Source organism: Labeo rohita, chromosome 1 (assembly GCF_022985175.1).
Source record: "Labeo rohita strain BAU-BD-2019 chromosome 1, IGBB_LRoh.1.0, whole genome shotgun sequence".
Lineage (NCBI taxonomy): Eukaryota > Metazoa > Chordata > Actinopteri > Cypriniformes > Cyprinidae > Labeo > Labeo rohita.
The window spans coordinates 20,876,082-20,936,526 of NC_066869.1; the positions used below are offsets into that span (position 1 = coordinate 20,876,082).

General features: G+C 35.2%; 4 protein-coding genes across 5 annotated transcripts; 3 read left to right on the plus strand and 1 right to left on the minus strand.

Annotated features, from left to right (window-relative positions):
• Positions 1-23,118: 23,118 nt before the first annotated feature.
• On the plus strand, positions 23,119-26,906 carry LOC127163039 (mucin-5AC-like; the record flags this gene model as incomplete). The annotated part of the gene is made up of 3 exons (XM_051106051.1): positions 23,119-23,238; positions 24,868-24,920; positions 25,084-26,906. Coding segments are annotated over exons 1-3 (1,905 nt in total), but the record flags the coding sequence as incomplete, so codon positions are not given.
• A 2-nt stretch (positions 26,907-26,908) lies between these two features.
• Positions 26,909-34,719, plus strand: LOC127163049 (uncharacterized; the record flags this gene model as incomplete). Its single annotated transcript, XM_051106063.1, is given in 32 exon segments — positions 26,909-27,038; positions 27,146-27,267; positions 27,361-27,422; positions 27,582-27,740; positions 27,841-27,995; positions 28,103-28,224; positions 28,316-28,377; positions 28,541-28,699; positions 28,799-28,953; positions 29,061-29,182; positions 29,275-29,336; positions 29,495-29,653; positions 29,743-29,897; positions 29,998-30,119; positions 30,211-30,272; positions 30,430-30,588; positions 30,687-30,841; positions 30,949-31,070; positions 31,162-31,200; positions 31,202-31,224; positions 31,375-31,475; positions 31,552-31,594; positions 31,683-31,858; positions 32,050-32,171; positions 32,297-32,361; positions 32,525-32,625; positions 32,762-32,786; positions 32,875-33,053; positions 33,303-33,418; positions 33,518-33,573; positions 33,745-33,976; positions 34,138-34,719. Coding segments are annotated over 32 exon segments (3,618 nt in total), but the record flags the coding sequence as incomplete, so codon positions are not given.
• A 1,087-nt stretch (positions 34,720-35,806) lies between these two features.
• si:dkey-56e3.3 (zinc finger protein 184) lies at positions 35,807-42,137 on the plus strand. Of its 2 annotated transcripts, XM_051116381.1 has the most exons (8): positions 35,807-36,197; positions 36,306-36,412; positions 37,185-37,287; positions 37,505-37,602; positions 37,677-37,779; positions 38,111-38,205; positions 40,149-40,206; positions 40,281-42,137. In XM_051116381.1, exons 1-8 carry the CDS (start codon positions 35,933-35,935, stop codon positions 41,093-41,095), a joined length of 1,644 nt encoding a protein of 547 aa, XP_050972338.1. In that variant the 5' UTR covers positions 35,807-35,932; the 3' UTR covers positions 41,096-42,137. The 2 variants fall into 2 exon arrangements, with proteins under 2 accessions (XP_050972338.1, XP_050972346.1); XM_051116389.1 differs by lacking the exons at positions 37,677-37,779; positions 38,111-38,205.
• A 124-nt stretch (positions 42,138-42,261) lies between these two features.
• On the minus strand, positions 42,262-58,879 carry LOC127169218 (von Willebrand factor A domain-containing protein 7). The gene is made up of 16 exons (XM_051116440.1): positions 58,689-58,879; positions 58,395-58,597; positions 57,923-58,195; positions 57,521-57,614; positions 57,102-57,221; positions 56,838-57,024; positions 56,013-56,173; positions 54,005-54,117; positions 53,720-53,836; positions 50,070-50,288; positions 49,752-49,884; positions 49,504-49,656; positions 46,765-46,857; positions 46,385-46,677; positions 46,022-46,306; positions 42,262-43,853 (listed from the first exon to the last, which is right to left on the minus strand). The coding sequence occupies exons 2-16, from the start codon at positions 58,584-58,586 to the stop codon at positions 43,350-43,352; spliced, it is 2,937 nt and encodes a 978-aa protein (XP_050972397.1). The 5' UTR covers positions 58,587-58,597; positions 58,689-58,879; the 3' UTR covers positions 42,262-43,349.
• Between the last annotated feature and the right edge of the window lie 1,566 nt (positions 58,880-60,445).

Below are 60,445 nucleotides of genomic sequence, written 5' to 3' on the forward strand. Positions count from 1 at the left end.
ATACAACAACTACTGATGAAACAAGAAGTTTGGCTACCACAACCACCCCTTTAACATCTTCAACATCAGCACAAATGTCAACATCTGATACAGCAATCACAACTCTGACTGACACCACAATAACTACTGATGCAACAACAGTGTTGGCTTCCACAAACACCCCTCTAACGTCAACAACTGAGGCACCAATGACAACGACAACTGATGAAGCAACAACAAGTGTGTCTGACATCACAGCAACTAGTCATGAAACAACAAATGTGGCTACCAGAATAAATACTGATGCAACAACGTTGGCTTCCACAATCACCTCTCCAACATCAACAACTGAGGCACCAACGTCAATGACAACTGATGAAGCAACAACAAGTGTGTCTGACACCACAGCAACTACTAATGAAACAACAAATGTAGCTACCAGAATAACTACTGATGCAACAATAATGTTGGCTTCCACAACCACCCCTCCAAAGACAACAACTGATGCAGCAACCACATCTCTGACTGACAACACAACAACTACTGAAGGAACAACAACGTTGGCTTCCACAACCACCCCTCCAAAATCAACAACTGATACAACTGTCCTTGGCAAAACAAGCTTACCTTTAATGAACAGAACTGGTTCAGCACTGGTTGCAAGCAAACTGTTGTTCAAGTCCTCATCTCCAGTCCCTAGTGAAACTCAGGTCCTCAATGTTATCAACACTCTTCTGAAATCCAGAGAGTCACAGATCAACAAATCAGTGCAGGTGCTGAATGTCACCTATAACAGTAAGTTTCATTGTTCTGAGTTGAGAAGTTTTTAAAATATGAATGTGTAGACTATAATGTGAATGTTAAGCCAAGACACAATCCATATATTTCCCTTCAAACAGATATCACAGCAACCTCTTATACAATCATCTTTACATTTAACCTGATTAACATTAATATACCAGAGGACCCTGAGCTAAAGAACAACACCTATCAGCACCTGCAGAATGTTATCAATAATATGGTAAGCATTTATAGCTCAGTCAATTTAAAAAAAAATGTTTAGGTTCAATACAGATCTCTCACATTTATGATGATTGTGTTGATATTACTCTGCAGTTGAACACACTTCTGAATGAACCTGGCAGTGAAGATTTTGAAGCCAAGTCCTCAACATTTACGTAAGATGACTTAAATATATCATATTTATTCATATTGTTAAATTACTGTAGCAGTCAAACCGATTAAATGAAGCTATTTCCAAATAAATTCTCCTACTGCAATTTTATGATTATCATTATTATTATTATTATTATTATTGCATTCCTTTTCAATATACATTCATATTTTTTACATTTTAAAACAATTTCTTCTAGGTGCACAGAAAACCACATTGAGGGCAGTATGGAATATATCTTCAACAACAAAAATCAACCCACCATTTTCTTGAAGCAGCTTAATTTACAAAGCAGTATGTCAATTCTAATCATACAGTAAAACCATTTGTTTGTTATAAGTGTTCATGCCATTTTCACTGTATAACTGACCATATGTTTCTAATCCAGCAATCAATTTCGTATTACAGGTTTAATAACAACAACCCATGCAACACCAGGCATATCTAAAATCACTAAAGAAACTGCAACTTTGTAAGAAAAACAGTCAGTCTTATTAACAGGCAATTATTTATATTACCTCCCTATATTGTAGATTCCTTTGATTTAAATCTTTTTATTTTCAGGAATGGGAGGGTGATTTTTGACATTAGGCTCAATTTTATGACACGGGGCCCCATGCCAAGTGAGAGTGATGTTCTAGGGCTGGTCGACTCACTGCTGGTTCCACATCTCAGACCTAAACAACACACAGCACAAACCCTGATTGATCCTGTGAGCTATGTGAATGCCAGCTATGAGAGTGAGTTGTTCTCTTTTGTTTAGATTTGCTTGCTGTCAATATAACATCTAAAACCAAATTAAGTTTCACACAGCAGAGATTTGGTAACAGGGTTCAAATATGAAAATAAATCTATGTTCCTATAGTGCATGATGATTTTTGTAAATAAAAAATAGTTTACATCCCCTTATATCCCCCCAATTAACTATTGCTGGCTAGTTGTTTTTTTTAAAAAATGATGTCTATCTAAGATACAGTATTCTCTACAATAATCTCTCTCCCATTTTGAGTAGGAGGATGAATATGGCATTTCACCACCTATATGTATAATTAACTAATTAGTGTTATATACTGTGTTCTTATTAAGAAACTGCTGATAATGCATGTGCCCTCAAATTTGGGTTTGAGATCAACAATCCATCCATGGCAGAGAAACTCAAACTCAGGGATGGCAACTACACATTCATTGAAAACTCCATTCAAAGAAAGGTGCATTTGAGACTGTTTTAGAAAGAAGTTTAAAAAGATACATTAACCTTAAAATATTATCATTAACTGTTAATTAATCTCTGCATATATTGATACATTTTTCAGCTGAACCAGATCCTATGTGACTCTGACACTTCTGTTGAGTTCTACAAAGTCAATTTTGTGTACGTAATGACTTTTTGTTTTATACTTTAATCAGTGCAATAATGTGGCTTCAAGCCAGAATTTGTAAAATCTGCTTCAAATTCCCCTCAGGAATAATTCAATGGAGGTCATTGCAATTGTGGATTATGTTTTCCTGCAACAAGACATCAAGTCACCCAGTGTCTTCATCCAAGAACTTCTCAAACTTATGAATAGTACGTGTTCTTTCTATGTTATTCTTCTGCACAGAAATGTTACTATTACCTTTAAAATTATGTGATTAATTTTTTTTTAAAATCTCATTTATTTTACATCTTGTCATCTACAGAGACTATTACCATAACTACACCTGCTGCAAGAGGAACCAGCTTTTACCCCACAAGCACACAAACATCTGACACTGGCAAAACAAGCTTACCTTTAATGAATAGAACTGGTTCGGCACTGGTTGCAAGCAAACTGCTGTTCAGGTCCTCATCTCCAGTCCCCAGTGAAACTCAGGTCCTCAATGTTATCAACACTCTTCTGAAATCCAGAAAGTCACAGCTCAACAAATCAGTGCAGGTGCTGAATGTCACCTATAACAGTAAGTTTCTTTGTTTTGAGTTGAAAAGTTTTTGAAATATGAATGTGTCAATTATAATGTGAATGTTAAGCTGAGACACAATCCAAATATTTCCCTTCAAACAGATATCACAGCAACCTCCTATGCAGTCATCTTCACATTAAACCTGATTAACATTAGTATACCGGAGGACCCTGAGCTAAAGAACAACACCTATCAGCTCCTGCAGAATGTTATCAATAATGTGGTAAGGATTTATAGTTCACCCAATGAACGAAAACAAAGATTGGGTTCAATACAGATCTCTCACAGTTATGATGATTATGTCTTGATATTACTCTGCAGTTGAACACGCTTCTGAATGAACCTGGCAGTAAAGATTTTGAGGCCGTGTCCTCCACATTCACGTAAGATGACATTTTTAAATCATATTTATTCATATTGTTAATTCACTGTAGCAATCAAACCTAAAAACACTTAAATTGTTTTGTACTTACTGTTTTGCCCACATTGACTCAAGCTATTTCAAAATATTCTCCAACTGCACCTAATATGCAAACTGACTTCCATTTCAGAATCTTATTATTATTATTGAATTCTGTTCTTTTAAATGTACATTTGTATTTGTGCTAAATTTACCTTTTGTAAACCTTTCAAAATATTTCTCTCTAGGTGCACAGACAACCACATTGAGGGCAGTATGGAATATATCTTCAACAACAAAGATCAACCCACCATTTTATTGAAGGAGCTTAATTTACAGAATAGTATGTCAATTCTAATGATACAGTAAAACAATATTTATGTCATGACTGTTCATGCCATTTTTATTGTATAATTTCTCATCCATTTATCATTTTTTTTTACAGGCTTAATAACAACAACCCTTGCAACACCAGGCATATCTAAAACCACTAAAGAAACTACAGCTTTGTAAGAAAAATAATCAGTCTTTATTAAAAGGCAATGATTAATATCACCTCTCTATACTGTAGATTAATTTCATTTAAATGTTATATTTCAGGATTGGGAGGGTGATTTTTGAAATTCGGCTCAATTTTATTCCACGGGGCCCCATGCCAAGTGAGAGTGATGTTCTAGAGTTGGTCGACTCACTGCTGGCTCCACATCTCAGACCTAAACAACACACAGCACAAACCCCGATTGATCCTGTGAGCTATGTGAATGCCAGCTATGAGAGTGAGTTGTTCTCTTCTGTTTAGATTTGCTTGCTGTCAATATAATAACTAAAATTAAATGAAGTTGCACACAACAGAGATTTGGTAACAGGGTTTAAATATTACAAATTTAATGTTCCTATCGTGCATTATGATTCTTGGAAAAAAAAAAAAAAAAAACACACACACACACACACACATTTTACACCCCCTTACATCTCCCTAATTAATTATTGGTAGCTAGTTGGATTTATTTTTTTAAAGAATGATCACTATCTAAGCCACAATATATCTCTCTCCTATTCTGAGTAGGAGGATGAAGACATATCACCACCTAAATGTATAATCAACTAATTAGTGTTATATACTGTGTTTTTATTAAGAAACTGCTGGAAATTCATGTGCCCTCAAATTTGGGTTTGAGATCAACAATCCATCCATGGCAGAGAAACTTGAACTCAGGGATGGCAACTACACATTCATTGAAAACTCCATAAAAAGAAAGGTGGGTTTGAGACACATTGACCTCAAAACACACTGGGCCTCATTCATGAAACTTGCGTAAATATATGATCTGATTAATTTGCGCGTAAAACAGACCTTTCGCAAAACCTTCACAAACGCTTCGTAACCTTCCGATTTGATCGTTAAACGTGTATGTTAATGAATTCCAATCATTCATGAATAGGGCGCACATGCACGCTCATTCACAATTAACATAATCCTGGCCTATGGATTACAGCTACGCAAAATGTGTGTCCAGGAATGCAGTGAAATATCTGGTCTACTTTCTCAGGTTTAGCTTCAAAAGATTAATAGGCCATATGCCTAACAATAAATATTCAATTAACGTGTGTCGACCAAAGAGTTTTTAGCCAGCTGCCAAAAATGTCAGGCACTCTTCTGAAAATGGCCAGCCGGTGGCGCTTGAGAATGCTTTGGAGGCACAGCGTTTTTCCAGCTGAGATGCTGTAGTTGTTATGATTTTGAATATCCATGGCAGCAATGTATTACTAGCATCTCATTATTAATGGGGTCATCGGATGCAAACTTCACTTTTTCATGTTATTTGAACATTAATGTGTGTTGGCAGTGTATGTACAAATCTACCCTATAATGATAAAAATCCATTCTGTGGTTTTTATTTAATCTGTAAAAATAATATCCCCTTTTTTTAAAATTGAGCCGTTCTCAGATGTCTGTCGGGGTGCCATCACACCAACAGAGGCCGCTCCCACGATAGTTGATTGACATGAGCTCTTAACTCAGACCAGCTGTAACAAGTCCAGTAACTTTCCTTGTTTCGATGCCGAAGCAGGGATGTAAGTTAGACAATATCTCAGATTGAGCGATTGAGGTGTGTGTTGCTGGATGTAATAATGAACATAGTGCTTGTCATTTACTCCCGACATCTGAGCCGCTGAAGATGCAGTGGATTACATTTGTTTGTGAATGGAATGCGCCTCCTGATCTACATATATCCATCTATGTTTGCGCGAATCATTCATAATCCAGCTTCACTTACAGCAAAAGTGTGTATAAGCGTTTTTTTATGAATCTTTGCGTTCGCCTTTCCTTATAATATAGTAGTTAGAAAGTTTAGCGGCTAAATGCAGCTAAATTAAACAAGATCGTCATTCCACAGAGAGAAGAGAGGGGCGGGGCGAGCAGAGCTCATTTGCATTTAAAGGAACAACACCTTAGAATGAGATGATTTTTGCAGAGCTAATTTTGACAAGGTAAAAAGGGTGTTGTTTTACAAAACCATTGAGAATTTTTAATCAAAGTATATTAGAGACTTTTCATTAAGACCCTAAAGAATCATATCAACTTGTGGAAAATGGGCATCCGATGACCCCTTTAAGAATTTTATTAAATTTAAAAAAGCACTAACCAGTAATATTGACTTCTCCTTTGTTGTAGGATGGTTGGTCGGTATTTGTCTCGCCCCTCCTTTACGGCTGGGTAAATAGTGACAGCGACGAGCACTGTGTTTTACAGTTATCAACTCCTCTATAAAAAATTAATTAATTAATTAAAAAAGAGGGCAAGGGCAAATAAACTTGTATTTATTATGACTCTGCATCAAAATTCAGTGTCATCAGTTTGCTAAAAAGAACTCAGAACATTTTATGCACCATTTACACGTGGTAGGGAGCAGGTGTACATTTCTTTCGTACCAACTAACATTTTGAAAATACCAACATTTTCACGTCAGTTTTTTCAAGTTTACGTCAGAATGGCTTTATGAACGATTTACACAAAAAAATTAATTCTGCTTGTGTTTAATGAATGAGGCACATTTACCTTAAAATATTATCATTATTAATTGTTAATTAATCTCGTATTTGTTGATACATTTTTCAGCTGAACCAGATCCTAAGTGACTCTGACACTTCTGTTGAGTTCAACAAAGCCAATTTTGTGTACGTAATGACTTTTTGTTTTATACTTTAATCAGAGCAATAATGTGGTTTCAAGTGAGTTTAGAAAATCTGCTTTAAATTCCCCTCAGGAATAATTCAATGGAGGTCATTGCTTTTGTGGATTATGTTGTCCTGCAACAAGACATCAAGTCACCCAGTGTCTTCATCCATGAACTTCTCAAACTTATGAATAGTATGTGTTCTTTCCATGTTATTCTTCTGCACAGAAATGTTATTATTACCTACAAAATTATGTGAGCTAAGATTTTTTTGTTTTTATCTTATTTTACACCTTGTCATCTACAGAGACTATTACCACAACTACACCTGCTAAAGGAGGAACCACCTTTATTTCCACAGTGCTGAACACAACAATCACAAATTACAGCACGAGTGCAGCATTAGTTGAGGCCACAAGCACACAAACATCTGACATTGGCAAAACAAGCTTACCTTCAATGAATAGAACTGGTTCAGCACTGGTTTCAAGCAAACTGCTGTTCAGGTCCTCATCTCCAGTCCCCAGTGAAACTCAGGTCCTCAATGTTATCAACTCTCTTCTGAAATCCAGAAAGTCACAGCTCAACAAATCAGTGCAGGTGCTAAATGTCACCTATAACAGTAAGTTTCTTTGTTTTGAGTTGAAAAATTTTTTAAATATGAATGTGCCGACCATATTGTGAATGTTAAAACAGGACACAATCCTTATGTTTCCCTTCAAACAGATATCACAGCAACCTCCTATGCAGTCATCTTCACATTAAACCTGATTAACATTAATATACCAGAGGACCCTGAGCTAAAGAACAACACCTATCAGCACCTGCAGAATGTTATCAGTAATATGGTAAGCATTTATAGTACACCACAACAAAAAAAAAAACAAAGATTGGGTTCAATACAGATCTCTCACAGTTATGATGATTATGTCTTGATTTTACTCTGCAGTTGAACAAACTTCTGAATGAACCTGGCAGTAAAGATTTTGAAGCCGTGTCCTCCACATTCACGTAAGATGACATTTTTAAATCATATTTATTCATATTGTTAATTCACTGTAGCAATCAAACCTAAAAACACTTACATTGTTTTGTACTTACTGTTTTGCCCACATTGACTAAAGCCATTTCAAAACATTCTCCAACTGCACCTAATATGTAAACTGTCTTCCATTTCAGAATCAATTAATTATCATTATTTATTATTCATTCACCTTTTGTAAACCTTTCAAAACATTTCCCTCTAGGTGCACAGAAAACCACATTGAGGGCAGTATGGAATATATCTTCAACAAAGATCAACCCACCATTTTCTTGAAGGAGCTTAATATACAGAGCAGTATGTCAATTAATGATACAGTAAAACAATATGTATGTCATGACTGTTCATGCCGTTTTCATTGACCATGTGTTTCTCATCCATTAATCAATCGTTTTACAGGCTTAATAACAACGACCCTTGCAACACCAGGCATATCTAAAACCACTAAAGACACTACAACTTTGTAAGAAAAATAATCAGTTTTTATTAAAAGGCAATTATTTAAATCACCTCTCTATACTGTAGATTAATTTCATTTAAATGTTATATTTCAGGATTGGGAGGGTGATTTTTGACATCCGGCTCAATTTTATGACACGGGGCCCCATACCAAGTGAGAGTGATGTTCTAGAGTTGGTCAACTCACTGCTGGTTCCACATCTCAGACCTAAACAAGACACTGCACAAATGCCGATTGATCCTGTGAGCTATGTGAATGCCAGCTATGAGAGTGAGTCGTTCTCTTCTGTTTAGATTTGCTTTCTGTGAATTTATTTAAAACTAAATTAAGTTGCACACAGAAGAGATTTGGTAACAGGGTTTAAATATTAAATATTATAAATATTAAATATTAAAAGTACTAAACTTTACATCCCCTTACATCTTCCCAATTAATTATTACTGGCTAGTTTTTTTTACATACAATATCTCTCATTGCCATTTTGAGTAGGAGGATGACTGACATTTCACCACCTATATGTATAATCAACTAATTAGTATTATATACTTTGTTCTTATTAAGAAACTGCTGATAATGCATGTGCCCTTAAATTTGGGTTTGAGATCAACAATCCATCCATGGCAGAGAAACTTGAACTCAGGGATGGCAACTACACATTCATTGAAAACTCCATTAAAAGAAAGGTGAGTTTGAGACTGTTTTAGAAGGATTGTTCTGATTTAGAAAGACTGTTTTATCATTATTAATTGTTAATTAATCTCTGTATTTATCAATAAATTCTTCAGCTGAACCAGATCCTAAGTGACTCTGACATTTCTGTTGAGTTCGACAAAGCCAATTTTGTGTACGTAATGACTTTTTGTTTTATATTTTAATCAGAGAAATAATGTGGCTTTAAGTGAGTTTAGAAAATCTGCTTTATTTATTCCCTCAGGAATAATTCCATGGAGGTCATTGCTTTTGTGGATTATGTTTTCCTGCAACAAGACATCAAGTCACCCAGTGTCTTCATCCAAAAACTTCTCAAACTTATGAATGGTATGTGTTCTTTCCATGTTATAGAGATAAATGAATTGAGCATATGACACTTTAACAATACTAACAACTATTTTTAAATATATACTACACACTCACACACATACATACATATATATACATTTTTGCACCACAGGCTTAACAGCTCCATCTCCAACAGTGAATACAACCACTCAGAATCCCGTAGAAACACCAAATGTGTAAGTATAGAATTTTAGAATAAGTTGTATTTTTTAAAAGGTAACCATTAGGGATGCAACAATACAGTTAGTTTACGGTTCAATATGTACCCCGGTTTTTAACCACGGTTTTCGGTTCAGTTCGGTTCTGATAGCTTGCCACATTGGTGTGTTTTTTCTAATTAACAATGAAACACTTCTGTAAACCTCTGTACACTGACATGGATTATTATATGTCTGCTTAATATTTATTTTGAGAGAGGTAATATTTTTCTGATTTTTACGCAAAATAGGATGGGTTTCGTTCATACTAGACGCTGCAGAAAATCCACATATGCGTCAAAGAGATAACACTGATGACGTAGAAAATCTCTAATATGGATAACTACTGCTGTAACTGAATAAATACAAGATACAACATTAAACGTTTTGAATAATGAAATGTAAGGACAATAAACACTCGTCTGCAATAATATATGGTTTATCTGTGTTCTTCAAGCCATCTCGGGTATTTTCATAATGATTAAGGATATTTGTAAGCCATTGCTAATCGACATACAGTATAGAATATATTGTCTGCCACATTCTATGATAAGAAGCCACATCAGGTCACAAAAGGAGGTTAATTCAAACACTCGACTGATGCTGTGACGTAAAAATAAGTTATAATGTTCTCTGTTGTTGGACAACAAGTTTAGGAAGGCTTATCATTGCATTTCATTAGAATGGAAGATGCTCTGCGTGTGTTGCTTTTTCAAATATAAACAGCAAATTTTTGAGAGAAATAAAACAAGGTAATTATTTAAATGCAAAACCAAAAAAAAAAAACGCAATTCACAAGCGCGTATTGAACCGTGGATGTCGTACCGAATGGTTCGATATTATATTGAGTATTGTGACATCCCTAGTAACCATTTCTTCATTATTTCACTCACAATTATTCTTATTTACCTTCTTTTTCAGGATTGGGAGGGTGATTATTTACATTCAGCTCATATTTATCACACAAGGCCCTGTGCCAAGTGAAGCTAAAATATTACAGTTGGCAAACTCTCTGCTGGCTGCACGTCTCAGAAGTACACAAAATCTAAGAGCACACATCTTAGCTACCCCTGTGAGCTTTGTGAATGTTCATTACACAAGTTAGTTCTCTTTTCTCTTTTCAGTCACTATTAAAGAAATTTCCATATTAGAGTAAAAAGATGTATGCATACAGTATCACCTAATATTATCATTATTAATTCATTCAATTTTTTTTTCTTTAAGAAATTTCTGATATGTCATATGACCTGAATTTTGAATTTGAAATCAGCAATGTTACCATACCTGACAGATCTGAACTCAGGGGTAGCACATATAAATTAATCCAAGACACTATAAATAAACTGGTGAGTTTGATACAATTTGTATTTAAAACGCTCTTATTTTTTATTAAGCTTTGTTTTTATCAAGCTCAGCTATTAAGCTTAAATTCTATTAAATAAATCTTAAATTAACTTGTTTTCACTGCTGACCTGTTTAGCTGAACGACATCCTATCTGACTCCACTGCCACTCCCATTGTGTTCAAAGACGCCAATTTCACGTAAGATTTAAACTTATATTTGAAACAGAAATGTCCACTGATTCTAAGACATCTAGTTTAAATGTGGTTCTTTTTGAAGTGTTTGCTTGCATCAATGTACATTTTTATTTCTCCCCAGGATTAATTCCACCACTATTCAGGCTAAGGTTCAGTACATTTTCTCAGAAAGCGATATCCAGAAACCCAGTACCTTTCTCCAAGCACTTATTGTGGTTAATAGTGGTATGTTCTTTGCACAGAAATGTTATTGTTAGCTTTATAATTATGTGAGCTGAGATCTTAATTATTTTACACATTGTCATCAACAGAGAATATTACCACAACTACACCTGCTGCAACAAGAACCACCTTTTACCCCACAGTGCTGAACACCAAAATCATAAATAACAGCACTAGTGCAGCATGGGTTGTGGCCATTATCGTCCCCTGTGCTATTGCCATCATGCTCATACCTTGCTGGATTCTCCTTTGTGTAAGTATCATAAAGATTTAATGACAAATATGCACATTATATCTGAAGTGATTAGTGATAACAGGAATATGACACGCATTTAATAATTTACCAGAAACCTATGAATGTTACAAAGCTTAATTCCAGTCTAACTATTTTCTCTCTCTACCCTCAGTGTTTGCTCTGTGGTTGCTGTTCAGCATTGAGAAGACGGTGGTCGAGAAGACGGTGGTCCAGAAGACAGTCATACAATGTACAATACCCCACTCGAAACAGCTTTTTCTAGAGAACTTGAGACACATTTAAAGAGAAACACATCAGGAAAATTTTCCGAAACTAATTACTAATTACTTATATTACTAATCATACTAATGATTATGCTGTTTTAGAGCTTTTATAATACACTATTTATTCTCTTGCGCCTGTATTGCTGGACAGACAGGATCTTAAACTGTGATTATGTTGATTGTTATAATAATATTATTTGTTTTAGACATAAATAACTTATTTAAAATTAAACATTTCATTTTAAGGGACAATGCTGGTAATGTTAAACTTACTTAAACTCTCCATGTAACTTAAAGAAAAATCTTTGTGTGGTTCAGACAGGTAAATGTAAAACAGCAGCAACACCAACCAACAGTCATTTTATCTGCATAATTTCAGATCTCGTTTTTAATGATCACTTCTGTTCTGATAAAATGTTCTGCTGCTGCTACCAGGAAATATTTATTCTATTAAATCATCACACAAAGGACTTATTTAACCGTTTAAATCATAACAACATTAATGAATTTAAAACCAAATGTATATATAAACAAATGACTATCAATAATCTAACAGGACCTTTCTGTAACACCATGCATGTTACATTATAAAAATAAAAACCTTGCAATGCTGAAAAATACAGAAACAATCTTTTTTTCCCCTTATCATGCTTTTGTTTTCTGCAGAAAAAAAAAAATGTAGGTTTGGAAAGACCATGAGGGTGACCATGTTGTACTTCTCTGCAGCTACAAATTGCAGTGTTTCCTTACCAAATGAATTTGTGTTTTGAACAAATCCATTCATAAAAACAGTTTCTTACTTTGTTCCTGAATGAATCATTTTTTTGAAAGAATGACTCTCGCTTATTAATACAGTGGCTTGCCGCCACTTACTGTTAGGATTAATTTTGGTTATATACTTAAAAGTATATCATTCTATTTTTTATCATTTCATATTTCTATATTCCAGTTTTTATATTTAAAAAATTAATCTAATTTATGTATTTATTCCATTTGTAGGTGTAGTGTAAATGCATGCAACTGTGATAGAATATATATACATATATATGTACACTACCGTTCAAAAGTTTGGGGTCAGTAAGACTTGCAATAGTCTTTAAAGAAGTCTCTTATGCTCATCAAGGCTGCATTTATTTGATTAAAAATATAGAAAAAAAACAGTAATATTGCAAAATGTTTTTACAATATAAAATAATGTTTTTTATTTTAACATACTTTAAAATAGAATTTATTCCTTTGATGAAAAGCTGAATTTTTATCAGCTGTTACTCCAGTCTTAAGTGTCACATGATCCTTCAGAAATCATTCTAATATCTGGATTTATTATTAGAATGATCAATGTTGGATAATATCAACAGTTGTGCTGCCAAATATTTTTTGGAACCTGTGATTTTTTTTTTCAGGATTCTTTCATGAATAACAAGTTTAAAAAGTACAGTGTTTATTCAAAATATAAATATTTTATAACAATGTAAATTATTTATTATTAACTTTTAATAAACTTTTAATTATTAACTTAGTACATCCTTGGTGAATAAAAGTATTAATTTCTTTTAAAAAAAAAAGAAAAAAAAGAAAAGAAAAAAGAAACAATAAAAATGCAGTGACCCCAAACTTTTGAACGGTAGTGTGTGTGTGTGTGTGTATATATATATATATATATATATATATATATATACATATATAGTGTAAGTCTAACTCTTCATGTTTAATTAGGCCTAAACTTGTAATTTGAAAGTAAATAGATAAACAAAGCAATTTAGCCAATGTAAATTAATATACATCAGTCACACACACGCTGGTAACGTAAACATTTAATAACCAAATTGGCTGCTGAGTGAAAAAGTTGATTTCAAACCCTGATTACAATGCATCGCGCTACCAATGGTGATTAAATCTAACGACCACTTACTCATATCACACCAGCCCATGCAAATCCTTATTATTCTTATAATTTGTTCTCAAAATGTTAATGTTAACGACATCAGCATTGCGTGACAACGTGTATTTAATGTGTATTAGCGTTACCTGTACTGGTGATGACTATGGTTCAATCTCCAGTTGTCATTGATGATTGTCGTATTGTTTTTTCTGTGTTACAATTTACCATCAAAATGAAAAAAAAAATAATTATTCCAGCTGCTGTGAGATTATGATCCGCCACCTGCAGCATCCTCACTTGCGAGCTGGGACTCTTTATGTTTATGTACCACTCAAATTAGAAAACACAACTCACCGTGGTGAATCGGACTAAGGTAAGGACATAGTTTTGAACACTTTATGATTATGTACTTGCCCATTATCATCATCACATTCATCCTCAATTTTTGTCTTACAGATTTAGAATAACCACGTATTTCTAAATGTACAATTTGTTATTATTCAGAATAATAAAAATAAAAGAAAATAACTGACACATCCACAGAGCACAATGTCCAGTTTTTGTTTAATTGTATTTAAGTATGCATTTCAATATAATCTGGCTCCCAGTTTTGAGTTGTGGTGAAAAAAGCAAACAAAAATATGATTATTAAAAAAAAAAAAAAATTCTGATGTTATATTTAAACACATTTAACAATATTAAATTAGGCAACGTTTAATTACTTTTAACTATTAAATTACATGTTGTCGCAATACTTAGGTCTACTTAAAAAAAAAAAAAAAAAAAAAAAAAAAAATAGGAATAACCCTTGTAATGATTCTTGAAATATTTCGGTCAAATATTTGTTAATATTATATTTCCTGATGATGGCGCTACTTTCCTAGTAAGGCCACACTTCATTCAAACGCAGTTGGCGCTCTCTTGCGGCTCATCGATTGTATTTAAAATCACCTTAGGGCTTCAGTATTATTAAATAAAACGGACTGAGTTAAAACCAGTTGGGGTTGCCGGTGAGGGACCAGTTCACCACAGACGTCTGATCAGAGACATAAACATGCAACTTAAAGTTCTTTGATGCCTTTTTTTTTTTTTACAACAGTTCCATAAGTGTTCAATAAATGTTGCGTACATCAGTATTTCCATAAGTGCATGCATGTGTGGTCTGAAACAAGCATATAACAAAAAATTCAATAAACTCAAATACATACAATGCAACGATCACAGAAATATATGAACAAAACTAATCACTACGTCTGTAGATCTCTCTAAACAATGAATATAACTTAAGAAAGATCACAGTTAACATGAGCTGAAGTACATAAATTAACTTATTTGGTTCATATATTATACGCACACAACACCAAACATGAAGCAAGCATCAAGTCCCCTTTCTTTCAGCCATGCAGGTCTATTTCTACAAACGCTAATCGCCGCCACCTGCTGGAAATGGGCGGAGACAACCCTGTCTGATCGCCAGAGAACTCCAAAATAAAGTCCATGTACAGTGGGCCTTTTTTAACAATTATTGTCATAGTGTTTCAGTGTAGCTGCTAGTTCAACTGATTTGTACATTAGGCCTACATTTTACGAATAAATAAATTCTGAAATAATATTACAAGTAATTTAACTCAAATCAATATTTAATTTCAACATAATTTGGTTAGTAGTCGTATAATAAGCTGAATACAGTACAGTAAATCAAAAAAAAAATTCAGTAAAATACTGAATGTGCATCCAGTTAGTTTAACGCAAAATAATCCCAGACAGGGTCAAGATACACTGTAAAAAATAAAAAAACAATTTGTTGCTTCAGCTTAAAATAATTTGTTACCCTGCTGCCTTAAAATTTTAAGTTCAGTCAACTAAAATAAGTTTATTCAACTTGAAATGTTAAGTTGTACTAAGTAACAACTTAGATATTTGTGTTTGCTGAACTTAACAGATGGGTAAGTAACCCAGCTGCCTTAAAATTTTAAGTTGATTCAACTCAAATATCTAAGTTGTCACTTAGTATAATTTAACATTTCAAGTTGAATAAACTTTTTTGAGTTGTCTGAACTTAAAATTTTAAGGCAGCAGGGTAACAAATTATTTTAAGTTGACTCAACAAATTGTTTTTTACAGTGTAGGCTATGTTTGTACATGCATTCACATGCATAACCTCAATACATACTGTTTCCCCCAAATTAACCACAAGATGAAATCAAGATACATTTTTATTGTAACTATGGACTACGTTGACAAGAGTGATGTTTTCACCTTACACGTTTTCAAGCTTACACTGGTCATGTACCGGGAGAACATGGATTTCACAGTAAATTATCTAATTTTCCGCAGTAAGAAAAAAAGTGTTTTAAAGCTTGTTGTTTTATGGAGCATCACAGTTATATAATATGAAAACAGTAAGGCCTGTAGATAGGGAGCATGTGTTATTTAATAAATATATAATTATATTTTCAGAATGACATAATTTTTTTCTCAAACATGGTCAGTGGGGTAATAGGTGGGGTAAAACGCCCCCTTGGTACAAAATTATTTTTTGTTAAAAATCTAATAACATGAAAACTCTGGACATTTTTCATAGCCTACTTTGTTTATAATTTATTTAGTTGTCACTAAAACTATGATAACATAGAACGCATTTAACTTTTGCTTCACAGTAAAAAAAAATTACACAGTCCTTAAGGGGGGCGTTTTACCTCACTCTACCCTATATGCACTGTTAATAGTTCAGTTGAGTATTTAAACGAAAATGAAATGAAATTATTTATAAAAAGCAACGAAATTACGCGAGTGCGCGAACCAAATGGGAACCATAGGGGAACGTTCTGTGTTTGCTGGGAACGCGCTGCCTAAACGATGTTATAATGGACTATTTCACATCCAGAGATGAAGGATTTCATATTGTAACAAAACCTAAAAAAAGGTAAAATTTCACCACGTGTTGGGTTTTTTCTAGATCGCATCACTTACACACACACACACACACACACGTTTGTTTTTGTGAATTGTGGGGACTTTCCATAGACTTATATAGTTTTTATACTGACAAAACAATATTGTCTATCCCCTAACCCTAAACCTACCCCTAACAGAAAACACTTTCAGATAAACATCATTTACTATTTGTAATCATTTTCTTTTTACACAGTGTCAAAAATTTCAGGTTTTACTATCCTTGTGGGGACATTTGGTCCCCACAATGTAGCAAGAACAAGTACACACACACACACACACACACACATATATAAACAATAATTCAATACTATTAAATCTAATTAAATTATCTAGTCTGATTGACCATCAGCTACCACTAGAGGAAGGATAATTTAAAAACGTAATTGCTTGGGGAATAAATAAAATTTTTAACATTTTTTTTTAACATCTGTAAACACAGTACCGTCGACCTGATGGTTATTCAAAAGTATAAAATAATGGATGTCTCTTATCATTCACAATGATTTTAGCCTTATATTGTATATACTCTCTATGCTCTCTAACTTTGTTCCTAACAATTTACTAGTTGTTGCTACCACCTTCCCCAGTGATCTCTTCTGGGCCTCAGAGGCATTACCTTACCAACAGATCACACAAAATGACACAATGCTTTCAAAAAGCCCCATAAATGTATGCATATAAACTACTGTTTATAGTAATATTAAAGATAATGTAGTAATATGAAAGATAATAAGCAAATGAACTGTAATTTAATAATTATCTTCATTATCCTGCAGGGATAAATACATGAACTTGAAGCAGTAAATCAGCGCCGCGCTGTCCGCTCGGTGGCGTTAGTCTAATCCTTCCTGCAAAGTCCGTCCGTGTCGGGCGCGCGTCTCCATACGGAGATAAATAGGTCGAAGACTGAAACAGCATATATAGCATTCATAGGCAATGTCAAAACCACAAGTTTCAAGACGTTATGGTGAGCACTGAGCACTGAAATCATTGTCTAATGTTTTTGTTGGTATAAAGTTTACATAGCAGTTCGCAGAATCTCAAGTTTATGCATTCGTTGATTTCATGATTGAGTTTTCCCGGGTACCCTATAATTGTCTGCCGGGTGCTTATAGTTTTATTTTCCACAGGTCACATATGCGTAAAACAGATAGACCGTGCGCCTTTCGACCGCTGAATACAGTGTTTAGACCGTGTCGGCTCTTTCTCTTAAGCTCTGTAATATCAAGCACCTCAAGCTGGTGATTTTCATTATTCATCGATTCTTTTTTTCCCTTCTTGTCAGTAGCGTTAAGCAGTTTTAAAGCTGGATATATTTATATACCACGAAATAAACGATAAAGGAATCTATACCGACTAGCACTATGTAATTAAATAACTTCTGTTCTGTTACTTGTCAAATATAATGCACGGGAACCTTTTCATTCGTGTTAGTTTTTTTATTTGCAGGTTTTCAAATACAGTGGAGCTTTTATAAGTGTTCTTCACCACATTAAGACATCATCGTCATCGTCTATTCAGGTATTTTCACCAAAAATTCTGTACTGGAATTGATTTTCACAAATGCTACTATAGTTTTAAATATTTTACTGCACCAGCAACACTTTTTTTTTTTTGTGTGAATTTTTGAATTGGCTCAACATATTTCTGATTAAACCTGTTAACAGACTGCCAGTCTGCCACAATTGATACAGTTCAATTCACAGAATTTCAGTTAGACCATCTGAACAATTTAGACATAGTGAGTCTGTAGAAATTTTTCAAAAATTGAAATTTTGAAGAGAGTGTTTGAGATCATTATTAAATCATGGCCTTGACACTCAATATGAACTGCCTCTACAGGATGTATGTCCAGTTCACACAGTGATCAGCTATCAGTGACTTATGCTCTTACATCCAATCTGAAGCAGATGTGTGAAACATCTCAAACGCAAAACAAAGTCATATTGTGACATCGGTGATGATGACATATTACGTAACACTGGCCTAAAACACAAGTTCGTTCTTTGCGTTCATGGAGTTGTGAAAGAGCCCAAGAATGTTGACATTATCAAAGGGTTGAAACATTTGTTTTCTTTCAGTGTAAAACAACTCTGGTCTGATTTGTTTTCTCATCCAAGCCTTCTCAAACTACCCTGCTTTAACTTTTGTCTGGTTACTTTTTACAAAAGAGATACTTCGTACAGTAAATCATTTGTTTAATGAAATCACACAATCTTAATCTCTGTATTTTACCAACATAAGAAAGAAAAAGATAATCTCCTTTCCTTTAATAAAATAGTTTGTTTTTGTTGTTTGTTTTAACAAATTATTTATCATTTGTAAGTTGTTTTCTATGGAAGTTTATGCTGAAAGTAAACATTTGTTTCATAATGTTGTTTATATTCTGTTGGTATATATATTGTTATCCTGAAATGTATGTTAATGTACTATACAATAAAAAGTTCAGTGCACAATTCCATTTCGAAACGGGTTTATAACGAAAGTAGTTGCGAATATTTGATATTGCCAAGGCTGAGTGGTGACTCATGAAGTTTTTTGTTTTTGTTAACAGCTGTTTATTGAATTTTTTTCTAATAACGGTAATATAAAACAAAAAGGAACTGTGCAAATTTAAAACCCACCCCAACCCATCCCATACCTGGTAGACTTTAAACTAAACAAAACAAAACGAAAAAGATAAAATAAAATATAATGTAGACCATAATAATAAATAAAAAAAATAGATAGATAGATAGATAGATAGTAATAAAATATTTTTTACAAAGATTTTAGAAAAGATGACACAACATTAAAAGCTGAATGCCATAAATTTACAGTTTTCACATTAGATCCATGTATACGAGAAGATGAGAGTTCCATTGACATGATGTCCAACAAATACACCGACCAGGTTCGTCTGTCCATTGTGTGACTCCAACAGTTGTCTAGCAATTTTTTTGCCGTTGTGAGAGTAGATAACAGTAAACATCTTTGTTGGACAGACAAAGTAAAGTCCCAAAAATTCATAAAAAATGGCGTAGAGTCAAACATATCTCGGTGCCCAACAAATATGATACGTCCTGTGAAAGTCTGTGAGTCCAAAAAGGTACAAGAGAGGGGCACTCCCCCCAAAAAAATGCAAAAACGTCCCTAAAGAACCTTGCGAACAAAGATTACATTTAGGAGAAGATGACAAATTCATATAAAAACATTTCATTGGAGTCAAGTAAACCCTATGCAGCAATTTTTAATGAATCATTTGGAGGTTAGGGTTTTTCGAAGACAATTTAAACATACCCCATACCTGATCCGAAAATAAAACATTCACATTACCATTAAGATCCTTAGCCCAAACAGTTGTAATAGATAAAGGTTTGTATGAATGCTTAAGAAGAAAGAGATAAATAACTGAAGCAGAGGAGGGAGATTCCTCAGAAGGAACAATTAGTTTGCCCAAAGGGTGAATAGGCAGCTGAAAATTCCAAGGCACCCCATAGGCCCGTAGGGCCAATCTAATGCGCAAATACATGAAAAAGGAGGTGCCTGGAAGGATTTTAAACCACTATCACCATAGATATCTCCTAGAGTGTTTACTGTATTATGAGTCCATTGTGGACAATGAAATGGAGTATTACCTGACAAAAGATTATTATTGTGGAAAACAGGTGAATGCTTATGCCATATTGTAACTTGTTGTGAACGCCTTTCAACATCCCTCCATGTGGAGAGGAAGTGGGTTACAATGGGACCAAACGGAGGATACTCGTGGTAGTTTAACTAACCTCCAGACAATAAGCGAGGGAAAAGTTTAAACTATAGAGTGTATACACTTTTTATTTTATGTTTACCAGACATACACTCTGTCTTAAAACTGTGGAGCCATCAGGGATTTCTTATTAGGCTTCAAGAAAGTTTTAAAATATTTTTTTACTTATGGTAGGAGAGTAAAAGCAATTAGAGGAAGTGACAGGAGAGGAGAGAAGGGAGGCTGGGATTTAAACTCACAACGACCAATGTGCTCTAGGCTAGGGCCTATATCGTACAGAACAGGACACAAGGCAATAGCTCCGGACTTAACAATTATTATATGATCTCTTCGAATTGAATCACCCCCCTTTTCAACAACATGACATTTACAAAAATAAATAAAGAGTAGACACTGTTTACTCCATTTCTTTCTTTTTTTTTTTTTTTTTTTGTCAACTCGTAACTATTGTCGAAATTTGGCGGTTCACTGTTGAGTCGTATCCTATTCTTCAGCAGTTCTTCAGCATGCTCAAGCATTCATAGTATAGGCAATGCCAAAACCACAAAAGCTGGTCAGACTGGTTTTGTGTTGTATTTAGGGTTTGTACAAAAAAAGAAACACGTTTTTCACAGGTCCTGTTTCTTCATTTCATTTTTGAGCCAGTCACTTTTTTTTATAGTTTTATAATGCAAATAATAGTAAATAATATGATTACTTATACCACTTAATTAATAAACAGTTCATAAAATTTAGTCAAAAACACCCAAATTTAAAATGTAGGACTGAACTAGCAACTATTCACACTAGGCCCATCCCAACTGAGATATTTCTAGCCAGTGCAGTCCACACCTTTTTATGTTAGCAGAGCTAAGGAAAGTTTTGCATAAGTTTAAGTTTTAAAATAATCCTATTTTGTGTCATTATATATATATATATATATATATATATATATATAATTTTTTTTTTTTTTTTTTCAGTTATAATATTTAAATGGAGTACTGTCAATATTAAATAGTAAAAACATGTGAACTGAAGAATTAGTCTGCATGTGCACAAACAGTGAATGAGCAGTGAAATAAGTGAACGAAAACATTATATAGAAGTTCAAAGAATACAAATTGACACTAAACGGCTTACACTTGTAGCCTAAATGTTTAGATTGTACATAATTATTGTTGATTTGAAACGTTTTACAAGAATTGCTGTTAATTTTGTTTTACAAGAATTGCTGTTAATTTTAGTTGTTTGTGTTTTATATTATAGCCTGTATGGCTGAGCGACCTTGAAAATCTGAAAGATACAACACACCAAGCCAATATAAACACCTTTTCTGTTTGGAAGCAGTAACTTTTCAGGACATATGTCATGTGACAAAGTAATTGTTATTGAGGACGTCAGCCATGTAATGTCAATTCGAACCCAATTCAGAATTCGCACAAGATAAGGCATCACTGGGGATGGGTGTGTCGGTTTTTAGCCTTCGCATTGCTGTGACGCCAAACAGCCTACCAATCAAAAATATATTTATGTAACAATTAGCTATGCAGATGTTTTACACATGAGCATATCAAAATACAACAGTGAATCTGCAGGCTAATTCCATATTTGACATATCTTTTACTCTTTTTACTGTCATATCAATTAGTCAGTTACAAGACGCTGTACGAACAGTTAGCCTACTGAGATGGTCAATTCGGACATGATTAAAAATTAATGGTAATTAATATAAATTTAACTGGCAGTTATTACACTATCTCCCTTTAAACAACTAAACTTAAATAGGGATTTGGGCTACAAGTAAGTTGAGATATGCTGTTGTATTGTTGGAGAAGCTGCGTAGGCTAAATTAAGATGGTAGTTAACATTTATTCCAAATAACCTCAAAAGGTTTGTTGACGCAAATTGCTGTGTATTATTGTTAGTTTGTGCGTTGTTGAACATTCCAAGACACACCCTATACCAGTATAACAATAAAGCATGAGAGCAGTCACATTTTTACATGATAGACGTTGTTCTTAAACATGCATCAAACAGATTTTGAGAGACACTGAGGCTCACACCCTAAATCTATTATAATAAGAAAGAATACTGAGATTAGTTTTGTGGCTAAGTGTTTTGCTGTGCAGCTCTTTCAGTATCAGCATATAGGCTACTGTGCAGACAATTATTTAATCAACACATTTAACTCATTTGATACTGATATTTAGCCTAAAAAGGAGTTTGACTGCAGAAGATATTATCATATTCAAAATAATGGTTCCGTGGTTATCACGGCACCAAATTTCACTTCTTCTTTCTCACTTCTTAGATCTCAAGATGATAAATCATAAAATGGGCAGAGAAGTTTGTCAGCTGGCAGAGAGGTGGGGTGAGATCCCAGGTTTAGCTCTACATTATATAACATGTGACTGAAAATGTAGCTTTGTTAAAAAATAATTTATTAACTTCTGAAACGAACTAATGAAATCAACATGGGCTAATTTCTAAAAAAAAAAAAAAAAAAAAAAAAAATCTTTATATGGGACCATTGATTATGTAATGTATGTAGTACAAAAAATCATATTCATTCAGTTTCATATCTATCCTTTTATAATGCTAGTTTTAGTTCACCTTTTATTTCTTATGCTTTTTATTTTATTTTTAATCACAATAGGCACATCTATTGTCACCTTTCATTATACTGACAAAAATGAATTCTTGACATTCATGTAAGCAGTAATCAGCATTGTATTTACACCCTTCATTGTGGATAGAGAAAAATACCATCATGCTTCTGTATTGCGTACTACAGGGTTCGGTCGCTGAGCTACACACCCTACACGTCAACATGCCTTTGATATAGTATCGCCCAAAATTGCTCTTTTCAGTCTGTTACTTTTAAACTTAGAAGACAAATCACACAGAGCATTGCAATACCGTTTGGTGTACATGGTTATGACTTTAAACAGCGGAAGGAGGTAGGTGAATGATTCCATATTAAATGATCATAAAGCTTATAATACTGTATAACAGTCAATACAATATAATATTTAATACAACAGCATTTATACTATGTAAAAATGTTATATGTTTAATATAGCCCCTGTGTCTGCTTGTGTGATTTGTTGCCAGCTTGTATCAACCTTACATTAAAGCGGGGTAGTGCACTATTAAGAGCTGATTTGAGAATGTCTTTTGAATTTAAACTGAGGTACAATGCAAGGAAGTAGAATTAAACTGAATTAAATGTTTTAAAAAATCTAGAAAACTAGAAAAACAAGAATGTTGGCTGCAAGCCTTGTTTGATAAAAAGTATTAAATGTCTTAAAATATTATGTTTTGTTGGCCTAGCGAACAGAGAGAATGTCTGCATGATAGATAGACTGAATTGAGGTCAATTAATTAAAATTCCAATCTAGTTAGTACATTTGGAATTTTGCCACACCTGCCTTAAAATTGTCAATGCATATTAGAAGCATTTTGAGCTTTAACAGATATTAAATTGAACCAGTAATTATCAGTAATTAATAGTGACCTCACATTAATATGTTGGTGAACTTATGTTGTATAGATTGTTGGGTAGTCCACTGTATAGATGGCAAAAGTATGCATTGAGGCTACATATTTAGACACCGAAGGTGCTTATGAGCAGACTTTTGAAATCTAAAATGACAAATAGGATACTCTATGGCGGTGGTTCCCAGTCCTGGTTATGGAAATTTTCCCAGTCCTGGTTATGGAAATTGCTTATTTTTAATTGTCTCCCTGATCAAACACCCCTGACTGAACTTATCAGCTCATTATTAAAAACTCCAAAACCTCAAATGTGTGCGTCATATAAAAGAGACATCAAAAACAGTGTTGGGGGTTCTCCAGGACTAAGATTGGGAACCACTGCCCTTTGGTGTTGTGGACTTCACAGGCATTAGCATGTTGCAGTCATAGCAAAATTATAATAAACATCAAATGTTTCATGAGCATTGAGTAGAGCACATGAGATAACAAAACGGCAAATTCATGCAAATTCATTCATGTTATGAAACAATTCACTGCCGCCTGGAAGTACTGGAAGTATTGGAAGTATTACAATAGTGAGTGATGTGTAATTGATTGAGAGTTAGCTTCTCTGAATAATCAATTTATTATACTAAACTTATGCAAATTACATCTGTATCTGAAACTCGTCCTGTTTACATTGTGACGTGATTGACATCCACCAAGAACCAGTTTGATGCGGGTTGGAATGGCACCACAGTGCCTTGTATCTTGTTGTCTGTAATCGATACTTGTTTAAAATTTTCAATGTTTGCTTGAAATCTATATACGCTTTTCTGTAGCTCAAACAGCAGAACATGGCATTAGCAACACCAGGGTGATGGGTTGGATTCCCAGGGAATGCAAGAACTGATAGAAATGTATACCTTAACATAGAATGCAGGCTGATGGTGAACTCTATCTTGACTAACAGTGCTTCTTCATATACTCCTTAAATACAGTTACTGTCTTAATTTAATAAACATAGTGAAGTTGCTTTCAGTAGAATGAACACATGAATGCTCTGTAGTTTATTAAATACATAATATAAATTATTTTTTCTTCTATTTTAGGTGGTGTTTCATTTCAAAATATGATGTCAGATGGACTGGTTTCATCACCATATGTACGTATACTCTTAATCTGGATATTATGTGTTGAGAAATTGTTAAATAAAACTGTGACAGATGTAATCAAAAGCTATTAAAATTGTTTATGGAATTTAATAACAGTCTAAATTGGATGGTCAAAATGTAATAATGACATGTTTCTTTCTTCTTTTTTGACAGTATATGTATGGTGCATTGTTTGTGGAGGTACATCCTCCATAACAACACCACGTTCAACAACCAGTGAAGTTTGTGTCATAAAAACTAAAGCATTTGTTACCACAGCTATGACCCCCAAACAAAATATATGCACAGCTGTGACTTTCACACCTACATCTCCTACAACTACAGTTTCAACATCAATGGCATCTTCAAGTACAACTGAGGCCTCTACAGAAAATGAACTTTCAACAACAGCCACAGGTCAAACAGCAATGTCATCATCAATGGCAACAGAAACTGAAGCTTCCACAACCATAGATGTGACGCCCACAACCACACTCATATCCTCACCCAGTGCAACTGCACCTTCAACAGAAACAAATGCTGCTTCAACAACAGCACCCTCTTTAACAACTGAAGCTTCAACAACTGCAGATGTGAACCCCACAACCTTGCCTGTATTCTCTGCATCTCTAGCAACAGATGTTGCTCCAACAGTTGAACTGTCAACTGAAGGTTCTACAACTGTAACCCCCACAACCACTCTTATATCCTTAGCAACTGCACCTACAACAACAACTGTTGCTCCCACACCATCCTCAACCACTGAAGGCTATACAACCACAGCTGTGAGCCCCACAACCACTCTTATATTTTCAGAAACTACAACAGAGACAACCACTTTTATATCCTCAGCAACTGCACCTACAACAACAACAAATGCTGCTACAGGACCATCTTCGACCACTGAAGCTTATACAACCACAGCTGTGAGCCCCACAACCACTCTTATATTTTCAGAAACTACAACAGAGACAACCACTTTTATATCCTCAGCAACTGCACCTACAACAACAACAAATGCTGCTACAGGACCATCTTCGACCATTGAAGCTTATACAACCACAGCTGTGACCCCCACAACCACTTTTATATCATCAGAAACTACAACAACAGCAAAAGATGCTCCAACAACACCATTGTCAACAATAAATGAAGCTTCAGCCACCACTGAAGCTTCAGGGAACCCCACAACCATGTCTGTGTTTCCAACACCTACAACAGAAAAGCCTACTTCAGCAACAACAGCACAGTCTTCAACAAATGAAGCCACTACAACCACAACTCTGAATCCCACAACCATGCCTGTATTTCCAGAACCTCCAACAGATGCTGCACCAACAACAGCAGCAGCAGCAGCAGTAACTTCAACAACTGACGCTTCTACAAGAACTGCTGTGAACTCCACATCCATGCCTTTCTCCTCAGCAAATACAGGTGCACCTCTAACAACAACAAGTGCTGCTCCAACACCATCTTCAGCCACTAAAGATTATACAACCACATCTGTGACACCCACAACCTTTCTTGTATTCTCAGGACCTACAATTGCACCTCCAGCAACAGAAAATGCTGTTCATACCACAACAGTTTCTTCAATATCTTTAACTTCTTCACTTGTATCACTAAGCACAACAACCACATCTCCAACCACAATCCCACTTTTTACATCATCAACCAGGACTGCTGAATCAACAACATTTGACACTCCCACAACCATGCCAATGTTCTCAGAATTTACTAAATCATTTCTAACAACCACATCTTTGCTAAATGCAACTACAAATGCAGTGACTTCAACTCAACTTTCAGAAACACAAACTCCAGCTCCAACTGCATTTGAATCTCAAAGCACAAAAACCATTTCTTTAGCAACCACTGAAAGCACTGCACCAACAATTCTAATTGTAACTCAAGAGACCACTCTGCCACTGTCAATGTCAACAGCTGGCATTTCCCCAACTACAAGTGTGACTCCACTGACTAAATCTGAAGCTGCAACAAGCTGGTGTTCAACTCCTCGTCTCCAGTCCCCAGTGAAGCTCTGGTCCTCAGTGCTGTCAACACTCTCCGTAATTCCAGAGAGTCACAGCTCAATGAATCAGTGAAGGTGGTCAATGTCACCTATGAGAGTAAGTGTCATCCTATAGGGTTAAAAAGCTTTTGAATTAGAATCAGTCAAGCAATTATGAATGGAAAGCTTTGACGAAAAATGAATTACAATTTCCTTTCCACACAGAAATCTCCGAAACCTCCTATGCTGTGGTCTTTACATTTAACCTGGTTAACATCAGCATGCCAGAGGACCCTGAGCTCAGAGACAACACCTACCAGCAAGTGCAGAATATCATCAATAATGCGGTAAACATAAAACATGAACAGTAAAAAAAGGTTTAGGTCCAATGCCAGTCTTCACCAGAGGTTGATGAATGGTTTGATATTTTTTTCCTGCAGCTGAACACTCTTCTGAATGAACCTGGCCAGCCAGTTCTTGAACCCAAGTCCTCCACCTTCACGTAAGATACAAACTCACTTCACAAGCTTTATTTCATGCATCCTCATAGTTTAGCTCATTAAAACTATGGAAAGTTACAAATAAAAAAAAAAAAAAAAAAAAAAAAAATTGTCAGAAGTAGATTAAAGTCCCTTACAGATATTTTCTGTTTGTCCTGTAGAAGCACTTCAAGCCAGATTGATGGCAGGATGGATTACACCTTCCAGGATGGAGATGCCATACAACCAGTCAGCTTCCTAAATGAGCTACGTCTATCGACCACTACAACAGTGTTTCCAGAAACAACAACTGGTTTCTCTGTTACTACTCCCAACCTCATGTAAGTTTTGGTTTTCTGTTTTGAAAAAAATCAAAAATGGAGATGTAATTTCAATGCAAAAATTTGATGTACATTAAACTAAAGTGGTTTTATTTTACAGATCTGGTTCAGTAGTGGTCACAAGCAAGCTGGTGTTCAACTCCTCATCTCCAGTCCCCAGTGAAGCTCTGGTCCTCAGTGCTGTCAACACTCTCCGTAATTCCAGAGAGTCACAGCTCAATGAAACAGTGAAGGTGGTCAATGTCACCTATGAGAGTAAGTGTCATCCTATAAGGTTCAAAACATTTTGAAAGAGGAATGAGGAAAACTGATATGAATGACAAGTTTAGCCAAATAAAAATCAACATTTCCTTTCCACACAGAAATCTCAGAAACCTCCTATGCTGTGGTCTTTACATTTAACCTGGTTAACATCAGCATGCCAGAGGACCCTGAGCTCAGAGACAACACCTACCAGCAAGTGCAGAATATCATCAATAATGCGGTAAACATAAAACATGAACAGTAAAAAAAGGTTTAGGTCCAATGCCAGTCTTCACCAGAGCTTGATGAATGGTTTGTTTTTATTCCTGCAGCTGAACACTCTTCTGAATGAACCTGGCCAGCCAGTTCTTGAACCCAAGTCCTCCACCTTCACGTAAGATACAAACTCACTTCACAAGCTTTATTTCATGCATCCTCATAGTTTAGCTCATTAAAACTATGGAAAGTTACAAATACAAAAAAAAAAAAAAAAAAAAAAAAAAAATTGTCAGAAGTAGATTAAAGTCCCTTACAGATATTTTCTGTTTGTCCTGTAGAAGCACTTCAAGCCAGATTGATGGCAGGATGGATTACACCTTCCAGGATGGAGATGCCATACAACCAGTCAGCTTCCTAAATGAGCTACGTCTATCGACCACTACAACAGTGTTTCCAGAAACAACAACTGGTTTCTCTGTTACTACTCCCAACCTCATGTAAGTTTTGGTTTTCTGTTTAAAAAAAAATCAAAAATGGAGATGTAATTTTAATGCAAAAATTTGATGTACATTAAACTAAAGGGGTTTTATTTACAGATCTGGTTCAGTAGTGGTCACAAGCAAGCTGGTGTTCAACTCCTCATCTCCAGTCCCCAGTGAAGCTCTGGTCCTCAGTGCTGTCAACACTCTCCGTAATTCCAGAGAGTCACAGCTCAATGAAACAGTGAAGGTGGTCAATGTCACCTATGAGAGTAAGTGTCATCGAATAAGGTTCAAAACATTTTGAAAGAGGAATGAGGAAAACTGATATGAATGACAAGTTTTAGCCAAATAAAAATCAACATTTCTTTCCACACAGAAATCTCAGAAACCTCCTATGCTGTGGTCTTTACATTTAACCTGGTTAACATCAGCATGCCAGAGGACCCTGAGCTCAGAGACAACACCTACCAGCAAGTGCAGAATATCATCAATAATGCGGTAAACATAAAACATGAACAGTAAAACAAGGTTTAGGTCCAATGCCAGTTTTCACCAGAGGTTGATGAATGGTTTGATATTTTTTCCTGCAGCTGAACACTCTTCTGAATGAACCTGGCCAGCCAGTTCTTGAACCCAAGTCCTCCACCTTCACGTAAGATACAAACTCACTTCACAAGCTTTATTTCATGCATCCTCATAGTTTAGCTCATTAAAACTATGGAAAGTTACAAATACAAAAAAAAAAAAAAAAAAAAAAATTGTCAGAAGTAGATTAAAGTCCCTTACAGATATTTTCTGTTTGTCCTGTAGAAGCACTTCAAGCCAGATTGATGGCAGGATGGATTACACCTTCCAGGATGGAGATGCCATACAACCAGTCAGCTTCCTAAATGAGCTACGTCTATCGACCACTACAACAGTGTTTCCAGAAACAACAACTGGTTTCTCTGTTACTACTCCCAACCTCATGTAAGTTTTGGTTTTCTGTTTTGAAAAAAAATCAAAAATGAAGATGTAATTTTAATGCAAAAATTAAACTAAAGTGGTTTTATTTACAGATCTGGTTCAGCAGTGGTCACAAGCAAGCTGGTGTTCAACTCCTCGTCTCCAGTCCCCAGTGAAGCTCTGGTCCTCAGTGCTGTCAACACTCTCCGTAATTCCAGAGAGTCACAGCTCAATGAATCAGTGAAGGTGGTCAATGTCACCTATGAGAGTAAGTGTCATCCTATAAGGATGTAAACATTTGAATGGGAATCAGACATATGAATGGAAATCTTTGACCAAAAATGAATTATTATTTCCTTTTTACTCAGAAATCACAGAAACCTCCTATGCTGTGGTCTTTACATTTAACGTGGTTAACATCAGCATCCCAGAGGACCCTGAGCTCAGAGACAACACCTACCAGCAAGTGCAGGATACCATCAATAATGCGGTAAACATTAAAAAATTAACCATCATAAAATGTTTAGGTCCAATGCCAGTCTTCACCAGAGTTAATCAATGGTTTGATTTTTTTCCTCCAGCTGAACACTCTTCTGAATGAACCTGGCCAGCTAGTTTTTGCACCCAAGTCCTCCAACTTCACGTAAGTTGAAAGCTCACTTCACAAACTTAATTTCATGCGTCCTCATATTTTAGCTCATTAAAACTATGGAAAATTACAAATAAAAAAAAAAAAAAAAAAAAAAATTGTCAGAAAGTAGAATAAAGTCCCTTACAGATATCTTCTGTTTCTTCTGTAGAAGCACTTCAAGCCAGATTGATGGCAGGATGGATTACACCTTCCAGGATGGAGATGCCATACAACCAGTCAGCTTCCTAAATGAGCTACGTCTACTGACCACTACAACAGTGTTTCCACAAACAACAACTGGTTTCCCTGTTACTACTACCAACCTCATGTAAGTTTTGTTGTTCTATTTTAAGAACAAACAAAAATGGAGAAGTAATTTTATTGCAAAAATTTGATGTACATTAAACTAAATGGTTTTATTTACAGATCTGGTTCAGCAGTGGTCATAAGCAAGCTGGTGTTCAACTCCTCATCTCCAGTCCCCAGTGAAGCTCTGGTCCTCAGTGCTGTCAACACTCTCCGTAATTCCAGAGAGTCACAGCTCAATGAAACAGTGAAGGTGGTCAATGTCACCTATGAGAGTAAGTGTCATCCTATAAGGTTGAAAAGCTTTTGAATTGGAATCAGTCAAACAATTATGAATGGAAAGCTTTGACCAAAAAAAAATTACAATTTCCTTTCCACACAGAAATCTCAGAAACCTCCTATGCTGTGGTCTTTACATTTAACCTGGTTAACATCAGCATGCCAGAGGACCCTGAGCTCAGAGACAATACATACCAGCAAGTGCAGGATACCATCAATAATGCGGTAAACATAAAAAATGATCAGTGTAAAAAGGTTTAGGTCCAATGCCAGTCTTCACCAGAGGTTGATGAATGGTTTGATTTTTTTCCTGCAGCTGAACACTCTTCTGAATGAACCTGGCCAGCCAGTTCTTTGAACCCAAGTCCTCCAACTTCAAGTAAGATGCAAACTCACTTCACAACTTTATTTCATGCATCCTCATACCAGCTCATTAAAACTCTATGGAAACATTTTATATTATTAAAGCAAAAAAAGCTTTGCAGAAGTGATTAAAGTCCCTAACAGATATTTTCTGTTTTTCCTGTAGAAGCACGTCAGACCAAATTGATGGCAGTATGGATTACACTTTCCAGGATGAAGATGCCATACAACCAGTCAGCTTCCTAAATGAGCTTCGTTCACAGACAGGTTTGTCGAAACTGACAATGGATTGTAAATGTTGTAACTGCAAGCTTCCTCCATTAATCATTACTTTCTTTTACAGTCTTAACAACAACCAGTACTCTGACAACTACTCCACCAAATGTGTAAGAGCAGTGATTTCAGTCTTAAATGTAATTTATTTATTTACATTTTTTTTCATATCTTAATGTATATTATTTGACATCTTCGTAGGCTTGGCAAAGCGCTTATAAACATTCGACTCGTGTTTGTCACGCTGGGCCCACTGCCAAATCCAGATACGATTCTTGAGGTGGCTAAGAAACTGATGACCACACGTCTCGCAACTAAAGCAGACACCACAACAACCCTGAGTGATGCTGTGAGCTTTGTCAGTGTCAATTATACGAGTAAGTTTTTCTCTCCTGGTTTTGCTTTTTTTTTGTTGTTGTTGTTCTGAATATGTTATTCAAATTGTAATGTAGATCTGTAGCTTTTATAGGCTATTTTGAAGAATTAGTGCATTAGTGCTTTGCGTTAGTGGAATTTCTCCACCCACATGTAACTGCACAGCTAATTAATTTTATTATATATTTTTAAGAAATAAACGAGACGGCCTATGCTCTTGAATTTGGATTTGAAATCAGCAATATAACCATGTCTGAGAAAATTGAACTCAGGAATGGCACCCACCTGTCAATACAAAACTCTATAAACACATTGGTGAGTTGGAGACGTTTCAGTCAAGTAGTTTTTTACAAACACATTTTCTTCTTCTTCACCTCTCTTTTTCATTTACCACATTAACCTTAACATACTATAAACAAATTCATCTCATTTTTTTTCAGCTGGGCAAGATCCTCCTCAGTAACTCCTCAGCTCCTCTCATTAAGTTCCAAGAGGCTGATTTCCAGTAAGTTCTGACTCACTTTTTACCTTAATTTGAGCAAATATATCCTAATGACACTTCTTTGGTGTTAGTCGTGACGTTTTTTTATATGAGTACGTGGCTTGTGGCTAAACATAATTTTTAGTTATTGACTAGTTTCTCATTGTACATTTTAATCTCTCTACAGGGGTAATTCCACTGTAATTCAGGCCAAAGTAGAATATGTTTTCTCACCAAATGACTTCTCGCAACCCAGTTCCTTTGTTCAGGCACTTCAGTCTGCTGAAGGTATTACCATATCCACACCTGCTAAACTGACAATCAAATGTTAAACTTCCATTTTTTATTAGTCTTGCTTTAAAAACACCAAATGCTGTAACTGAAAGTCTGATTCTCCTCCATTAATGATAACTTTCTTTTACAGCGACCACAACTTCACCACCGATCTTGTAAGTCCAATGTGTGATTTTTTTAAAAGCTGGTTGTTTTTATTTTCTGTTTATATTCCAATTATTTATCATCTTTTTTTTAATGCAGGATTAGGAGGGCGATTATTAAGATTCGTCTCGAGTTTATAACACTGGGCCCAAGACCAAGTGAGAGTAATGTTATAGAGGTGGTTAAATCTATAGTGGCCACAAATCTCACAACTAAACTAACCACAAGAGTATTAAACGTGGATGATCCTGTGACCTTGGAGAACGTTAATTATTTGGGTGAGTTTTTCTCTTTTCTCATGCTCTGTTTTTGTTGTGAATATAACATTTGTACGCAAATAGTGTAACTGTTGTAATCGTGTAGACCTTATTTATGGCTTCCTTTGAAGAAAAAAAAAATAACAGTCAATAATTATTAATTATTACAATTACAATAATTATGGATAATGAATAATGAAAAAGGATAATGAAATATTATGACCCATATATAGTCATGCAACTAATTCTTTTTTGTTTTATCTTTTAAAGCAATTAATGACACCGCCTATGCACTCATCTTCACATTTGAAATCAGCAAAGTATCCCTGACAGACGCAATAAGGAACGAAACCTATCAAGCAATCCAAAATAAGATAAATACTTTGGTAAGTTGGAGAGGCTATTATGGATATTGCGATCCTGAAATTGAAATTGCCTTATTTTGATCACATTAACCTGTTCTATTTTATTGCTGCACTCTACAGTTGTTCCAGATCCTAAAGGACCCCTCATTCAATCTGCTCCTTCGAGCCGATTTCCAGTGAGTTGTGATCCACTGCTTTTTACTTTATCTTGAGAAGAAATGTCTAAATGAATTTAAGAAACCTGCTTTTATTAATGTGATGTTTTTGATATTATGGGTGAATGAATGGTAAGATCACTTTTAGTTATTTCCTTTTGTTTCTTATTATATGTTTTAATCTCTCCACAGGGACGATTCCACAGTGATTGAAGCCAATGTTACGTATGTTTTCTCACAATATAACATCAACGGGAACTCCGGTTCCTTGGTCTATGGACTTTTCTCAGCTTTTACCACCCCAGTTCCAACCACCATGAACACAACAATCTCAAACAACGGTACAAATGCAGCATGGGTTGTGGCTATCATTGTCCCCGTTGCTATTGTCCTTGGGCTTGTGCCTTGCTGGATTCTTCTTTGCGTAAGTATTATGATGACTGATTGTCAAATATGTGCATTGGTAGTTAAGCGATTAGTGACTACAGGCATAAAATGAGGAATGGATCTGCCTTTTAAATGTGGTACTTAATTGTGTATGTACAGCTCATTAAAATGTTTTTGTCACTTTGTTTATGTGTTTAGTGTTTGCTGTGTGGTTGCTGTGCAGCAATCAGAAGGCGCTGGCACAGAAGACGGTCATACAATGTACAGTACACCACTCGAAACAGCCTCTTCTAGAGAGATCAGAGATATTTGGCAAAAACAGGACTGAACACCAATGAAAACATAACAATCACAATTTAAGCTTTGGATTTTGGATATTTAACATGCAATTCAATACTGCCTCTTCTGTAATAATGAAAGTACTATGTTAATGCTTCTTTTTTAAAGTATTTGTTTTATTATGCCTGTTTTGCTAGACAAACAGGTTCTCCATGAAATGTTCCTAAATGTGATGTTTTCATACTTTCTATGTAGTGTATAATGAAATTGAATTGTTTTTATTTATTTGTATTTATTTATAATATTCTGCAAAGATTACAGTTAAAAATCTTTTGCAAATGATTAGTCTGCTAGATATTTAAGGGACAAAAGTAAAACCTTGGAATTATAGTTATTTATTCACACTTCATGCACTTTATAAATGGAAAGCAAGTATAAAGCAAAGTCACTGGCATGAATATGGTAAACTGCAAAAATTGCAATAAAAATACTAGATCAATAAAGAATACAGAACAAAACAGACGTTTGTGTTTCTCTTTGTAATGTAAATATAAAGTTACTCATTATCGACCCTTAGCCTTCAGTACATCAAAGCTGTTTATACAGTAAACAATGTTACCCAACATAGTTTTTTTTTTTTTTTTTTCCATTAGGTAAAAATAAATGTATCTACATTTACAACTTATTCAAAGTGTATTGAACTAAGTAAAGTTACATATATTTGTAAATTATTTTATTTTTAATTATTGAATATATTCTGAGCCACAGTTGATTTGTTGAGGTTATGCTAAACTTGATTGCTCAGGTCAAGTCAAGGTTTAATGTCGGATGTGCAGCAACACTGCAGTTGTTTTGCAACAACAAATACTGAGTGGTAATCATTCAGGAAAATTCAGAAAAGCCAGCAACCATAAATGCAATGAACTACATTTAAAATCTATGCATTTTATGACTGAAAGTTTCTTAAAGACATCCCAGGTGAATAGGATATATAAAAAATAAATAAATAAAAGAGTTTGCCATACTGGCCCAGTTGATTAATCTGGAAATTTATTGGGAAATTGGAGATTTAATTTTGTTTTAGAAGTTTTCTGAAATCCTAAATGTAAATAAATATGAAACTTAGCACACATTTCCAGAACATAAATCTGACCATTGGATAAAGCCAGTTTAAAATTCTTGTTTACATACTAGAATTAAAGGCTTTATTAATAAATCAGAAATCAGAAAAAAAAAAAAAAAAAAAAAAAAAAAAAAAACATTTTAGAAATAAAATGTTGTATGACAGTAATTACTTAGAAGGAAAAATATCTTTGTGTTGAAATTAAAATGTACATAGTTCTATATAAACAAAGTGCAATGAAATAAAGACTTGCATCTCAAAATTGACCAGTGCAATAAATAAATAAATACATTTTGCCTGCATTGCCTTGCGAATGTTTTTTAGCGTTACGTTCCATGTTTTAGTCCATATCCCTAATTAACTTCTCAGTCTTTGCCAGTTTTTAACAAATTTCATTTGTGATATTGTGCTTTAGTAGGATGAGAGCTTTTATTTTAAAAAGCACAAGCGGATGTTGTCAACTCACTGGCCAGCTTCGCGTTTCGAGAGAGCTCCGGACCCGTATGCACACTCGTTTGAAAGGATTAATTGTATGGGCTGTCTCACTTTTATTAAAGGAGGTTCACGTTAATCTAAATAGATTCCAACGCAATGGCAAATATTATAACGTTTCAAACGCAAATCGCCTCAGTTATGGAAGTACTCGCAAACGCCGCTGTGGCAGAAATCTGCAAACTTGTTGAGGACAGCTATACCGAATTACAGCTTGAAATATCCCAAACGCAAAAGGAGAATAACCTCCTTAAAAAGAAATTAAAAGTGATAGAAATTCGGGATTCGTTTTATCGAAGAGCGCATAAACTAAGAAGCGAATCGACTGCCTTGACAAAAACAGGTGTTCAGGAAAAAACATCAGGTAAAGGGGTGATCACGCTCATTCAGTTTGACAGTAGTGATGTCGGACTAATTCCGTTATATTACAGGCACTTATTAATTACTAATGAAGAACGTATATTCTTTCCAGGTCGAATTAGTGTGAAAATCTCTTCGCTGTGTATTGAGGATAGGGATGAGGATGCATCTGCTCGCTCCTGTACAGTCTCGCATCTTCAACCCGAAAGACCAGACCAGGTCTGCATAAACAGTGAATGGGGTGTATCTTTTGTACACTGACTGTATACTGCAAACTGATACCTCTTACCTGTTGTTTCAATCTGACAGTTCCGCTAAACCTTTTTCTTTGTTCAGTATCTTACAGCACTCAAAACAGTCTTCCTGCAGTGCTCATACTTCCTCATTTACCTCAGTTCTTTTGTGTTATTAGCATTTCAATGATACGAAATTGACTTCCTTAGGGAAATAAACAATTTTCTAAAGTTTTAGAGTGATTTAGCATAAATACTATGTAAGTGTGCATTTCTATTCAGCAACTTGTACTGTATATCTCTTGCAAAGTCTCTTGTACTTATCAAGGCTGTATGTATTTGGTCAAAAAAAGCAAATATTGATTTTCAGCATGATCCTTTAAAATCATAAAATGCTGATTCTTTGGTCCTCAGGAAACATAATTATTTTATATTATTTATTTTATATTAATTATTATTAATGTATGTGGAACCAATGTTTTTTTATATATATAATTTTTTGAAGAACAGAAAGCTCGAAAGAGCAGTATTTATTTGGAATAGAAAACTTTTGTAATACTGAAATGAAAGTATTAATTTACTTAATTTTTTTTTGACTGATCTAAAACTTTGAACATTGTTGTATATGCCATCTGTACATATCTGGATATACTGGTATAAACCATGTCAGTTGACCACTAATTGCTACAGTTTAGAAACAGCTTTTTTTCATAAGCATTTGCTTAAAGGAATCATAATAACATTGTGCTTTTTACCAGTCTGTAGGGGATAACGAGCCAGATGTTTTGCTTATTAAAGAAGAGAGACCTGGCAATGTGAGGTGTGAACAATCAGAAAGAGAAACACAGACGACTGAAAATCGTGAGTATGGTGTAATAATTTATTTTTCTTTGTAAATTATGTGCATAAACTAGTGGTTGGATCGGTAATTAGTTGATATCAACAGAATGACAAAGTATGGCTTTTAAGGAGAAGTGATCCAATCAAATAATGTAAAGTGTTTGTTTTTTTGGTTTTTTTAACGTAGTAATGCGTAGTATTTTTTGCATATATATATACTGATACATCCATGTTACAGATAAAGATGACAGCCAGTACAGGAGTGCAGGAGTCTATGTAACAGTCCACAGAGATAACTTCATTGATCAGAACACAGTCCAGCACTGCCATCAAGAGGTAAGATACTGCATTTCTTAATCAGAGAGCTAATGATGTGCCTGGAGTCATGGCAACATTGTACTTTTTATCAGTCTGTAGAGGATGATGAGCCAGATGTTCTCATTATTAAAGAGGAGAGACCTGACAACATGAGGTGTGAACAGTCTGAAAGAGAAACAGAGACTGCTGAAAATTGTGAGTACTGTATTTACTGATTGCTATTTTTCACTTATTTAGTTACAAATTAATCCACAAGTAATTAGTAATCTTGTAATATTACTAATTATTTGATTTCTAATTACTTATGATAATATAAGGAGGAATACATTTGTGAATTGTCAAATATACAACAAAATTATACTGTTATTAATAGTGATATTTGTTTATCTGATCTATTTATTGTATTTTATATTTATTTTCCAGAGAAAATAATTAAAACATGACAACCTTTTTTTTTTTGAGAGAAAAAATGTAAATTCATTCTTGTTTACCCTGTGTTATTTCTGTTCTTTGCTTTCTTGGTAAGACGATACACAGTATGGGAGTGCAGGAGGAGTTTTTGCAACAGTCCACAGGGATAACTTCATAGACCAGGACACGGTCCAGCACTGCCATCAAGAGGTTAGTTTGAGAGAAACATTTAAAGGAGAAGTCCACTTCCAGAACAACAATTTATAAATAATTTACTCACCCCCATGTCATCCAAGATGTTCATGTCTTTCTGTCTTCAGTCATAAAGGAATTATGGTTTTTGAGGAGAGCATTTCAAGATTTTTCTTCATATAATGGACTTGATTGGTGCCCTGATTTTGAACTTCCAAAATGTAGTTTAAATGCTTCAAAGGACTCTAAACGATCCCAGCCGAGGAAGAAGGGTCTTATCGTGTAGCACAGGTTCTGGGATGCGCGTTCATGATGCTACGAATTAGTGATGGGTTGTTCTTGAACAATTCGTTCATTTTGAACGAATCTTTAATATGACTCGAACAAGTCTTCTCGGGGAGTGATTTGTTCAGTCACACATGCGCAACATCCTGTTAGGTTCTGTACTGGAATTAGTTCACCTGTTTTGAGTCTTCGGGTTTTTCGAGTCGTTCGTTCATCTTATGGGGCTGTCACGTGATGAACCCGAAAACTTGTCAGATAAGAGGTGAGGTGAGCTAATCATAGACTAAAGACCCAGGTAAATAATGAATTAATCTTTTATGTTTCTTATAGCATTATAGTTTGGTCTTGTTTGTAGTGTGATCAATGTTTATGTAAGCAGTAGATGTGTTAGGGAAGTAACACGTAACATTTTAATTATATTTTGCTAAAATGAATGAAATGACTCGAAAAAAGATTTGTTCATTTTGCTGAACAAGACTCAAAGGTCCGAGTTGGTAAAATGATCTGAACTTCCCATCACTACTATGAATCACTTCTAAGTTCATCGTCTGTGTGCTCTGGCTAAAAAAGTAGAGTATGTAGAGTATGAGATTATTTTCTCCTACAACTTCAGAATCGCCCGACATCGTTGTACCTTTTCGTTTGATTTACGACGTGACCTTTCGACATGATTCAATAGTACGTGAATGCGCATCCCAGAACCTGTGCTACACAAGCTTTTGTGCTTAAAAAGAATTTAAGTTTTTGTTTTCCGAAAAAAATGTTTCGCTAGATAAGACCCTTCTTCCTCGGCTGGGATCATTTAGAGCCCTTTGAAGCTGCATTTAAACTACATTTTGGAGGTTCAAAATCGGGGCACCAGTCAAATCCATTATATGAAGAAAAATCCTGAAATGCTTTCCTCAAAAAACATAATTTCTCTACGACTGAAGACATGGACATCTTGGATGACAAGAGGGTAAGTAAATTATTTGTGAATTGTTGTTCTGGAAGTGGACTTCTTTTTTAAACATATCTGTATTTGTTTACAAATGAGGCTCATGACAGACTCACAGTTTTTCTCCAGCAGTGACAGTTTACATACTGCTTCCTTTATTTGTTTACATAGGATTGATATTACTACCTCTTTCTAGTAAGCTTCTTTGTTGTCGTCTAGTATATTCAGACTTAACATGAACTGACAATGAAAATACTTCTAAAGCATTTGTTTACTAAGACATTATTAAAAATCAAAAGTAAAAAAAGCTTTTTCAAAGTTGCAAATAAAAATTATTGGAGTATTTTGTTGCAAAAAAATCTATTTTAGTTGCTGCTTCAAAATGTCACGTTTAGTTCAATGTTTTACATTTTGTGTTTACATCTAGTAATGTTTCTAATTATTTGTGTGGTTTACTAGAAATTTCTGAGTGAGAATTGTTTTTAAGCTTTTGTCAGCGTATACTGTTTTTGAATCTAATGAATATAAGCTAACATAACCAATTGTATTTTTTTGTTAGCTAACATCTTAGTTAATGCATTAACTAATGGTACCTTAATGTGAAGTATTCACAAAAAATCATATACATTTTTTTTTTTTTATATTTCATAGTACAAAGATAGTATATCTACAAAACAGACAGTTGTTTTCTGCTTAAATTGCTTTTATCATTCAAAACCATGATTTGTTCCTCTGGCAGAGCAATGGAATGCAACCTGATCTCCTTGAGGATGAAAACCTAGAAGTGAATGATATAGGTGAATTTTAATTATTAAATACAGTGTTTTACTAGTTACTAGTTTCCATTTAAGCATGTTGTATTTGAAAATAGGTGAAACCAGAATGGAGAGACGCTGCGATGGCGACGCAGGGACTAACGTGCAGTCTGTCCCTTCATATCCCTCATGGGTTTCCAGGAGATTTGACCCTACCACAAATCATCCCTCCTATACTGAATCTAAATGCAACGGAGGACCTGTGAATCAGTACTTGATGTACAGAGGGAGCGCAGATCCCATGTGTTCCTATGCAGCTCCAATGGACTCTAGTGACTTGTCAGTGCCTGATTTGGAAGGTCATTTAACACACGGTGATGAAGGTAACAACATTTCTCAATCCGAACAGTCCCCTTTCACACCGTGCTTTTCTTTCAAACAGTCAGACTCTCCTCAGATGCAAAGGAAAGACAAGTTTATGTGTAAACATTGTGGAAAAGCGTTCTCTCAACCCAGCACTCTCCTCTTGCATCAAAAACTTCATAACAGGGAGAGACTACACCACTGTACACTCTGCGGTAAGCGATTTAGTCAGGCGTCCAGTCTGAAAAGACACCACAGCATCCACAGAGGAGAAAAACCGTTCAGATGCGTGCATTGTGGCAAGCAGTTTGCAGATCAAAGTAACCTTAAAAAACATGTGACTGTTCACACCGGGGAAAAGCCTTATGGCTGTAATCTTTGTGGGAAGATGTTCAACCAGTCTTCAAACCTCAAAACACATATGAGGATCCACACACGTGAGAAGCCTTTTGGTTGCGATCGATGTGGACGGATGTTTGCACACAAGTATATTTTGGTGAAACACCAACAGAGAATGTGTGTGTCCAGTGTTGGGGGTAACGCATTACAAGTAACCCGAGTTACATAATATTATTACTTTTTCCAAGTAACTAATAAAGTAACGCATTACTTTTTAATTGACAAGAAAATATCTGAGTTACTGAGTATTACTAATATCTGAGTTACTTTTCCCCCATTTATTAAACTCTCCTATCCCCATGTTGAGAGAAATTGACATTAAGATGTTAGTTTTAAAAGAAATGTGAACATGCATTAATTCATCTCACTCACAAAAAACAGATTCAGTATTCCTCAAAATGAATAAAAACTGTGAAATTCAACTCATAATATGTTAAATAATACAAATATACTTACGTGAAGATGTGAATTTACTTTTCTCAAAACCAAAAATAGAACTTTCTATATTAAAAACAAACAAGCAAGCCCTGCCCAGATTTAAAAGTAACGCAAAAGTAAAGTAACGCATTACTTTCCATAAAAAGTAACTGTTACATTACTTTTTTAGCGAGTAACTCAATATTGTAATGCTTTACTTTTAAAAGTAACTTTCCCCAACACTGTGTGTGTCTACTGGACAATTCTAGACTTCACAAGATGCATTGGTGCACATTATTCCAAATAATTCAAAAGAGGCTTTATTATCAAATGTACTAATGGAAACCTTTTTTTTTTTTTATTTTGGGGGGTTAGCATCAGCTGCTTCCCACAAACCACCTGGTTCCATTCTGAAATACCGCTTATGATGATCCAGATCCTTCCCAATGAATAAAATCAAGTCTTTACATTTTTTTTCTCATTGAAAATCCTGTCTTACTGAGAAATGCATTAGGTTTCAGAAGTAAACTGGGTTGCAATCAGCCTTTCATGTTGAATCGTGTTCATGTTTAAGTTTCCCTAGCTATGTTACAGTGTACAGTAGATGACACTCAGAAACATTAGCCTTTAAATACCATCTTGAAAAATAACATCTACACTAACTGGAAGAAATCTGAATAACTATTGTATACATTTTAACTTTAAAAGGTGACTTGTGTAAACGATATTATGTATCAGTGTTATCGGTGACTTTATTGTTAATAAATTAGCATTAAACCGCTGTGTACTTTTAAGCTGTGTGGTAAATAATGGTTTTTGAGTTACCAAAAATTATAGAAGCTGTGATCGGTTAAGGCTGATTATAGTATAAGTTCTATTTCTGTGGAGGTTGAAAATATATACTTGACCCAAATATCAATTAGAGATTTTTTTAATGTTTTTTTTTTTTCAGCCAAATAAAAATGCAGAACCCATTTAGTAATAGTAAATAAGGTTTAATAGAATTGTCATTCATGTTAAGATAAGTCGTAAGACCAGTCATTTTGAAATTGTTATAAAACAAGCCTGTAAAAGTATGTAAAAGGATTTTTAATAAGAAAGATTTAATAAAAATTATTTTTATGACACCCGTCAATCGAGACCTACTAACACCTTTAACTTGTTTTTGTTATTTAAAATTTTGTCAATCTAAAATATCATACCATTACCATTCTTCTGTTTAATAACAACAACAATAAAAAACTTCAATTCATCTGCCTGTTAAAATCAATGTAAAATTACAATTATATTGGTTATACAATTTAAATCAAACAAGTATTCATCAAATTTTAAAAAATAAAGCAGGAAACAACTGTAATACACCAAGTCAAACCATGACTTAAGCCCAGATTTACTAAACAAGGCAAATTAGCTCGAGCATAATTCCCAGAAAGCACTGCTGGGAGTGAAAAGTTCTGCGGGTGATCTATTGACTGTGCAAATTAAAGAGAACATAAGCAACATCTAAATTTCATAACGAGCAACGCAAATTACCATAAGGTCGCAACCAAGCTGAGCCATTTTAGTCTGTTAAATGATTGGGAAAAATCATCTTCCTTCTACCACACGCTCTCTGTTCTCTGCCTCCTCCTGGCAGCAACAGTCGCAGCCATGTCAACTGCAAAATGGGTTAACGTGCTTTTTGGGCATAAATAATGGAGCAAATACCAGTACATTGATTACAGCAAACCTTAGTAAATCCTGTTGTGTGATTTATTTAAGAAGTCTCCTCCCATCAATTTTCCGTCTAAAAGGCATGTGCAACAATGTTGGATGCAAAAATGACTATATCCACGCCGTTTCATCACAAATGTTTCCCGATAGTAGTTTTTTAAAGCCAAAAGGGAGTTTGTGTTGGCCCATGCTCTTAGTAAATCTGGGCCTTAGTGTTGGTGGGGGAAGTGCAAGGAAAGACAGCTACACAAGCCAATGGAAAAGGTTTTGCAGCTATGTTAATATAAAGGTAACTAGTACAAAAGAGTTAGAAGCTTAACAGCAAAATGAACTCCCACATAAAGCCAAAAAATGATAGGTGGATAAAAAGGGTGTTCAGCACTGTTGGTTGTGGCATTTATGGAGGGAGAGGAAGATGTTATTTTTGTTGTTGCTGTGGCTGTAGTTGTTGCTGTAGCAGCGGTAGACATGAAGGTGTCGGGTGTGGTGGTAACAGCAGATGTTATTGATCTTGAGCATATTCCAACATTTCCAGCTCTGTCTACAGCAACCAGTTCCATTACTTCAGAACAACAAGAGGCTCTGTAGAATGCAAGAGTGACATTCACACCTCCGTCCTTGATTATGGTGGTAGTGTTGAGAGTTCCAAGGCCCTGACGCAGAGTCACAGACATAATACCTGTCCCATTTCCATCGGTAAGGTTGGCTGAGAGCTCCCATGAGGACAGGCTGCAGTTGCCTGAGCAGTTAGCATTTATGCTAATAATCTCACAGACTGGAGAGATGAAGTCTGTAATCTTACAGAGGGGGAAATTGATTTGAGATGTTATTTCTTTATTATTTAATTAACTATAATAAAAACTAACCAAGTATGCTGATATATAGATTTCCATGTTAAAGGGGTCATCAGATGCCCATTTTCCACAAGTTGATATGATTTAAGAGTCTTAATGAGAAGTCTATAACATACTTTGGTTAAAATTTCTCAGTGGTAGTGTAAAAAACCCTTTTTACCTTGTCAAAATCAGCCTTTTTTTAGAGCGAGCCGTTCTGTTGCATGTGCCTTTAAATGCTAGTGAGCTCTGCTCACCCCGCCCCTCTCTTCTGTGGGGTGACGAGCCGTAATGTTTACTGTAGCCGTGTCTAGCTGCTAAACTTGCTAACTAGCACATTATTAACAGGGTTCCCACGGGTCCTTGAAATCCTTGAAAGTTTGTGAATCTGAAAATAAAATTTCAAGGCCCTGGAAAGTTTTTGAAAATAAACATACATAGATACAGGTCCTTGAAAGTGCTTGAATTTATTTTGTCCAAGAAGTTTTCTGGAAAAATTCCACTATTGTGTTATTTCGCCAACACTTCGTGGCCTATGCATACTAGCTTGCTTTATTTACGTTAGTTATGCACATTTCTGTCAGTTCTCTTTCATATGCCCAAAAATAAATGCAAAAAAAAAAAAAAAAAAAAAAAAAAAGTTGTTTTGCATAGTTGTGTTTGACACAATGTAACCTTGCTCTCATTTGAAATGATTCCCCACATTAAGTCCTTGAATGTGAGGGTATTGGACCTGGAAAGTCCTTGAAAGGTCCTTGAATTTGTAGTTAACCAAGGTGTGGGAACCCTGTATTAAGAAAGGCGATTTGCAAAGATGCATAAAAAACCCTTATACTCACTTCTACCATAGGTGAAACTGGATTACGAATGATTTGCGCGAACATAGACGCATTTATGTAGATGGCCAGGCGCATTTTCTTCAAAAATGATAGTAACGTTAATCCTCTGTGTCTTTAGTGTATCAGATGTCAGGAGTAAATGATGACTGCTATGTTCATTACTACATCCAACAACAGAACACCTCAATCGCTCAGTCCCCTGCACTGGAGTCGAAACAATAATGGTCGGAGTGGTCTCAGCTCAGTCAGGGCGGGTCTAAGGTAACACGGCCGTCTCAAGGGAGCAGCCTTGGTCGGTGTGATGTCACACTGACAAGACGCTGAGAATGGCCTGATTTGAAAAAGGGTATATTACTTATAAAATTTTGATTAATTAATTTCTTTTTTTTTTTTTTTAAGTTTTGCATCCGATGACCCCTATAAATATGTATACATACACACATTACTGTTCAAAATCTTGGGGTTGGTATGATTTTTTTTCATGATTTTGATGTTGACTGAGGCAGCATTTATTTGATCAAAATACAGTAAAAACGGTAATATTGTGAAATATTACAATTTAAAAGAACTCTTTTCTATTGTAATATTTTTTAACTGTAATTTATTCCTGTGATGGCAAAGCTGAGTTTTCAGCATTATTACTCCAGTCTTCAGTATCACATCCTTCAGAAATCTTTCTAATATTCTGATTTGCCACTCTAGATACATTCTTATTATCAACAGTGTTGAAAATAGCTGTGCTCCTTATATTTTTGTAGTAATCTTGATACATTTGTTTTCAAGATTCTTTGATGAACTGAAATAGAAATCTTTGTCAAATGTGACCCCGGACCACAAAACCAGTCTTAAGTAGCATGGGTATATTTGTAGCAATAGCCAAAAATACATTTTATGGGTCAAAATTATTGATTTTTCTTTTATGCCAAAAATCATTATGATATTAAATAAAAATCATGTTCCATAAAGATATTTTTTGCAATTCCTACCATAAATATATCAAAACTTCATTTTTGATTAGTAATATGCATTGCTTAGAACTTAAAAGGCTCTTAAAGATTTTCTCAATATTTTGATTGACTGGTTTTGTGGTCCAGGGTCACATATTGTCCTTGTTTAATAAAATAATTATTTCTTTCTTGAAAAACTTGCTGACCCCACACTTTTATGGATAAATATTACATTTACATTTCAGATTTATTGTCCATTATTTTTGATGTATTATTATATTGTTCTCAAATATTTTTTGCTTAATACAACATGATTCAGAAATAGATATTTTAAATAGATAGTTACCGGAGAAACAACTGTAAGCTTAAGGACAGCATAGTTGAAATCACTTTTGCCTGATGTTTCGGCCTCAATGGTGAGAGTCACTTCAGTGCCTGAAGGAGTGTCTGAGGGTGCAGTTAGATTTACTGTGCCATTTCCACTACTCCCACTTCCAGCAGACATGGTGCTGGGAAATTCTGTGGCAAACCCACGGTCATTCTTGGCATTAATGCTGAAGAGCTCATCAGAACCATTGTTCACCACTGTAAAAGGGATGCTCAATGTCTTTCCAGGCTCCCATACCGTCATCTGTCCCAGCCTAAGTGTAAAAATAGTACTATGAATAACTATAAGAATAGTATGAATATGGAAAATATATTTTTTGACCAATGCTAGAAAGCCTGATCTTACAGTAATAACCACACTGGAAGCTCTGTGTTGAGTGACGGACTGTCTCTGAAAGCGACCATTTGATGAGCGGGAAGAACTACTCTCCCCCATCACACGGACAACAAATTCTCCTGCTGGAACACTGTTCATTGTGACTAAGAAATCCCCGTCTGCAGTCTTTTCTAGGGTTCCAGTGATGGTCTGGGATCCTGATGCTTCCACAAGAGCCACCTCTGTGGGGGTAACAGAGTCCCCACCCACGATGGTAAGCAGTAGTGTGATGTTACTGTCTGTAACAGGGAAAGAGCAGTAAAGAGACTGCAATTTAAAGCTGTTGCACAAGTTGCTTATTGTTCATATGCTTTATGTTTACTCACTTGCTGGGGGTCTTCCGCTTAATTCACTGTAGCCTGAATGAGCACCATCACTTAGCTCCACAAAGTTGAACAGGAAGTCAATGTCACTCTGACCTGGTAATTCAACAAGTAAATAGCTCTTGCTGAAAAAAGGGTGCCATCTAGATTTAAAGCAAATGCTTAAGATTTTAGGACTGAATCATTTTTGCTGGTTACTAATGTTTCTGGCATGTTGTTTGTTTGGAAACTTTTTTTAGTCTTAGCTGATGCAGTGTGTAGCTTTTTTATTTCTCAGTCAACCATGTTGACTCACCCGTGTGTTGACCACAGAGTCCTGAGCTTAACTCTACTGAAAATCTTTAAAATTTGCTGGAATCAAATTTATGCTGCCTGTCCAAAAAAAGTTTTACGCAGTAATATTTCATTGGACTGCCTTTGGATTTGATTATATTGTGCATTCGTTATGCCACTGCTTCCATAACATTTTGAAACATGACAACATGTATTTCATTCATTTTTGGATCTTGTATTGCCAATTTGAAAGTCAAACCACTCTGTGAAGTCGACTGTCTAGTCTAGACTCTAGCACATCCTGAAGACTTTTAATGGGGCAAGCCTTTCTTTGTTTATTTACCCTCATGTGATTCCGAACCTAAACGCCCTGAAATGTTTAGGGTAGGTTTAGTGGGTGGTATGCTAACTTTTATTTTCAAACTCGAACATTAACCTTAGTGCTACTCACCAAATGGTAGTGCCTATACATGTACAACCAATGTAATAAAACGTTGTCTTTAGCGCCACTTACTGGACATTTCATTTTAAAAATGTCACAAAACTTGCAGGAAGCAACAATGTTAGAAAGAGTAAATAAATGATGACAGAATTGTTCTTTTTTTTTTTTTTTTTTTTTTTTTTTTGGTGAATTACACTGTAAGAAAAAAAAAACTTCCTGTAAAAAAACTGCTGCCAGTAAGTTACTGCCAGTAATCTAACTAAGTAAAAACACTGTATTAGGCGATTCTAGGATTTTCATTTTAGGGGGGCTCAGCCCCCAATGAAGGTATAATAATTTTAAAAATAATAATAAATATGTAAATAAAATAAAAAAAAATACAAAGTTTGACTAATAGGAGTTGTTTATCAAACGTATTGCAGTATTCCACTGTATTGCCTAGATTTAAGTACTGTTGAAGGTTGAAGGTTCGGTGCCTTCCTCAAGGGACTCACCACAGTCATGGTATTGAGGGTGGAGAGAGTGCTGGTTATTCATTCCCCCCACCTTCAATCCATTTACATTTACATTTACATTTATTCATTTAGCAGACGCTTTTATCCAAAGCGACTTACAGGTGGGGAATACATCAAGTGATTTGTCCTAAAGAGGCAAAACGACTTAGGAAGTGCTCATAATACCATATAACAGGCATTGTTCGGATAAGTACAGCTAGAAAGGGAAAAGGATTTTTTTATTTTTTTTTTTTTTTTATATAAAGTCAAATAGTGTCGAAAGAGAGGGATTTTCAGCAGTCGCTTGAAAGTTGTTAGGGAGTTGGCATTCCGGATAGCGGTGGGAAGATCATTCCACCAGCCAGGAACGGTGTAAGAAAATGTTCTGGAAAGTGATTTTGTGCCTCTTTGTGATGGTACCATGAGTCGTCGCTCACTGGCAGATCTCAGAGTTCTGGAGGGAGTGTAGATTGGTAGCAGTGAGTGGAGGTAGGCGGGCGCCGAGCCTGTGGCTGTTCTATATGCAAGCATCAGTGTCTTGAATTTGATGCGAGCTGCAATTGGGTGCCAGTGCAGGGTGATAAAGAAAGGTGTGACATGGACTCTTTTGGGCTCGTTGAAGACCAGTCATGCTACTGCATTCTGAATCATTTGTAGAGATTTGATTGTGCATGAAGGAAGACCGGCTAGAAGAGCATTGCAGTAGTCCAGCCTAGAGATGACCAGGGCCTGGACAAGAAGTTGAGTGGCCTGCTCTGTTAGAAAGGGCCTGATCTTTCTAATTTTGTGTAGGGCAAACCTGCAAGATCGAGCAGTTTTAGCTATATGGTTTTTTAAAAAAGCTGGTCATCAAAGATTACACCAAGATTTCTGGCAGAACTTGATGAGGTAACTTAATGTTCCTAAATGTATGGTGAAATCATGCTGTAGAGTCGGAGTGGCAGGGAAAACAAGGAGCTAACACTATCTAACACTCTTCTAAACTTTGCAAGTATATGTTAACTTATTTTTACTAACCCTAAACCTAACCTAACAGTCTGCTCTGAGAGTTAGTAGACATGTAGTTGCAAATTAATGAGAATTAGTTGGCATGCAGTTGCAAAGTTACTTATAGTTAGTAAAATGTCTAAAGTGGACTATCACAATAAAGTGTAACCAAGAAGGAAGTGTAAAGAGTTGTCTGTGGATTTGAGAGAACAAATTGTGGAAAAACATGGACATTCTCAAGGCTACAAGTCCATCTCCAGAGATCTCCCGACTCACTAACCATTAGGCCACGGCTGCCCCCCAAAAAAGTACACCTTGTTTTCATATGAAATTTAAAGGGGACTGAGGCGATCACGAATTTGTGTACAGTTTATGGAGCTGATCGCAAATTTTGTATGGCCTAACAGCGTCCATGTTAACAGTGCTATTTACCTTGCTGTAAATGTATTTACAGTATAACTGTAATTTACTGTAAAATGTACAGTAATTTATATATACTGTATTTCTAGTGACTTGTTTACATTTGCAAATGTATGAGAGAAATACCAATGACTTTGATGGTGTAGGCTTCTGATGAGCTAATGTTAATGTTCCAAAGGCCTTCTAGATCGAGGATAGTCAGACGCACTGTGTAAAAGTTGCCCACATGCTCAACCAACCCCAGTTTTCCACTTAATTCATCATTGGTCTGAGAAACTCCTGTGGAGGTAAATAATGGCATCAAAGATAGCTGATCATCGATTATAAATATGATAATTTATTTGCAATACCTGGCTTATTATTTGTCTACACACCTGATGGACTTGTGATGTTGAACGCCAAAGAATTGCCTGTAATATAGATTGTCATATTTTTCAATGAGGAGTCCACAATAAAAGAGAAGGTTTCTGCTTTTCCGGGGTTCCTTACAGTTTGAAAAACAGTTACCTGAAGACACAGAGATAATGTTGCATGCATATTGATTTTGGATACTTAATATCACAATGAAATACCTTTTTAAAAACATATTCTAAACTATTGTGGATGGTGAAGATTCTTATTCAATCATGTGACTGAGAAAAACTTAACACATACTACACTTTGTGGAAGGTTATAGATATGGATTTCATTACTAGAGCAGATGTGGATGCATCCGATATGATGTTGGTGGCTTCAGGAAGCATTGCTTTGGTTACTTCAATTGCCAGTCCTCCAGAGGCCAAAGCTAAATCCACATAAACCTGATTTAAGGGATTGGACATCCTGGTGGAGTAACGCTGGTTCTGTCCTTGATTTGGATCCTCGCTCCTTCTCCGACGAGCAGCAAGGCTATTCGTCAACATGAAGTTCACCTATAAAACAGTAGAAAAGAAAATATGATTTATTGACTTATATGGTTTAGCAACACTTTTATTTAGACCTACCAAATAATATCAAAAATAGACCTACCAAATCATAACAAAAATAATATACAAAATATAGCTGCAAGCAGCAATTGCGGGGCCAAGAGCACAAAAGAGGCAGAATGAGGAGTTAAGCACGGCAAGGAGCAGCAGACCGACTACAACAGTGAGTAACTTAAGCCATTTTAGGATAATATCAGTTGAAATGGCTGAAAAATCATAAATACAACCAATCGTAATAAAATTTAATGGCTTATCACTTTTGACCAACAGGTGGTGCTGTTTTCAAATTGATGTGACGTGTTCTGTGTGAAATGACAATGACACACACAAAGTTTGCCGTCATTATGTCAAAGCTTTGCAGAGATACAGCCTCAGATGTAGTTTGGCATCTTTCCAGCAAATTTGTTGATGCGCTAAACGAGAACGGTTTCGTATATCGACACGAAATTCATAACTTTTTGCCAGCATAGTCTGAAGATGATCTGAGTCAAATTTGGTGAAGATCGGACTAACAGTCTGGGAGGAGTTCGAAAAAGTAGGTTTTGTACATTAATCAAAATGGCGGACAGGAAGTTTGGCCAATTTCGGCATAATGGGTATCAATGTTCTCGACTTGGCCCAAGGAATCTATTGGCATCAGTTTCATTCCAATAGGCTAATGTAAACAGAAGTTATTAGCATTTTTGTAAATTTCATTATTAATGTTTAGTGAAGGGCATATTACTTCTGACCCATAGGTGGCACTGTTACCAAATTGATGTGGCTTGGTCAGAGTGTGGTGACAATAGCACATATAAAATTTGGTGTCAATATGTCAAAGCTTTGCAGAGATACAGACTCGGATGCAATTTGGCATCTTTCCAGTAAATTCGTTGATGCGCTAAACGAAAACGGTTTCGTGTATCGACACGAAATCCATAACTTTTGGTCAGCATGGTCTGAAGATGATCTGAGTCAAATTTGGTGAAAATTGGACTAACGGTCTAGGAGGAGTTCGAAAAAGTAGGTTTTCAACATGAATCAAAATGGCGGACAGGAAGTTCAGCCAAAATTGGCAAAATTGGTATCGGTGTTCTCAGCATGACCGAAGGAATCTATCAAAATCAGTTTCATTTCAATAGGCTAATGTACGCAAAAGTTATTAGCATTTTTTGAAATTTCGTTATAACTTTTGACCACAAGGTGGCGCTGGCCCCAAAATTTTTATGTACATTCCGGGCATGGTGCCGAACATTTTTGTAATTAATGTCGAAACGATACGCTAATCCGTTCTCAAGATACAGCATTTTAAAGCTAAATTAAAAATGGCCGACACCCAAAATGGCTGACATGGGAAAATTGGATATGGTTAGACTCGGCATGATTCACCGAATCTAAAGAGACTGGTTTCATGATTTTTGGCCCAACTATTCAGAAGTTATAAGCAAAAAGACCTATTTTTCATATCTCCTGACCACTAGGTGGCACTGTGCTGAAACACTGCAGGTAATCTCAGGTCATGCTTGTTATAAAACACACCAAGTTTGGCCTCAATATGACAAACCGTTGCGGAGATATAGCCTTACAACCATTTTTGCGTGCTTTTCGTAGAATTTATTCGCGCATCATTCGAAAACGTTTTGACTAATCAACTTGAATTCCATAACTTTTTGCCAGCATGGTCTGAAGATGATCTGAGCCAATTTTGGTGAAAATCAGACAAACCGTCTAGGACGAGTTCGAAAAAGTAGGTTTTACAAATAAAAATTTATAGAAAAAAAAACTAAACCTTACAATTTTTGAATTTTGGACTTCATTCGACTCGGCATGAGCCAAGGATTCAGAGGAAAAAAGAATTTTGATTCTGTGCCTTACGGTTCAAAAGTTATTAGCATGAAATTATTGAAAGTTTGGACAGGTGGTGGCGCTAGAGAGTTTGAGTTAGAGACTCCAAACTTGCTATGGTTAATGTTGGGACTGTCCTCTATCAGTGTGCAAAATTATACAACTTTCCCGCAAGCGGTTCTATGGGCTGCCATAGACTTGCGGCGGAAGAAGAAGAAGAAGAAGAAGCGGAATAATAATAACGCCAACGGATACAATAGGTGCCACCGCACCTCTGGTGCTTGGCCCCTAATAAACATATTGTGTAACCAACCAACCAATGAGTAACCAACACGCTTATAAAGACTTTTTACAAGAGTGACTTTTTTTTTTTCCATGTACTATTTTCAGATCAGAGAATAGTATGCACATATTTCAAAAATATAACACATATCTCAATATCACATTTTTACAAAATACTTGCGGGCACGAGGGCTAAAAGTATATAAAAATCCTTAAAACATCTTTAGAGTGGAAATTGGTAAAAATAGAAAAGGTGGTTTGTTTTCAAGTAAGTTGTACAAAAATTGGATTGTTCAGAAAAGTTGTAGAATATTGAACATTACTTTTACAGTCATGACCAAAAATATTGGCACCCTTGCAATTCTAAGATCTCTGGAGATGAACTTGTAGCCTTGAGAATGTCCATGTTTTTCCACAATTTGTTCTCTCATATCCACAGACAACTCTTTACACTTCCTTCTTGGTTACACTTTATTTTGATAGTCCACTTTAGACATTTTACTAACTATAAGTAACTTTGCAACTAATTCTCATTAATTTGCAACTACATGTCTACTAACTCTCAGAGCAGACTGTTAGGTTGGGTTTAGGGTTAGTAAAAATAAGTTGACATATACTTGCAAAGTTTAGAAGAGTGTTAGAAGATATTAAGCAGACAGTCAACTAATACTCTAATGGCTAGTTAACATGTAGTTGCAAAGTTACTTACTGTTACCAGAATGTCTAAAGTAGACTATCAAAATAAAGTGTTACCTCCTTATTTTCTCCATGCTCACAACACAAAGGTTGAGTCAACTTTTCTCTATTTTAACTGGTTGCAAGCGTGATTACTATATTGCCCAGGCCTGTTACTTGCCACAGATGTGTCTAAATACAAATGACAGGAGCATCACATGCTTGAAAAGCAATTATTTCTTACAATTTTGACAAGGTGCCAATAATATTGTCCAGTCCATTTTTGAATTCTGTGTGAAATTTTATCAAGTTCGACTTTTCTTTGTTTTTTGTGTTGTTGCAGTGCAAACAAAAACAATGAGCATGTGAATACCAAAACATTTGCAATTGGAACAATTTTCTGAAAGAAGTGTTGCTTTTTCTGACAGAATTGCAAGGGTGCCGATATTTTTGGCCATGATTGTATGACTGAACTTAATACTCTTTCCGGGAATTCAGCTTGTTTAAATGGCAAAATGTATGTCTATGGCTGTAATAGATTCAGAATAGATTCTGTCCATAATAATAATAATAAAAAAAAACTTTTTAATACATACCACAGACTTTGTGCTTTCAATCAGTGCCAACACAGTACTTTTTAACTCTATGTCCTTTGCATCAGCGTCCGTGAAAACAAATATCTTAGTCTGGGGAGGTGAACCAGTCAGAGCCAGCTGGAAGGGGAGAAAAAATAGTTTGAAGTCTGTTAATTAGGATACAAAATGATTAACTAAAATTTGTATATTATATAGTTTAAAGTGAATATGCCCTCCATGTTCACAAATATGCCATAATTAAAGCAAGAAGATTAAAAAAAAAAAAAAGATAACTCAACTGCGTACCCTGAGTCCTGAGAGGCTGAGCTCTGGTGTGTCTCCTCCATCATGGGGTTGAAGTGCATTAATCTGTAATTTGAACTCCTCTGGATCTGTTGTTCTTATTAGTGGGCCAAAGTCTTTGGAATTGAAAACGTGTCAGTTGTCAAACAATAAGGTCATGTTTCCGCACAAAATTACTAGTTGTATACATTCTTGAGTTTAGACAAAGAGTATAGAATACCAAGAGGCGAAACTCTGATGCTTTTTTGGTGGCCGCCATTTCGGAGTGAAAATGCCAACTGGACAACCACACAGAAGCAGACAGAATGACAACGAAAGAGAAGTCCAAATGGAAATAAAAGAGCGCAGTGACTGCAGGAAAGTAGTGTGTGACACGAAACGGTGCAAAAAGTCACTCTACGTGGTTAGGATTTTATTTTATTTCATTTAATTTTTTGACGGATCAGAATCCATCACATCTTACGCACTTCATTGGCGAATCTCACAGCCAAATCTAAAACGCAATAGAAAATTTCTCAACTCAGTCAATTTTATGACTACTACAGTAAATGTTGTATTGTATTATTATATTTGTTTCATGTTATCAGTTGTGGAATCCAGCCATTAAATATACATTTAAAGCAGTTTAGCCTGCTTTACTGAGTATTTTTATTTTATGCAACGGTACACTTTACCATTAGTATTATTAGTTACTATTATAGGTCTTAAATATATATTGTATTTATACATTATATTGAACGTTTTAATCCCTGGAACACACTACAAACATGATGATCTTACAGAACATTAAGTATTGCTGTGTCTGTCATAACTGAATAATTAAAACATTTTGGAGACAGTGGCTGTTTTAATTTTTTTTTACATAATTGTTTTTTTGTTGTTGTTGTTGTTGTTGTTTACAGTCATGCTTTAACGGACATTAACATAAGACAGTACTGCAAAACATGTTTATTGTGAAGCTTTTATATTTATTGTCTAACATTCCCAATTTTCTGATGCATTAATGTAATTTTTAAAGATTACAATACGTACAAAACATACAAAAATCCTTTCAATAATACACGATTTATGGTTTAATAGTTAACAGAAGTACAAAAATTCTTAAGAAATAAATGGAAAGGAGTAAAATAAATATATTAAAAAATGTTGTCATCATTCAAGTTGTGTATTATAGCTTTAATGTAGATTTTTTTAAACAAAGCAGTTGATAATTGCCATAGCGACAGCAAGAAGCTAGTGGACTGCCGAGTCACTTTTCCTCCAAAATGGCGGAAGCGGCTGCTGCTGGGCGGCGCTGTTGCAACGGAACGTTCTATTGGCTTTCACTTCTTGTCAATATAAGTTCTTTGGTTTAGATTCGCAGACCGCGGTGGCGCAGAGCGAAAAACAAAGGACAAGGTCTGTGTTTATCGATGGATTGTTATAATATTTGCATCTGTGCAGTTTAAATACAGTATATAAAATATCATGGGGGAGCAATCGGTTCCCCATCGACTGTAGCCTACGTTTTCGCTGTGTTCACCCCTTATCACACCACAGCTGTTTCCTCCAGCGAAAACACATAAACACATACTTTATAAAACGATCATGTTGCCATTTAACTTTTTAAAAATTTAACTTTCAATAGTTTCTAGTGCATGTGGCAAAGAGGTTTGCACACTAAAAATGCAAACAGTAAAATTTTGTATTTGTACAGTAAACAGGTGTGTGTGAGATCAGAAATATTTGGCTTATTCAGTAACCAAATGGTATACCTATTTATACAATACAGTGGAATACTGTACTATAATATAAGTATAGTATACCACTCCTATTACTCAAACATTTTTTATTTTATTCATTTATTTATTTATTTATTTATTTATTATTATTATTATTATTATTATTATTATTTTTGTTATTATACCCTCATTGGTGGCTGAGCCCCCCCTAAAATGAAAATCCTAGAATCGCCCCTGGGTGCACACATACTCTTTGTGAAATTAAAACAAGTAATAAAAGCATCTCTAACCAGGGTCATTGAATGGCACCAGAATGTACTCTGATACAGTGTCTCTCATCTTGTCTGTTATGTTAGAAGTGACTCGTCGTACTTCATCAATGTCATCTCCCATGCTGCCTGTGGTATCAATCGCAAAACACAGTACTGAATTCTGAGAGAATCCCATCAATCTAAAAGAGAAAGACCAAAATGAGGAAAGAAATATTCAAGATTGCTTGAAAAGGTTGCATTTACATGGAAAGCCCCAGACTAATTTAATTACATTTAATTGTTGGTGCATGTATACATGCAAACTAGCACGTTTTTGCGCCATTTACACTCGGCACTGAAATGCAACTCAAACATGTCTGTGACTGATTACAGTGCTCAGTACTGAGGAAAAACGCATTATAAATTGAAATGTTGATGAAGGTAATCAATATTTTTTGAGTATTATTTATTTTCAGCAGCCATAATTAAATTAGTTATTGTTATTAATTGTGTATCCTTGATTCAAATATTCCATGGGAAAAAATAATCAGATTATCTGGATACATAATGTATGTATGTGGAAAGAAGTAAATGTGCTGTGTTCACTAGGTTGAGTAAAAAAAAAAAAAAAAAAAGTCAATTATGAAAGTGTGATACCTGTAATGCTGAAAACAACAATGTGTAATGTGTCAGTACCCCAGTCATATTGTAAGCCTGAATTTCTCTGATGGTTCTTCTTGTGGAATTTACTTAGGTCTACCATTCAGCACATTTAATTAACTGATCATGGTATCTGATTAAATAGCAGATGTAATGACTCATTTAAACACAGTATGGAAAGAAAAAAATTGTAAACCTATATACCTCAAAAAGTTAGAGTCTCCCAAAAAACCTCTAATGTCTTCCAGAAGTTCTCTGGTCGCAGCGATGGCCACCGTTGCAGCAGCGTCATGAAGGTTACCATGCTCGGATGATTGTGAATCTTTATTGATTCCACCTTTTGGTGGAAACCAACTTGAAATGTCAAAGAACGTTCCATGGCTACATTTTCCTGTAATATTCAATATGGATGGATGGATTAATTAATTGATTGATTGATTGATTTATTGGATATCAATATTTCAGTACCAGATGGTTTGGAGAATCCAAAGTATCCTGATGTCAATATTTTCTCTTTTATGATGTCTTCCAGTATGTTGTTTCTACAGTCACTTCCATCACAACTTCTACAAGTGGGTCTTGTAGGTTCTTTAAATATAGAAATCCAACAAGAGTTCTGAACGGATATTTTTTGCACAGCATATAAATAAACTCTTTTTGCTTGTTTTGCTAGAGAATTTTGCTTAGGTTGGATGTGGGGCATTTTGAAGTGTGATTTAATAATTTGATTTAGTTTAGTGTTAACTAAACTTGTGAGTTCAGTTCAGTTAGTAGAATAATTTCTGTGAATCCTTTCAATGATTAATTAAAATCCACCTTTTCAAACATTTTGTTTTTCCCGCCTGACCATGAGAAAGATATAATGCCACTTTAATTGTTTGCCATACCTGCAATATTGTTTATTAAGCTATCAGGTCTGGTCAAGTTGGAGTATGGGAATAGATTCCCCAGTTCTATCCAGTTGCTGTGACTGTAGAAATCCTTGTATATCCAAGACATACAAGGAGGCAAATGACACAAATGGTTTTAATTAGGCCTACACATTTATGTATACTCAGTCACATAAAATATCACATTAAAAAAAAAAAAAACACAAATTTAAATTGTAAATTAGTTAATGTCTATCATCTTGACTTGTTTCTAGGACAATAAAAAAAAAAATTAAATAATGCTACTAATCAATCAGATTAATGCAATTTACTTTCAGTTCCAGTCATCAGTCCTGTCATAAATTTGTCCTTGCCTACAAAAGTCATGAAAAGATTATCTAGTTCTTTAAATAGACACACCTGTAGAGTATGTAGAGCCTCACCCAACCGATTTCTTGCGGTTTCATAATTACCCTGTTGGGCAGTAGCTTTAACAACTTTGACTCCTTCGGTGATGAGGTTCCTGCCCTTTACAAAAGTCTCGCCATCAAAGTGGTATTGTGCACTCGCAAATTTTTTTCCATCAACCCATGCATTTTTACTTCGAATTCTACTAATGGCTTCTTGGAAACCTTTGGCTGACTCAGGAGACGAGCAAGCTTTTGTTAGAGACTCAACTGTTAATACACTTGGCTAAAACAGAAAAGACAGGCAAACATTAACAAAGTACTTTCCTTTTGAATAGACTGTGCATCTCTCACTGTCTCATTTTCATTCACGAAAATGTATTTCTGATGTAGTAATTTATTTATGCCCTCAAACTGGGACAACAACAAGAATCAGCTTTATTGCCCCAAATAAAATAATGTTGCCCCAACAAAGTAACACCCACCTGCACAAAATCTTTTCCTTGTTGAAGTGCCTGAGCCTTACAGACTTCTGCTGTTGTTTGTAAAATCGCTTTTTGTGTTATTTCTTGGTGGGTAACAGAATTAGTAAAAAGAACTTTGAAAGCCAGAGACCCTTCTTCACTGTGCAGAATGACAAAGAGGATGATAATTGTACAGAGTGAATTTTGAGTCATTATGGCTCAATCTGAAAAAAAAAAAAAAAGGAAGATGATAAGATGCATATAATCACAAATTTAAAGACAAATAAGATAAATATTATGAAATGGCAATTATACCTCAATTCTTGATAACAGCTTGAAGAGAATTCTCTGCAGTTTATCCACGCCACGTTATTGTCACAGTTGTGTGTAGAAGGAGACATACGAAGACGAAATATAACAACAAGTCTTTAATAAAATCCACAAAAGGTAAATCCAGACAGGAATGGCAGGGAAACACACACTAACATAACCTTAAGATCAGATGACAAACACTGAACTGAAACCAACTTATATAGGGGTGAGGGTGATAAACCAGTAAGGACTTAACAACGACAGGAACAGGAAAGACCATATATGGGCACAGAAGGGAGAAACCAGCATAAACAGTCCACAGGGGTGTGACAGTTATACTGCAAATCATTTTACTATCATTATGTAGGACCATTTATATATCAGTATAGAACAGGGGTGGCAAACGTCGGTCCTGGAGAGCCGCAGCCTTGCAGAGTTTTGCTTCAACCCCGATCAAACCCACCTGAACAACCTCATCAAGGTCTGAAGGGTTACTAGAAAGCTACAGGCAGGTGAGTTTTAATTAGGGTTGGAGCTGAACTCTGTAGGGCTGCAGCTCTCCAGGACTGGAGTTCGCCACCCCTGGTATAGAAGGTGGCCCTTAAATGAAGGAATGTGTCTCAAACAGGTTTTACTGACCTGTTTAACTGTACTGCTTTTGTCTGGGCAGTCATGCATTCACAATTGTGTCACATACTTTCACTTTCACATCCTTTTCAAAACACACTGTTACGTGTTTTCTGTAAAGTTAAATTGGTTAGAAAGCACTACCAGCTTCTGTCTGACCTGAAAATTACATCTGTTTTGTCATATGCTGTTCTGAAACATTTTTGTAATATCTCTATAAATTTTTGGAGTTAATATAGACATTTATTAAGCTATTGAAAACATTCAGTGTTGTAGACTATTTCCATGTTTCAGAAAATGCGCTTCTTGATTTCACTGATTATCCTTATTTAATAACTACTGTCATAAATTTGACAGAATTTAAAATGCTCGAATGTGAAAAGTGTTAGGCTACAGAAATACATACATGACGTTAATTAAGTATTAAATGAAGTACATAAATGACATAAATGAAGTATTAAATGTCTAGTTCACCCCTAAGAATGGAAACTCTATCATTATTTCCTTACCATGCCATTCTAAACATGTAGCCTATAGCCTACTTCTGTAGAATACAAAAGAAGATATGTGACCCTGGACCACAAAACCAGTCTTAAGTAGCATGGCTATAGTGAATGGGTCAAAATGATTTATTTTTCTTATTATGCTAAAAATCATTTGGATATTAAGTAAATGTCATGTTCCATGAAGATATTTTATACATGTCCTACCGTAAATATATCAAGTACAAATTTTTGATTAGTACTATACTATACACTTGCTATAAACTTAATTCAATCAGAATCAGAACAATCAGAATCAGAATTAGCTTTATTCGCCAAGTGTGCGCAAACACACAAGGAATTTGTTGTGGTTTTTTAAGGTGCTCCTGGTACATACATACATACATACATACATACAACATTTAAATTAAATAAAAACTTAAAAATAAATAATAATGTATGAATCTGGAACAGATGATTTATGTACAGATTTGTGCATTATTTTCTCTATATACAGCTATATAAATAAGAGATGTGCACGAGTATTTACATAATAATACTATAGAAGTTTACATAACAATACTACAGAAAGAGACATTAATTAGAATGGAGAAAGAAATACAGAAATGAATTGTAGAACCCAGGTAATGA

Bases quoted from the DNA above. Each gene is read 5' to 3' on its own strand.
- si:dkey-56e3.3 (XM_051116381.1), top strand. From the start codon at position 35,933: ATGGCAAATATTATAACGTTTCAAACGCAAATCGCCTCAGTTATGGAA. The intron at 37,603-37,676 runs GTAAGATACTGC...ACTTTTTATCAG, and splicing joins TCCAGCACTGCCATCAAGAG to TCTGTAGAGGATGATGAGCC. The intron at 38,206-40,148 runs GTTAGTTTGAGA...TTCCTCTGGCAG, and splicing joins TCCAGCACTGCCATCAAGAG to AGCAATGGAATGCAACCTGA.
- LOC127169218 (XM_051116440.1), bottom strand. From the start codon at position 58,586: ATGACTCAAAATTCACTCTGTACAATTATCATCCTCTTTGTCATTCTG. The intron at 57,025-57,101 runs GTACTGAAATAT...TGAATATTACAG, and splicing joins TGGATTCTCCAAACCATCTG to GAAAATGTAGCCATGGAACG. The intron at 46,858-49,503 runs GTATTTCTCTCA...TTGAATTACCAG, and splicing joins CTACACCATCAAAGTCATTG to GTCAGAGTGACATTGACTTC.